We start from the raw sequence: 72,089 nt of genomic DNA, 5'->3' as shown, positions 1-72,089 counted from the left end.
CCTTCTATCTCCATTATCATCTGTTATGTTCTGCATGGCCACTGCTTTTTACCTTCATTATTGCATGCCACAACTTTGCATTACAAATATTTAAAAAAAAACCTTTGCTGGTTCTAGGGTTGCAACCAGGCCGGTATTATACCGGCACGGCCGGTTATTTGCTTCCTCTGCCGGTTGCCGGTAGGAAGGTGATACCGGCAGCCTTTTGCCGGTATTTGTGGCTCAAGACCTTTCATAAGGGCTTTTACGGGATTTTTCCTTCAACATTCCACTACAGCTTGAATAAATCTGGAGCACAGACCAAACTTCGCAGTCACCCGTCGTTTTCTTAGTTATTCATTATTATTATTATTCATTGTTATTGTTATTATTATTATCATTATCATTGTTATTCATTACGTCTTGTGTTCGGAGGGTACAAGAACAGTGGTTGTGCAAAGCTGTTGGTGGTTGTGTCGAGCCAGCTAGAACGTTCCTCACCCACTTTCCCTTTCCTCCTTTCCCTCTATTCCACCTCCTCTCCCTCAGCCGGTATTTTTCACTCCGAAAGGTGGCAACCCTAGCTGGTTCTGGAATTTTCCCCACGTAACCACTAACCTCCTTATCTTTCGCTATGCTATTAAGCCGATTTCACCAGCCTCTGTGCGCATGCGCACGCAACATGGGGGAATTCCACCGACGCCATATTTGTAGTTCTTTCCGCGCTGCTCCAACGTAAACATAGAGGTGCTCCGACTCGCACCTGTCTTGACTCGCTTTTGCATGCGGTGGGTTTGTTCATAATTTGCACAGGTTGACATTGTACGCTTGGCCCAATCCGTCCCAGTAGACACCACCTGCGGCTGCACATTGGCGACATCAAGAAATCAGCTGTCACAGCCTGCACGATGCTCAAACAGGTATGTAGTTTGTTTGGGAGTGGTATTCGCATGATGTATGAATTTATTATTTTTTCATCGATGGTTTTATTAACAGCACTGTGCCGCCATATCGGGCAGGCAGACCTCTCGGCTATCCCATTACACACACACACACACACACTGTCGATTCCGCGCGCTTTCGGCTGTGTGTTTAGCAAGTTTAGCCATCGCAAGATACATTCCGCTGCGCACACTGCGAAATGGCGCACTTGCGAATGTAGCAGTGACCGCCACATAAACAATGCGGTGCTACACGACGAAATGGAGAAATAATAAACGCGAATACCTCGTTGCTGCTTCTGTTTGAAGAGAACACGCCAGTTATACTAATCGGCATGATAAACTGTTTCAACCTCTACTTCTGCATTTTCCAGGTGCAACGACAGAAGCCTACTTCACCCTCCCCTTATAGGTGACTACAGCAGTGGGAAAACGAAGCAGGATGGACATGTTCCACACGCAGTACGAGAACTGTTTTATTGTAATACAGGATTATGGACCCTTGATACGTATCATACTATCAAATATTGGAAAGTATCATTTTTAACATTTCAGTGATGTGCTTTCTTGTAGGTAAACTGAAAAGCATGGAGCCGGAAAGCACAAGGATGATGGCTTGCGGCTCGTCACGTCTGATCACGTTGAGGAGCTGGAGTTTTTCGAAGATCATTGCAGCCCAGATACACTGGTCCGGGCCGATATACTTGCAAGCATGCAGATCTCTGTTACCTATGGAGTGAGGGCAGTGATTGACAAAGCAACTGGAAATATCCGCTGGGGGGCCTGTAAGTGTAGTGCGGGTGGTCTCGGAGTCTGCAAACATGTTTGCTGTTGCCTCTATGCTCTAGTGTATGTCACAACACATGAAGGCTTTTCCCAAACGCAAGTCATGTACTGAAGGCTCAAGGCTGAAGTTACTCTTCTCTTCCTATGAGCTGTTCTATGATATTCCTCTGCCGAAGGAGCATTGTTCGGGGGTCATCATTTGTCTCTGGTGGAAGTCCGTAATTGTGATCCCTGCCCTGCTCTGGGAAGGATGTCACGTCATCTGTGAATGGATCAGGTTACGAAGCCCTTTCTTCAGCCTCGTTCATGGCCTCATCCTCAACCAACTCGGGCTCCTAATAATAAATGAGCGAGACTATGTGTTTATAGGTCGCCACAAAAGCACATATGATATATCAAAATCCTATATTAAAAAATATTACCAATTGCTGTGACTTTTTTTTTTCTGGAACCGTACCGAGAAACTCTGTCAACACTGGGCTTTAGTGGAAACACTGTTGGGGTATGGTCCATATATGTCTTCGCACCATTCTTAAAGTGAAGACCACAGACTCGATGACCATCTGTAGGTACGAACTCGGAGTACCTGCAAGCAAAAGTACTATGACTATCTACACTATACAACAGCAAGTATTAACAGAGTTACAAAACACAAACATGCAGCAACACAAATGTCATCTGAAAAATAAGTCACCTGAGTGCAAATATGGGGCAATGCAATCACTAGAGGAAAAAAAAAAGGCTATCTTGACAGGGGAATAATAAATCTGACTTCATACAATTCCTCCTGGATGACATGTCGGATGGCCTGTTCACAGACTTACCGTTTGCGTGAATATGGGGGACACAGAGGGAGGAGGACGGACAGCTGTGATCCTCATACTCAAGGAAATGGGAAATGATACCCTGTCAACGTTACACCAGCTCATCTTCACCACTTTTATATGCTCATTGATATTCCTGGAGAAGCGTGAGAGCACTTATAGGGTAATTCGTGTGATGAAACCCTCCTATTCCCCACAATAAATGAAATTACAATATCGTTTCCCTACCATGTGCTGTCCTAAGGGCCAGTCTGCGCACACATTGTGTCTTGACGTACAGTTCAAAGACGATAAAGAAAACAAAGTGCATGCACTGCTCTTGATTGTCGTTCACCCCAATTCAAGGTGCCCCGAGTTTTAGTATATCGCGAATGCTTCACGATAACCGACACGAAAAACAGACAAGCCACTCATGGTATTTCTTTCATCGGGGTAGCCTCACCTCGCTGCACGGGATTCCATTCGACAACGTCGTTCATCGTATCGTTTTGGGTCTCGTCTACCGATGTACCCAAACCCCAGAAAGCCGGGTGTTGACAGTCTAGTATATCATGTACCATACTGCACTGGTGAAATAGAGCAAAATAGAAGCGAGGTGGAACCACGGAGTGCTACTTATTTGCCGCTGTTTCCTTTCCGGCCGATACGCCGTATCCATTCCTTTCGAATAATCCGAGACATAAAATCCGAGACCTTTGTGCTTGGTACTGTTTTTATAACAGCCTGGAACACAACAGGTGAAGCCACCCATCTTTCCCAAACGATGCGAAAAGCAGAAGACCAAAATCCCCGCGGACTATGCACGTACGAATGGTGAAATTCGGACGGATGACTACAGGTACCGGCATCCATTTCGGCGCGCTCCCCTTACGGTGACCCTTTGAAACTCGCGGTGAAATCGGCTTTCGTGAACCTTCCATTTTTCTGTAACCGGTCTGTAGCCTAGATCACTACGTTCACATAATCCCCTCCACACTATAACAAAGCAGCCATTCACTCCGGCCGTAAAAGCCCGTACGGAACCTTTCTTCCCTCCGGGCTGTTGACCCACAATTCGCGTGAACCTTTAAACACGTCACACCTAACCCTTTAAATACCATGCAAATGATGAGGACGGTGCCCAGAAGAAGAACAGTCTCTGTTCGAAATATCGGCGGCTTCTGTCCTGAGGCAACTCCCTTCCTACATTCTACCGGTTCGCTGGATTTCCACCCATCTACATAACAGCGGAACAAGTAATACTTGACAGATGTCGCACTTCACTGACCTCGCAATAAAGCTCGCAGAACAGGGGGGTAGGGTATATTTATTAGAACAAAGAAAAAAAAGGTCAGCCGAACGGCGTGTAGGCTTGCTATTCCGCAAAAAAAAGAACAAAAGAACATTAAATAAAAGTAAAATAAAAAGAAAAGAGAAGAATCGCGAAATAAGGGATAAACTAACAAAAGGTGAAAGCAAGATGAGATAGATTAAAGACAAAGATCACTTTAAAAAAAGATGAGGGTAATGCGTATGAGGGTGGGAGGTGAGGAATGATTATGCGGTAAAGATGAAACATGCCAGTGAACACGGCGACATCAAAGGAAGCCACAACATTTACTGCATCCACTCACTGTAAACAACACCGTCGCAAGGAAACCGCCGAAAACCCGCACAGCTTCCCCTGTAATGTAAAGACCGTACCTTTAGACTCATGTTTAATTGAGGATCGACAGAAAGGTAATTCTTTTACGTATTTCGCTGAGTCAGGGCTGGACTTCACTTGGCCAAGTGGAAAACCGTCTCTGTCAATTACTGGTGACGACAAAAAAGTACACTATTTTCAAAAATCGTTCAAATGACAATCTCATGTGGAAAACTCTCTCTTTTTTTTCAGATCTTTTACGAACTCATTATCGCAATAGAATGGTAACCGCAAAAAGGGTGCGTTTTCAGCTACGGAAAACATCAAACTGAGCTGAAGAAGTTTAGGGCTGAAACCGTCACTTACTTTTCGTGTTATCATATGATCATGCTAGGCCTTCGCACTACCACTTTATGCTCAACAGCATATATCGTTTGCTAACTGCAGGTCGACGTTTAGAAACCAGCAGATATACTGAGAATGAACGATGAATATTCCTGCTATGTCTATTTTCCCGATCATCATCATCACTGTTTCCTGAAAGAATCTGCAATCGGCACTCCACGAGACCATCAAGCGCAATCCACTTGAAGCTGAGGACTGTGCACGGAACCTTGACTGTTCGCTAAATGGACGACTCTACCGTGCCATTTGCTTTGTCATTTCATGGTGTGGGCCTGTGGCTTCTGCTGATGGGTACCCCACTGGAGAGAGAGAGAGAGAGGGCTCCTGAGCGTACCTCGTGTGAACATCGTGGCCCGGTACAAGAAGGTCATAGGGAGGACCGTCTGCCAACACTATTAGTTATTGAATTGGAATTCGTCAAATGAAGTTGTGTGTGGAAATAAAGGAAAAATATACTGTAGACTCATGGCATTTTCATCAAAGGGCACTCAGTAGAAGAGGATACATTATTCCCAGTAACAACTTCCAGAAGGCACAATCTTACATCACCTCTCACAGAACAAGCCTAAAAAGGGCGACAAAAATAGGCTGCCGTGTTACTATGGACTTGACCCTGCTCCTGCGAACAGAAAGTGGAGTCTGATGCTAGTCAATGTGTATAACGTGCACAGAGCTTTTAGAATTATCACAGCGGCTGACCACAGCTTGCTCTCTAACAAAAAAAAAACAATAAATCGTAAACTTTATTGCGTGCGCAATTTAATTGTTCAGCTGTTGTTTTGTCAAATTTTCGCTGAAGTGTAAGGTAGAGCGTGACTCTGGGGACACTGGTCATAACACATAAACTGCGAGCATGCAAAATATATTGTGGACATATTTAACATCTGTGAGCCTTATTTAGTGCAAAAGTCTCTTGTATATTTAAAAAATAAGAAAAAAGACATTTCGGTCCGTTATTCAGGTTCCAGGCAGTAATTAGCGGTATCACCTACACTGAGGCAAACACTTTCGAGCTCCACATTGAACAGTTGAACGTATCCTAGTCAAAACAGAGTAGTACGAACTTCATTTCTTTCTTTTCTTATAAACTCAACTGAAGTACCAAATCAGAAAACCTAATGGTTAAAAGGAGTTAGATATCTGCACGACTCAACTATCCTCGAAGCATCAAACTATACGTCTCATATATCTACAGTCAAGTACTGCAGGAACCACACAGTAATGCTGGCACTGTCAGTTGTATTGGGGTGGCGGGACCGCTGAAAGAGCTACTGACATAGGTTGTTAGTTGTTGACGGACGAATTAGCGGTCCGTTCTAAATGGCAAACACTCGGCATACACGAAACATTGCGAATAAGTATGCAATTTACAAGGACAGTGTCGAATTCAGCTGATGTGCCTCAGAATATACAAATTAAAATCCAGCTATTGCAATGATGATGGTCACATCTCAGACTTTTGATAATAAAACTCGAAATTTTGATTGTTATATTGATTAAGAATGTCTTTTTGATGAAAAGTCACGTCCGTTTCTCGTTTTGATAGAGCAATGTTTCGCTATTATTTTCCATACATGTTGGAGGATACGTCGGTTTGGTTCTCTATTAGTGCTAGCTATTGATTGTGTTGTGTTGATCCGAATTATTTCCTTATGTCTACGCTGTCCACTTCATAAGAAAATGATTAATTAAATGTGTGTCATGCTGGAATATTCAACTTAGCTTCCCTATTGTGCTCGAAATTACTTACATCTATCAGAACTTGTAATTAAAACTCCACTGTTGCAATGATGGTTCTCACGTATAGGAATATTAGACTTTTTATAATACAACTTGTAATTTGGTTGTAATCGATAAATACGATCGTAATCAATAGATGAAGAATATCTTCTTTGATTATATGTGCTACTCCATTTTAATTCTAATTCATTGAAAACTTGTGTGTATGATTACCATTAATAAAAAATATTGTGTTTGATGTGTGATACATCTTCGATGCTATTGCATGATACCTGTAATAAGTATAATATTTGTTACGTGTATCGTATTGTGTTTCTTCTGCTTCAGGTTTTTTTGCTGGGTTTTTCTCCTTCACACAGAGTCACAACATAATTCCCAGCACTATTGCATTAATAAATATATTTTCACTTGTACTTGTGTGCATGGCTATCCTTTGCATGTCTATCCGTGCATGTAAACCGCCCACCGCACACCTGTTGTAGCGGAAAAAAATTGTGTGTGCAGACGGCCCAGGCGGAAAAGTGGCGAAAAAAGTCGGCCCAGGCTAAAAAATGCGCAACTATAAGCACACGCACAGCCCTCCGCCCGCCGGTAAGCGCGCGGACAACCCTCCGCCCACGCGCCGCACGCCGCGCGCGGGAAAAAAATACGCGAGTGAAGTCTGCCCAGGGGTCAATAAACGCGCCTGTGACTAATCCCCTCGACAATACGACACTTAATTGTACTACTCCTGTCATTCGTGGCAAAGGTTGGCGGACAACGTGCTGTGCGGTGAAATTCTGTTTTGAGAGTGAGGTAGGAGGTAGAACTTTGCAACTCGGCATAATATATGCGACAACTATTACCTCCTGATATCTGTACCTGCTCCGCCCTTCTTTCTAAGAGTGTGTCAGTTTTCGTATTACTCGCATGGGAATGTGAGAATGTGCTCTACACTCTCAGAAAAAAGGGTGGAGCAGTTACACCTTTTGGGAGGTAATAGTTGTCGCATATGTTGTGCCTAAAAGGTTGCAAAGTTTTACCTGCTACCTCACTCTCTGCCACGAATGATACGGTTACCGCTTCTGATACGGTGAGCGAGGGGGGCGTACGCCTTTTTGTAGCAATTTGGGTATATGATAATTGCTTTTGCCACCCTGTTACACTCTTTATCTGACGCTACACTCTTAAAAATGAACTTCACCACATAGCACGCTCCTAGCCAACCATCATCTCAAATGATATCGTTGTCTGCCCTGATTTGTCGGAAACGGGAGGCGTACGCCTTTTTTGTGACACTTATGCTGTTCATAATTGTCACAAAAAGGCGTACGCCTCCCGTTTTCAACAAATCAGGACAGATAACGACATCATTTGAGATGATGGTTGGCTAGGAGCGTGCTATGCGGTGAAGTTCATTTTTAAGAGTGTATGTTGACCTAGGTGGTAACTATAGAAGTTACCATCTTTTCACACCTTTTTTTTCTTAGAGTGTAGTGAACACGCCTTGTTTGTTCAGTCAGAACTCAGAAGGGAGGTGCCGATGTCAGTGTGATCTGGGCACCTGAACTGTTGTTTGGGATGTTGGATAGAAGTGCATTTGGTATTGCACTGACGTCGCGTATTCTTGCACCACTAGTAATTTTTCGGAGAAACCTGTGGAAGCCTAATAGGATGCCATTCAAAGGTATACGGCGATCCCTACGACGGATGTCTCAGTCTCCTGCGCTTCCTATACGTCCCGGCTTCTTATTCTGGAAAGAATGTCTAGACGAACTTCCTGGGGTTTCATTGTGTTAGTCGTTTGACACCTGTGTCTGCGGTACCCCTTTCTAGGGCATCTTTGATTTTGTTGTATTACCTGGAGGATGGGACAAGTCGCAATACTTGACCACATCGCGCTAGAAAAATATTTGCATATTTCATGTGCACACAACGGGAGCAGTGCTTGCTAAATAAAGAAGGTACAGACTCAAACACGGAAAGGAAAAATGTTAGCGACGAAACACCGTTTTAGAGGTGAGTGGCATGTGGCAGTGAGAGACAGACAGACTGCCCCTTGGCATGGGTGGGGAAATTCCTTACTCATTACTTCTTCGAGGTTAGTAACGCATTAGTAATGTCATTCGTTTCATCAAGTAATGGCATCACTCCGTCATTACACTTACGCATTTAGGGCATAAGTTCCGAACACTTTCTTCCTTGCTTTCTTTGTTGCAGACAATAGCCACCTGAATATCCCCCAAATCGGTGCCCCTAAATCCATGCAGAAACGAGTCTGATAGGCAAAACTAAAGCTAAGATTTATTGCAGCGTAATAGCAGTGGATGCTCAAAGTTGTCATCCGCTATAGCCGTAGACGTCCTTAGACAGCCTATAGACATCTTTTGTCATACTATACTGAACACTCATCCAGCGGAAGAAGGAATTTCAGTGTCGTATTGCACGAACAGCCCCTTGATTGTTGGTAATCCATCTAGCGATTCTTGGCTGTGATCCTGTTGTAACCTCCACCCTCCAGCTCATCAGTGGGACTCACACGTTATCCCTACACTTAAAAAAGAAAAAAAGAAGAAGAAGAAGAAAGACAACAACATCATCAGGAGAGCCCTCACTGGCCGCAAGGTAAATATAGATCACCCCCCCCCCCCCTCGGCTTAGTTGAAAACGCAGATTGCTAAACGGTCTTCGCGACGAACGGGCTTCAGACTGCAGTCCAGAACCGGCTACACATACACACTTCCTGATTAGACTACCAAATTTCAAATACATGCTTCGCTGGAGATGCTTTTTGAGGTTCGAAGACAAGGCACATAATTTTCACTATCTATTCGCAACTACCTTCCTCCAAACACTCGCTATGCTCGGCACACGAAAGAGACAAGAGTCTGTGGCAAGGCCTTTTCGCGACGCCCAGTTCTGCAATTCTGTCCTAGCAAAAAAAAAAAAAGAAGAAGAAGAAAAGGGAAAAGGAAAAAAAGGACCTCTGAGAGCACAAGAGAAATTAACACTGTACAAGACCATAACAGTCAATCTCTGTAATAATAATTCGAGATTTCACGTCGCGAGACAACTGTGATTATGAGCGACGCCACAGTGGTCGGGTCTGTGGATTAATTTTGCCCACCTGAGGGTAAAAAAACAACTGCGCCGAAGTCTCGACACACTGCACACCACGTTCAACGTCCCTCGCTGAAGACGGCGTGTCTGAATAACCAGGTTGCCACCGTCTTCGGCCCCGGTTTGAAGCCACGATCTTGTAATCAGCTGGCGGACAGGAGCTACCGAGGCCGGCCCAATTTCTATATAGTGGACTTTTTACCTGCATACAGGCTATGTTTCTGTTTGACTGTTTTTCCTTTAGCCCAAATGCGTATACAGGAGAAACAAGGTGATATCACCATGTTGACACTGATGACAACACCGCCGACTGTGCACTAGTGTTGGGAATCCCGGGCCACTTTTAAAGTCCCGGGATTTCGGGATTGATATAAGTAGTAAAGAGGGTTGTCCAGGCTACAAGCTGTCCACTTTACAAGGTTCCTGCCCCTGAGCCCTGAGCGTATTTTCCCTGCGCGGCGCGTCCCTGCGCGTATTTTTCCCCGTGCGGCGCCAGTGCGGAGGGTTGTCCGCGCGCTTATCGGCGGAGGAGGGCTGCGCGTGCGCTCATCGTAGCGTATTTTTCAGCCTGGGCAGACTTCTTTGGCCATACATGGGCCGACTTCACATATTTTCAGATACAACAGGTGAGCGGTTTACATGCAGAGACATGCAAAGGAGGGTCATACACAAAAAGTACAAGTGAAAATATATTTATTAATGCCAATCAAGTTGCCAATTGTAAAGCCAGTGCTGGGAATTGTGATGCCAATCAGGTGAAGGAGAAAAACCCGACCGAAAAACCTTCACAACCTGTAATAGAAGAAACACAACACACATAATAAAGAACATACTTACTCATTACCAATTTCACAGATATGGATATGACTCAATGGCATTAAAGAGGTATCTCTTATCAAAGTGGGCCAACTTCTTTCCTCATTTTTCAATCTGCGCCGAATTTTTTCGCGACTTTTTCCCGTGCGCGACAGGCGACGCTCGGGTAGAGGGCTGCTGCGGTGGGCGGAGCGTGGCCGGAGGGCTGCGTGAGCGCTTACTTGCTCACATTTTTTCAGCCTGGGCCGACTTCTTTCATCATTTTTCAATCTGTGTCGACTTCAATCGCAATTTTTTTCCCGCTACAGCAGGTGTGCAGTAGGTGATTTACATGCAAAGGATAGCTATACACAAAAGTACGAGTGAAAATATATTTATTAAAGTCATTAGTGTCAGGAATTATATTATGACTCAGTGTGAAGGAGAAAAACTCAGTCAAAAAATCTGATGCAATAGCATTGGAGGGGTATTTTATTAGTGATAATCACGCAAGTTTTCAATTAAGCAGAAGGAGTAGCACATTTTTAATAAAAGAAGATATTTTTAATCAATATGATTACAACCAAAATTAAAAGTTTTATTATAAAAAGTCTAACATTATTATACGTGACCACCATACTGGAGCTTTAATTACAAGTGCCGATATATGTATGTGAACAGCAGAGAACATGGAAGACCATGGGACACGAACACAAGAGGAAATAAAATCTATAACAATACATTGGTTAATCAAAACAACAGAGGAGGAGACTATCATTTTAACTATCATAAAATCACCCTCGTGACTTCCCCATACAATTTTCATTCTAAGAGACACTTTGTTTTATGAATTCAACACAGAAAATATATTAAAAAATGAACTCCACCACATAGCACGCTCCTAGCCAACAATCAACTCTAATAATATCTGCCCTGATTTGTTGAAGACGGGAGGCGTACACCTGACAGTTATAAACATTTTCGAGCGCAATAGGGAAGATTATTCAAACATTACACAATTAATCGATTTCTTATTAAGTAAACAGCATAGACATACGGAAATAATGAGAAAAACGATCAACAGCTAATAGAGAACCAAAACAGATCACATAAACAACAGACACATGCAGGAAAATAAATGGAAAAGAATCTATCAAAACGATAAACATGCACGGATGAATGGCAGAGAAACACTTTGAACGCCACATGATGAATAATTTAATACAGCACAGAGCTAACGCTAAGAAACACTCTAAACGGCGCATCTACAAACGTGTAAACAACAGTCAGGAAAATATTACTGAAACAGCTAATAGAGAGCCAAAATCCAACACGTAAACAAGAGGTACACAAAGGATAAATAGTTGAAGAACAATCTAACAAAACAAGAAACATGCATGAATGAATAGCAGAGAAACACTCTAAACGGTGCATCTACCAACGGTAAACAACAGACACATGCAGGAAAATAATTGAAAAAGAATCAATCAAAACGATAAACATGCACGGATGAATGGCAGAGAAAGGCTTTGAACGATGCATCTGCCAACATGTAAACAACACACAGGAAAATAATAGCGAAACATTACAATTTGAAATAATATATCTTTTGAACTATCATAAAATCAACCTTGCGAGCTAACAATATCCTACTCAGGCACTTACCTTGACAGAGTTATCCAAACACGCACCACAGCTTTACAATAATTACAACTAGACTCGAGACACGGTGGGGTCACTCTCTCCATCTATGCAGACCGGTGGGGTCACTCTCTCCATCTATACAGTCCAAAAAGCGGGGAGCCTGTTGTCAATCTGCGGGTGGGGAAATCCTCTCTCTTTTTCAAATTCTTTCCTCCAAAAAAGGAAATATTCTTAGGACCGGTGTACAGAGGCGAAATTTTTCATTGATCGCAAATAGACATTGGAATTATTCGATTTTAAAGAACACAATAAGAATTATATAAAAAAAAAATCTAAGAATAGACTTTCTAAGCAAATGAGAAATATTATCGGCGCAAACAATACCAAATGAGAAGCGATGAATTTTATTGTATTTCAGATCAGACAAAACTATTAGGCATACATTATTCTCAACTCACAAATATCATTCGATTGAATATCTGAAGCAAAGAGAGAAAGTCAAATTTATTCAATGATAGAAACAATACTCATTCGAAAACGAGAATCAAATTTAATTACATCATTTTATGTTAACTTTGCAATACACGCAGAAGTCGCAAACAACTCATCTGAAATGCAAATTATTGTGTTTGCTATAGCGGAAATCAACGCACACAACATTCCCAAATAATATAATATTTTTATTAATATCAATCGAGTGATCACCTGAAACAAAGTCAAAAGCAGTAATTAATTTAGGCAAACATTTTTCGTAATCACACAGCGCAAATATACATCACAGAAACATGTCTTTTTTCATTCAGGACCCACTAGTGGAAACGAAGTGAGAGAGTTCCCGTACACATTCGTTAAGGTTACGCCCGCAGGGAGTAGGGGAATCCAAACAATGGTCTCGGTATACAAAGCCATAAAATCGCTCCTACAAGTCAAGTTAGGGAAGGAGGGTCTCTTGCGCTGTCTTGTACATAGAATCACTGAAAGCAAATGTTTTTCCTTTACACATCACATCTTTTTTGTAAATTGACTTTCATAATTCTAACGTCAGGTGGAAGATTATGAACCTGATAATAAAATTTTAATAAATAAAATTAGCACCAATATGATTTAATTAAATGTCGAGGCGCACTACAAAACAGAACAGACAATTGCTATACATTGAAGAGATGGACGGATTTTGTACTCGTTACCATACGTCATGGGAGGACCTGATAAAAAGCTGCTTCGAAAAGGAGGAGCCGCGAAACGATTCATTTATCGCTGCATTTCAATACGTCCTAGACATGGTCGTATTCGGAGATATGGCACAAATTATGGAATTCAAGATGCGAGAACTTGTATGCCGAATCTACAATAGTTATAAAAATATTTGCACGTCATCATCGGAAGGACCACTTGGGTTGATGGTGGAGTTTTTGAGGTTTGCTAACGAAGAATTGAAATACACTAGACCAAATGTAATTGTAATCATTGCAATGGGTATTGCATTAATCAAGAAAGCAATCAGATCAAATTATCATATACAAGCAGTCTATATCGCACGATTCATTACGGATTTGTTGAAATTACACCTAACGGTTGAAATGGAAAGTACATAAAAAATCTTATCACGTGGTATATCCTACCCTAGAACCTCTACACATTTATTTTATTCTACCAGTCAAGGATGTCGAATGAACAGAAGTTCAATATTGTCGTGCAAGGTCTGATGTATCATCACTTATTGAAACTCAACAAACATATCAATTGTGGTGGGCCACCGGACGATTTTCATCTAATACTCTCTTGTACGCCATTCAAGAATCTTCATACAAAGAAAGGAAGCATCAATAAGAGACTGTGCAAATTCGTCGCAACAAAGTGCAAGTTGTTGAAGCAATACAAACACGGCGACAACATATCACCTGCGTTAATCAACGCTGGATTCAAGCGCCCAATAATCAGAATAAATTACTTGATGTCTTCGGAATTCATCAATCAAGACAACAAACGAAAACTTCGAAGTTTGGAATAGAACTGTAATTTATCGAAATAAACAAGTGTATAATTGAAATAATAATTGTATTCTTTGTCATCATTCTAATGTATTCTACACAGCGCAACGAAAACAGCTTATGACTAGATTGCTAAGGAGACACTACATACAAGGATCTTCGCATGGAATCAGCGCCGGCAATCAAAGAGATTTTTTTACACGACCACACTCTATACAACACCGACACCCGAAGGAAAGAATTGTAGAAGAATCGATAATAGAAATTTAGAGGCATGTTACATCAATCTTTGTTTACAAAGAGGATCACTAATATTTTGCGAAAGCTTATTTTACGAATTAAATTGCACAGTGTATATATTTTCTCAGACTATTGGGCAGTTGACAATACTATATTGAAAGGAATCTATTATCAAATGACGCGATGCAAGTGATGGACATGCATGACGCGCTAGCGGAGTCTACAATTCTAATCATCATAACATGCGGCACACAATTCCAATAAGATTTTGGGAGAATCGAATCACGCAACTGTCATCAGAAATACTTAACCAATGAAGATGTGCACTATCCATAAGATATGTAATTATAATAAGTAAATATTCCTTTTGCAAACTTAACCAAAGCAGCACCCATAAACAGAGCTCCAATTCACAGAATGTACCCAAGGTTTTTAATTAGCCATACTGAAAAACTATGAGTCTGTTCATTATGTCACGACATATGAGGCACTACAAATGGGAATGGCATACTTTAATTTTAGGAGATTTTAGCTCATAATGAAACAAAACGCAAACTGCAACACCAAAGGTTCTTGTTTAAATTTTCAAAGTCAAAACTGTATACTCTTTCTTACAATTTTTTAATATATAGATTAAAAAGCTGTCTATATAGTCACACACTGTATACAATATATTTGTTTGTACATTAATTGCTAAAATTTATCAGATCACATTCCGGAGCAGTGGTGACTATCGGTAAGTGTTTAATTTGAACTGCTGCCGCAATTTACGAACTGAGTTGTAGAAAGTGTAATTTCACGGCTTTGGCTGGCTCACTTTGATACGCGAAGGTTTTAAGAAATCGTTCACGACGACAAAGAATTTAATCGAGCGTATTGATATTTTCTATACACTCTATAATGTAATGTGAATTCTCCATGATGCGGATAGTAAAAGTTACGAATATTTTTTTTCGAACAAAATTTACTTAAAACTCGGAGAAAGGGTCATCCGCGTCGTCGAATGCGTTTCGGCAACACGCCGGGCCGCCTTTCCCGAATGCCGTACACGAAACCGAACGCAATTCTGCGCCCGACGCGTTAACGCGGTACCGCACGCTAGCGTGTTGCTTTCTTCCAGAAACGGGTTCGACGACGCGGATGACCCTTTCTCCGAGTTTTAAGTAAATTTTGTTCGAAAAAAAATATTCGTAACTTTTACTATCCGCATCATGGAGAATTCACATTACATTATAGAGTGTATAGAAAATATCAATACGCTCGATTAAATTCTTTGTCGTCGTGAAAGATTTCTTAAAACCTTCGCGTATCAAAGTGAGCCAGCCAAAGCCGTGAAATTACACTTTCTACAACTCAGTTCGTAAATTGCGGCAGCAGTTCAAATTAAACACTTACCGATAGTCACCACTGCTCCGGAATGTGATCTGATAAATTTTAGCAATTAATGTACAAACAAATATATTGTATACAGTGTGTGACTATATAGACAGCTTTTTAATCTATATATTAAAAAATTGTAAGAAAGAGTATACAGTTTTGACTTTGAAAATTTAAACAAGAACCTTTGGTGTTGCAGTTTGCGTTTTGTTTCATTATGAGCTAAAATCTCCTAAAATTAAAGTATGCCATTCCCATTTGTAGTGCCTCATATGTCGTGACATAATGAACAGACTCATAGTTTTTCAGTATGGCTAATTAAAAACCTTGGGTACATTCTGTGAATTGGAGCTCTGTTTATGGGTGCTGCTTTGGTTAAGTTTGCAAAAGGAATATTTACTTATTATAATTACATATCTTATGGATAGTGCACATCTTCATTGGTTAAGTATTTCTGATGACAGTTGCGTGATTCGATTCTCCCAAAATCTTATTGGAATTGTGTGCCGCATGTTATGATGATTAGAATTGTAGACTCCGCTAGCGCGTCATGCATGTCCATCACTTGCATCGCGTCATTTGATAATAGATTCCTTTCAATATAGTATTGTCAACTGCCCAATAGTCTGAGAAAATATATACACTGTGCAATTTAATTCGTAAAATAAGCTTTCGCAAAATATTAGTGATCCTCTTTGTAAACAAAGATTGATGTAACATGCCTCTAAATTTCTATTATCGATTCTTCTACAATTCTTTCCTTCGGGTGTCGGTGTTGTATAGAGTGTGGTCGTGTAAAAAAATCTCTTTGATTGCCGGCGCTGATTCCATGCGAAGATCCTTGTATGTAGTGTCTCCTTAGCAATCTAGTCATAAGCTGTTTTCGTTGCGCTGTGTAGAATACATTAGAATGATGACAAAGAATACAATTATTATTTCAATTATACACTTGTTTATTTCGATAAATTACAGTTCTATTCCAAACTTCGAAGTTTTCGTTTGTTGTCTTGATTGATGAATTCCGAAGACATCAAGTAATTTATTCTGATTATTGGGCGCTTGAATCCAGCGTTGATTAACGCAGGTGATATGTTGTCGCCGTGTTTGTATTGCTTCAACAACTTGCACTTTGTTGCGACGAATTTGCACAGTCTCTTATTGATGCTTCCTTTCTTTGTATGAAGATTCTTGAATGGCGTACAAGAGAGTATTAGATGAAAATCGTCCGGTGGCCCACCACAATTGATATGTTTGTTGAGTTTCAATAAGTGATGATACATCAGACCTTGCACGACAATATTGAACTTCTGTTCATTCGACATCCTTGACTGGTAGAATAAAATAAATGTGTAGAGGTTCTAGGGTAGGATATACCACGTGATAAGATTTTTTATGTACTTTCCATTTCAACCGTTAGGTGTAATTTCAACAAATCCGTAATGAATCGTGCGATATAGACTGCTTGTATATGATAATTTGATCTGATTGCTTTCTTGATTAATGCAATACCCATTGCAATGATTACAATTACATTTGGTCTAGTGTATTTCAATTCTTCGTTAGCAAACCTCAAAAACTCCACCATCAACCCAAGTGGTCCTTCCGATGATGACGTGCAAATATTTTTATAACTATTGTAGATTCGGCATACAAGTTCTCGCATCTTGAATTCCATAATTTGTGCCATATCTCCGAATACGACCATGTCTAGGACGTATTGAAATGCAGCGATAAATGAATCGTTTCGCGGCTCCTCCTTTTCGAAGCAGCTTTTTATCAGGTCCTCCCATGACGTATGGTAACGAGTACAAAATCCGTCCATCTCTTCAATGTATAGCAATTGTCTGTTCTGTTTTGTAGTGCGCCTCGACATTTAATTAAATCATATTGGTGCTAATTTTATTTATTAAAATTTTATTATCAGGTTCATAATCTTCCACCTGACGTTAGAATTATGAAAGTCAATTTACAAAAAAGATGTGATGTGTAAAGGAAAAACATTTGCTTTCAGTGATTCTATGTACAAGACAGCGCAAGAGACCCTCCTTCCCTAACTTGACTTGTAGGAGCGATTTTATGGCTTTGTATACCGAGACCATTGTTTGGATTCCCCTACTCCCTGCGGGCGTAACCTTAACGAATGTGTACGGGAACTCTCTCACTTCGTTTCCACTAGTGGGTCCTGAATGAAAAAAGACATGTTTCTGTGATGTATATTTGCGCTGTGTGATTACGAAAAATGTTTGCCTAAATTAATTACTGCTTTTGACTTTGTTTCAGGTGATCACTCGATTGATATTAATAAAAATATTATATTATTTGGGAATGTTGTGTGCGTTGATTTCCGCTATAGCAAACACAATAATTTGCATTTCAGATGAGTTGTTTGCGACTTCTGCGTGTATTGCAAAGTTAACATAAAATGATGTAATTAAATTTGATTCTCGTTTTCGAATGAGTATTGTTTCTATCATTGAATAAATTTGACTTTCTCTCTTTGCTTCAGATATTCAATCGAATGATATTTGTGAGTTGAGAATAATGTATGCCTAATAGTTTTGTCTGATCTGAAATACAATAAAATTCATCGCTTCTCATTTGGTATTGTTTGCGCCGATAATATTTCTCATTTGCTTAGAAAGTCTATTCTTAGATTTTTTTTTATATAATTCTTATTGTGTTCTTTAAAATCGAATAATTCCAATGTCTATTTGCGATCAATGAAAAATTTCGCCTCTGTACACCGGTCCTAAGAATATTTCCTTTTTTGGAGGAAAGAATTTGAAAAAGAGAGAGGATTTCCCCACCCGCAGATTGACAACAGGCTCCCCGCTTTTTGGACTGTATAGATGGAGAGAGTGACCCCACCGGTCTGCATAGATGGAGAGAGTGACCCCACCGTGTCTCGAGTCTAGTTGTAATTATTGTAAAGCTGTGGTGCGTGTTTGGATAACTCTGTCAAGGTAAGTGCCTGAGTAGGATATTGTTAGCTCGCAAGGTTGATTTTATGATAGTTCAAAAGATATATTATTTCAAATTGTAATGTTTCGCTATTATTTTCCTGTGTGTTGTTTACATGTTGGCAGATGCATCGTTCAAAGCCTTTCTCTGCCATTCATCCGTGCATGTTTATCGTTTTGATTGATTCTTTTTCAATTATTTTCCTGCATGTGTCTGTTGTTTACCGTTGGTAGATGCACCGTTTAGAGTGTTTCTCTGCTATTCATTCATGCATGTTTCTTGTTTTGTTAGATTGTTCTTCAACTATTTATCCTTTGTGTACCTCTTGTTTACGTGTTGGATTTTGGCTCTCTATTAGCTGTTTCAGTAATATTTTCCTGACTGTTGTTTACACGTTTGTAGATGCGCCGTTTAGAGTGTTTCTTAGCGTTAGCTCTGTGCTGTATTAAATTATTCATCATGTGGCGTTCAAAGTGTTTCTCTGCCATTCATCCGTGCATGTTTATCGTTTTGATAGATTCTTTTCCATTTATTTTCCTGCATGTGTCTGTTGTTTATGTGATCTGTTTTGGTTCTCTATTAGCTGTTGATCGTTTTTCTCATTATTTCCGTATGTCTATGCTGTTTACTTAATAAGAAATCGATTAATTGTGTAATGTTTGAATAATCTTCCCTATTGCGCTCGAAAATGTTTATAACTGTCAGGTGTACGCCTCCCGTCTTCAACAAATCAGGGCAGATATTATTAGAGTTGATTGTTGGCTAGGAGCGTGTGTGCTGTATTAAATTATTCATCATGTGGCGTTCAAAGTGTTTCTCTGCCATTCATCCGTGCATGTTTATCGTTTTGATAGATTCTTTTCCATTTATTTTCCTGCATGTGTCTGTTGTTTATGTGATCTGTTTTGGTTCTCTATTAGCTGTTGATCGTTTTTCTCATTATTTCCGTATGTCTATGCTGTTTACTTAATAAGAAATCGATTAATTGTGTAATGTTTGAATAATCTTCCCTATTGCGCTCGAAAATGTTTATAACTGTCAGGTGTACGCCTCCCGTCTTCAACAAATCAGGGCAGATATTATTAGAGTTGATTGTTGGCTAGGAGCGTGCTATGTGGTGGAGTTCATTTTTTAATATATTTTCTGTGTTGAATTCATAAAACAAAGTGTCTCTTAGAATGAAAATTGTATGGGGAAGTCACGAGGGTGATTTTATGATAGTTAAAATGATAGTCTCCTCCTCTGTTGTTTTGATTAACCAATGTATTGTTATAGATTTTATTTCCTCTTGTGTTCGTGTCCCATGGTCTTCCATGTTCTCTGCTGTTCACATACATATATCGGCACTTGTAATTAAAGCTCCAGTATGGTGGTCACGTATAATAATGTTAGACTTTTTATAATAAAACTTTTAATTTTGGTTGTAATCATATTGATTAAAAATATCTTCTTTTATTAAAAATGTGCTACTCCTTCTGCTTAATTGAAAACTTGCGTGATTATCACTAATAAAATACCCCTCCAATGCTATTGCATCAGATTTTTTGACTGAGTTTTTCTCCTTCACACTGAGTCATAATATAATTCCTGACACTAATGACTTTAATAAATATATTTTCACTCGTACTTTTGTGTATAGCTATCCTTTGCATGTAAATCACCTACTGCACACCTGCTGTAGCGGGAAAAAAATTGCGATTGAAGTCGACACAGATTGAAAAATGATGAAAGAAGTCGGCCCAGGCTGAAAAAATGTGAGCAAGTAAGCGCTCACGCAGCCCTCCGGCCACGCTCCGCCCACCGCAGCAGCCCTCTACCCGAGCGTCGCCTGTCGCGCACGGGAAAAAGTCGCGAAAAAATTCGGCGCAGATTGAAAAATGAGGAAAGAAGTTGGCCCACTTTGATAAGAGATACCTCTTTAATGCCATTGAGTCATATCCATATCTGTGAAATTGGTAATGAGTAAGTATGTTCTTTATTATGTGTGTTGTGTTTCTTCTATTACAGGTTGTGAAGGTTTTTCGGTCGGGTTTTTCTCCTTCACCTGATTGGCATCACAATTCCCAGCACTGGCTTTACAATTGGCAACTTGATTGGCATTAATAAATATATTTTCACTTGTACTTTTTGTGTATGACCCTCCTTTGCATGTCTCTGCATGTAAACCGCTCACCTGTTGTATCTGAAAATATGTGAAGTCGGCCCATGTATGGCCAAAGAAGTCTGCCCAGGCTGAAAAATACGCTACGATGAGCGCACGCGCAGCCCTCCTCCGCCGATAAGCGCGCGGACAACCCTCCGCACTGGCGCCGCACGGGGAAAAATACGCGCAGGGACGCGCCGCGCAGGGAAAATACGCTCAGGGCTCAGGGGCAGGAACCTTGTAAAGTGGACAGCTTGTAGCCTGGACAACCCTCTTTACTACTGATATAAAACCGAAACGGCACACATGCACAGCCTTTTGTGTAGTAACTCGAATAATTCCTGTGTGCATTTTGTGTCAGTTTGAATCACGCATAGCGCCTACTGATTTATTTCATACTGTCACTGTATACGAAACGAAGATTCGACTTACTTCCAAAACTTTTTTTTTATTTCCAACCTTTTTTTTTAACGCGCACCAAAAGTTTACTGATACAAGCAGATCAGAAAGCGAACTAATGCGGAGGTTACGTGGCAACCTATTGTAGAGCTTACTCTTGCGATCTTGTATTTGCATTCTTTCTTGCACCACTTTGCACGTTCTTGCTTTTCTATTTGCTTTTCTTGCACCTTCTTTCTAATAAAGTTGTTGTTGTTTCTTGCACTGATGATTTTTGTGTGTGAGGATTTTTTTTTTGTGTTGGTCTTTTCTTGTTACACTTTTGTTGTCCTGTTTGGTATGTTGTATTTGTGTTGTGTTGTTGTGTACCTTGTTTTGTATTGTTTGTTTTTTGTTGTTGTTTTTTATTGTAACATTGTTCGCAGCCCTGCCTAGCATTGGTTTCGGTCCCCCTTTGCAAGGCAGCAAAAAGAAAACAAAAGCTTAATCGCTGAACGCAAGGAAATGCACAGCCTGTTGTTTCGTATGCGCCATGGTAAAGAACACAACAGACGCAGAGACGGAAGTTTCAAAACTTGCTAAGCAACATGATGGGAATGCCTCCACCTACTTAATGTCCAGGAAAAGGATGGTTTTCGAAAACGCACGTGCAGTTCAGGCCCGGTAACAGCAATCAATCGTCATTTGTTTACTCTGCATTGACTTCATTGGTCCGTTACAACTGGCATAACGCGACTATTGAACTCATACTGCGTGCTACTAGGAAAGGAGGCACAGTTACACAACAAGTGAAAATACGCCGCAAAAGTGTTTACCTCATATTGCGGTGTGCACATAAAAATGCGAAACTCGACTGGAATTTACGTACAAACAACGACGACAACTTTATTTAAGGATGATGAATGGGGAGTGGAATTTAAGCATATTCGTTGAAAGACCGTCATAATCTGGATACGAAATTCTGGTCGCCGGGCCATCTGAGCCCACTGGCACTGGGGATCCCTAAAACATCCACACAATGAGAAAGAAGCTCAGAAGGTCTCCAGACTGGTCAAGACTAAACTCATCGCACCTCGTGATCATTCTACGAATAGGAATTCGTAGTGAAGAACAGCCGAATGAGGAGCTCGACTGTAGCCGAAGCTCCGTGGACGAGTATGCTACTTCAGCAGTATGTTTGTTACATACACAAACCAGCGGCATGGCCGAGTGGGCTAAAGCGTCCGCTCGTTGGTGGTAACCAAGGTCGTGCTGTAGACTGGGAGGTGGTGGGTTCAAATCCTACCACCTGCTGTGCTGTCTGAGGTTTTCCCTGGGTTTTCCGAAGACTTTCCAGACGAATGTCGGCACAGTTCCCCCTGAAGTCGGCCCAGGACGCATACTAATCCCCCTGTCCCCCACTCCTGCTGTCCTCTCTCCGTCTGTCCACATCTGTACGCCGCTCATAGCCACTGTTGCTTCGCGGCGCTAACATGCAATAAAAAAAAATAAAAGAAACGTTACGTACACACCAGACGATCAGAGAAAAAACAAGTTTATTCGCACTAAAGACACACGGTTAAATAGGTACAAAAGATACACTGCCATGCAGGCATTATCTCATCTCAAGAACGCCCACATTTATCATACCTTCCCCCTCCGACAAACAAAAGGACAAAATTCCAAGTACCTTTTCCAACAAATTACTTTTTCTGAAAATCCAAGGATTGGTATCTCTCGGGGAGAGACTTGACGGGCTCGCTTCGGCGCAACGACTGGCTGGTAGTCGGCTTCTCTGCTGTCGCTCAAGCCGTCTCGTCGGCTGTGGCGGGTTCTGATGATTGCCTGGGAGCTTCAGGGTCGTCGGAGTCGGGCAAAGGACCTTCTAGACGTGATTTTGTGCGCAGAGGTTTACTGACAATTGCTGACGGTGTGGGACGCGATGAACCTTCAACACCACCAGAATGCCCACTTGAGGAGCTGGCGATAGCATGGTGCGCTCGAATATGATCAGCATGCGTAAACCGCAGGAAGCTCCCTATCTTAACGAGACAAAAACAACAACAACAATGAAACGGAAAGAAATGTGAAGGAACTCACACATTTCTGAATAACACCACCGGACACAAGCCTCCCGCTCCCTTCTGACGGTTGTTACTGATACTTTGTCCCCAATAGAAAAAATTCGCGCTGGTCCTCTCCTGGTGTCGGACTGACCTTTAATTACTTGTTGTTTCAGTTTCATGTACTCCACAAAACTGGTTTGTAACAGAGACAATTTAGTGCGAGGCTGACGTTTCAGAAACAGTTCCGAAGGAGTTACATAGTCATAGAATGAGGCGTATTGCGATATGCCATGCCCGTCCCTCTCCTCCTGTAGAACTTTTTCGGGAGAGCCCTTTTGGTTGTTTGCACCAGCCGTTCTGCTGCGCCATTAGATGATGCATGATAAGGAGGGCTTCGTACGTGCCTCACTCCGCACGCGTTCATAAATTCCGAGAATATTTTAGATATAAATTGGGGACCATTATCGCTAACTAGCTATTCAGGGAACCCGTAAGCTGAAAATACAGATCGGAGCTTCCCAATCGTTCTTGACGTTGACGTAGAACACATCCGGATAACCTCTATCCACTTGGAAAAAGAATCGGCTAACACCGAACAATTGTCCAAGGCCACTGTTGCAAGGGTCTGTGCGGCAGGTTGCAACACTCGACAAATCTGACATTCGCGTACCTGTGATTCAGTATTACAATCAATTCCCGGCCACCATACATAGCTTCGAGCGAACATTTTCATTCGCACAATTCCGAGATACTCCTGATGCAGCAACGTTAGCACTTTTTCCATTAACCTATCGGGTACGACAACCCGACCACCGAGTTAAACACCCTTGTTCAATCGAAAGTTTCTGAATACACCCTAAGAAAAAAAGGTAGAATTTCCTACCCAAAGTTGCAGCAGGACAGTACTTCTACCATTTTCTGCCAATCCACACGCGACTTCTCCTCCGTGGGTATAAGCGGCGCCGTCGCTTTCCCTTCCTCCTCTCGCTCGCAGCAGGGGCTTAAGGTCAGCTTGTTTATGGGTAAGGCTTCTGACGTTTCATTGAAGGGTGTTGGGGAGTAACACCCTCCTGTTCCTTTTGTCAGGCATAATTATTATCTAGGACGATTGTGGGACAGAGGGCGTGACGATGCACTTAGTTCCTGATGGCAGTCACGAGCAGGGGCGCAATCACGGTTTCCAGTTGTAGGATCGATTGGATTTCAGCTAGAACAGTACATCCGAGGACGGCAGAAACAATGGCCTTCAAAGCAGCAAAGAGTAGCTGGATGATGACCAAGGGCAGATCTGCACCCTGTGGCCGGTCTAACGCCTTTTGGTAAGTATGCGGGGAGACGGCTGGGAGTCGAGGGGAGGTGGGAGGACCCCTATTCTTCCTTTTACGTATCTGTGGAGGCAGGCTCTCTTCCGCCACCGAGACGACTGTGGGGTCCAGCGGAAGAAAGTCAGTGTCCGCAAGGATGACTTGTTGAGGAGACGCGTGGAGGCTCTTAGATGGCAAACAGGCACCTGGGTTTCCTGGCTTGGCCGGGGACACTCCAGGCCTGGATGTCTTGGATCGCTCTGCCTGGCGGACTTTGGCTTTTGCCTCTGTGTAACTGCTGTTTTAGCGCGAGCGTTCTCTTGCGATGCGCCTTTGCTCCCTAAACAACGGGCAGTCCCTGGACGAGGCAGTATGCTTTTCTCTGCAGTTAGCGCAAGTCGGTTCGGGTTATGGACACACCGGGTCCTCGGGGAGGTACCGCAGTTGAGACATTTTTCGCCAGCCGCAGCAAGCAGCCGCATGACCGTATCGGAGGCAGTTGTCGCATTGGATTATATACGAGGCAGGTACTCGCTGACTTCCATAGTAAGTAACTAGAAACTGACGCTTCTCGGGTGGGAATGTGAGCCTCACCGTACCAGCGTCCCGTCGAATTCTTCTTGCCGCGAGAAGCGGTGGATCGGACGTTATAGTGTCCTTTATCTGACTATCCGAGAGGGACGAGGCAATGCTGACGATGACACCATAGCTCGAGTTCAAGGGCAGCGGCTCGTAGGCGCGGACTGGTATGGTGCATACGCGCTCAAGTTGCAGGAGCGTTAGCTTGGCTGCTGGGGCGACAACATCGATCGCTATGATGTTCTCTGCGTGATTCGGCCGGATCTCCTTGATCCTTCCAAGGAGTTAAGATGTAAGTAACTGAGAAAGCTCCAAGTGGTTGAGCTTAGCAAGGTTCGATGCCCGATCAAGTGGAGCAAATATCACGGTAGTTCCCTTAAGTGGGGTGATCCGCCCATTGTTGCGTAGGCTGGCTTTCCGAGCACGTTTGACAACGTCTTGAAAAGGTCGATCGTCTTCTGACGAGGCTGGTGTAGACGAGGCGTGACTGGAAGTATAGGCACCTCGCTTGCGGTATAGCACCGTACGCCCACTCTCGGGGCTGCTTACCCCTTCAGGGGATAAATCCATGACCGTGAGGTCAGGAGGTCCGTGTGTGGGCGCAGCTCACCAACGTCTAGAACGCGACTCCTGCCTCAAGCTAAGGCAGAGCAACTTCAGCAACAATCAGGGCTAAATCGCAGAAAATCAGCAGCAGCTTCTTCTTCTTCCACCACTAAGCACAGTGACCACAAGCCACACAGGGCGATTGACCCCAGGGTTCTAAGCGGTGTAATCACTGGGGGCTCAGCAACCAGCTCCCGTGGCTCAGTGGTTAGCGTGCAGGCCATGTCACGTCGAGACTGGGAGGTACCCGGGTTCGAATCCCGGTGCCGGCTGTGCTCAGTCTGGGGTTTTTCCTGGGTTTTCCTCAGACGCTTTCAGACATATGTCGGCACAGTTCCCTTAGAAGTCGGCCCAGGACGCACATTCCCCCAGGGCGTGAGTCGTGACGTTGCCCACATACCTGAGGCCGACAACGGCAAGCCCTATCACCACCACGGTTCATGGGCTCAGCAGCTTCAGAATCGCGCGTCCGCACGAGCTTCTTTCTCCTCTTCTTCCCTGCATTTTTTGGTGATGGTGGTGGTGGAAGGGCTCGCCGTTGTCAGCCTCACAAAGGTGGGCAACGTCACGACTGACACCTTGGGGGAATGTGAGTCCTGGGCCAACTTCTAACAGAACTGTGTCTGAAACGACATATGTCTGAAAGCGTCTGAAGAAAACCCAGGAAAAACCCCAGGCAGCACAGCCGGCACCGGGATTCGAACCCGGGTACCCGGGTAGCATTTTTTGCAGTGCATGATAGGACAATATCTTCACCACTGGAGGAACCAGCAGCTGAGTCATTCTGGGAATCTGAAGACAACAGTTTTGAATGGTACAGGTTGGTACAAAAGTTTACGGAGCACGCGAGCAGCGTACTTTTTCTTCGGTGCGACACCCTAGCGGCCGCCGGAAGCGGGTGAGTTCACTGTTTCGGAGGGATGGAAGTGTGCGCTGTTAGCGACACACAGTGGTAGTACCGGGGTCGTTTGGGTGTGCCAGGGAAGTGGAAGCTACCGCTGTCTGTCGCTAGCAGCGCACCCTTCCACCCCTCTTGTGAACTTACCCGCTTCCTGCGGCCGCTAGGGTGTCGCACCGAAGAAAAAGTACGCCGCCCGCGTGTTCCGTAAACTTTTGTCCCAACCTGTACATAGCCTGCTGATACAAGTTGGCAGATACTAAATACTCTTTTAGTTAGTTAGTTAGTTAGTTAGTTAGTTAGTTAGTTAGTTAGTAAGATAGTAGAATAAAGTAAACCTTGGAGCTTTCAGCAACCCACCATAGGTGCTACCTGCTCCATTGCAAGAGCTGTATAGCTATTACACACTATGAATCAAAATACAGCAATCAAAACAAATCACAGCGGGATCCCTCACGTACTTACAGCCATACAATCAATAGAACGGGAAAACAATATCGCACACTTCAGATCTACAAAATACGGTGTCAGCAGTTCACACTAAAATAAAGTTCGCACTTAGACTTCACAATACGGTAGTGAGACCAGTCCCACTCAAGAGGGCTACCAGCAGACGGATTGCCTTCCGTTGATTTCGCGGAGTATCCCAAGGACGCAAAATGAGTCAGCTCCACTGGGCGATTCGTCATGCGTAAAATATCGGCAAGGAGTGACTGTCTCTCTGATATGAAATGCCGACACTCCAGCAAGACGTGAGCGCTGTCGACCACCACATCACACTCGGGGCACAACGGAGACTCAGCCAGACCCATTCTGTGCAGCAGAGAACGGCAGAACGGGACGCCAGCTCGAAGACGGCGAATAAGAGTCTCAGCGTTGGGGTCCATCTGTCGCAGAACATTTAGGTTACGGCTACTGTCTGCAAACCACAGTCGACGAGAAACGTCGTACGTGACGCTGTGTAGTAGTCGTCTGGCGTCGTGCGCTGTGAATGGAATAGCACGACATCGGGGCATGCTGCGTGCCTCTGTAGCTAGACAGTCAGCCTTTTCATTACCAGGGATACCGCAGTGGCTGGGTACCCACTGGGACCTAACCTCGTGACCGTCCTGGACAACAGCGTCATGAACAAGAAGGGCGTCATACACCATCGAAGCGCACGATGAGAATGGGTTGCGGCTGCGTAGCGCAGATAGAGCGACTTTGCTGTCGCAGTACACGACCCAACGATTGCAATTTGCTGTCTAAATGTATCGAAGAGCTTGGGTAATGGCGTGAATCTCCGCACCAGCAGACGATGACATGTGTGATAGGCGATAACGCCTTTCAACGCCTCTCTCAGGTACCACAAAGGCGGACGAAGAAGAATCCGATGTACATGACCCGTCCGTGTAGACATGACAGTGGCCGCTGTGGAGCTCTTCCACCATCTCCAGGACTCGCTGATTAATTACACCCGCATTGACGATATGTTTACTTGGACATTCAGGCACAGTCAGGGATACACCGGGGTCCCGTAATATCCATGGTGCAACCATTGGGGGTACAGGCGGTTGAAAGTTTGTGGGTAACTGGTCGACGTGTTCGACGACGAGCGAGTGAAACTTAGAGTGGCACCTGTCACTAAGCTTCCGGATTAGTGGATGTTTTTCATGGCGAGTCAGCAGGTGCAGGTAATGGCGCAGTGTCTCTTGCACGCTCAGGGCTTGTACAGGTGGTTCATTTCCTTCCCACCAATGTGCAACTGTCTGAAGCTGCTCGAGGTAGGCCCAGTATTGTACGCAGGCTTCTGGTGAGTGTTCTCTGCAGCTTGAGTTCCGATGTAGCCGAGAGCCCATGGAGAACGGGAAGCGAATAGAGTACCGTCTGCCTCACCAGAGATCTGTGAAGCCTCAGGAGAGACTTACAGGAACTGCCCCATCTCATGCCACCCAAGGAGCGCAGAATGGTGCGATAAGCATCGGCTTTTGTGGTTATCCTTTTTATCTGCGGTGACCAAGTCAAACCAGCGTCAAGAGTCACACCCAGAAAACGATGTTGCTTTACTGTGTTCAAGACAGAGTCTCCGAGGAGTAAGGGGAATCTCGTCATGCGCTTGCGCGTGAATGGTAGAACGACGGTCTTCTCTGGCGAGACATCCATACCTCTTTCTGACAGGTATCTCACTAGTGTCCAGAGCTTTCTGCAGGCGCTGCTGTATTTGAGGCCGCGCTTTAATTTGTAGTGTTGTGCCCAGAAGAAGTACCACAAATTCAGAGCTCCAATATTACATTCCCAGAATTGCGGGACACCTACTCTTAAAGTTGGCTTCACCTGCGTACTCTGCGCCCTCCATTGAAGCTATGCATTCCAGCCGCTATTGATAGAATATATGTTATCTGTGAGGGTTAGAAAAAAGTGTCCACATCTAGGAGTGACGACGGAAGGTTTCTTTGTTGTCCACTAGTGGATTGGAAGCGCAAGACCGTCTCGAATTTTTTCCTCGGAGGCTTATTTTCGGCTTATTTGGCTTCATGGCAGAATACATTGGCATGTCTTTGTCCTGTAATTACGTCAAAACTACGGTTTCCCCCAAAAAGTGTCCACATCGGACATGAAAGGCGGACCTGTATTCTGCGCTCTGCAGCTTTGTGCGCAGTGGCAGGAGGCCCCAATTTTTTTCCCACAACGAAAAAAAGTACATGATAGACCTACGCTGGCTTTCATTATATTTCTAACCAAATTGCTCGTGCTTGATGCGTCGCTTTGATGGCCTTGTGGTATGGTTTTGAAGCCGAGTGATTGCGTTCTCGGGTTCGATCCCTGGAGTGTTCCTTTTGTTTTTATACACATTTCATCTCTCTTTTTTTTATTTCATTTATTAAACCTTGGATGTAGTTGCTGTAGCAGTTGGATGTCGTTAGATGCGTAGTTGAAGCTCCTGTGCGTCGGCGATAGCCCAGCATCTGGCGCATGCCTTACGAGTGGGTGTGTAGATTGCTCCGTTGCTGTACTCTAGTTAGTAGACGGCGCTGAGCCGAGCACATTAGGAGACCTGTTTGATGGTATCAGATGTCGAAAAAAGGCTTCAAGATACGAATGTGGGGTACTGGCTCCGCAGGTGCGGCGTATATGATGTAACGGAACCTCCTCCGAAACGCAGCTCGGTGTCGATTGAAGTCGTGAAGGGCAAGTGATAGACACGATGAGATGTGCAATCCAGCCCGGGGTTCCACTGTTGAGGATAACTGGTAGATCCTACTACCGTCGTGTCCTGTATTGGCGCTCGAAAACGTCTTTCATTTGCTTGAGGGCAGGCTTTGTCAAGACTCTGAACCAGCGGAGAGGCGAAGGCTTTAAGCGAGTGATGTCAACAAAGCTGCACTAGTAGCGGTACCACGACGCAGCCATAGAACAAATGCATGTGCCCATGCACTCATGCGCTGTTCGAGTCCGTGTTCTTCTTCTTCTTTCTTCTTTCACCACTAGGTACAGTGGCCACTAGCCACACAGGGTGATTGGCCAGGGTTTCGTGCAGAGTAATCTCTAAAGACTCATGAGACACCAGCTCCCGTGGCTCCCGTTTTGTAATGGCCCACGGCGTTGCGACCGTGTGACGTACCTGTAGTTGTGTGCACTTGTGTGTTTTGTTAATAAAAGGTGGAAAAGAAAAAAAAGCTCCCGTGGCTCAGTGGTTAGCGTGCTGGCCATGTCACGTCGAGACTGGGAGGTACCCGGGTTCGAATCCCGGTGCCGGCTGTGCTGTCTGGGGTTTTTCCTGGGTTTTCCTCAGACGCTTTCAGACATATGTCGGCACAGTTCCCTTAGAAGTCGGCCCAGGACGCACATTCCCCCAGGGCGTCAGTCGTGACGTTGCCCACCTACGTGAGGCCGACAACGGCAAGCCCTTTCACCACACACCACCACCACCACTCATGAGACCCACGGCTTCACTCGCGGGACAGAGTCCGTGTTTCGCGGAAAACGAAACTACCGTCATCTTTTATTTCGTTGTGGCTACTGGAGTCATACGGATGTATAGGGGTCTTCGAGATTAAAGTAAGGTTTATACAGCCAAGAATTTGAGATTCAAATGTACTATCGGTTATCGTCAGTGACAAAGAAGTTGTGAAAAAGTCAAGAGACTACGCAAATCACTAACAAAGCACAGAGTTGTGCCTAACTCGTTACAAGTAACTCGTTACTTGGTAACGGTTACTTTTTTTTGGTAACGAAGTAACGATTCAGTTACTTTTTAAAAAATTGTAATAGTAACGGAATCAGTTACAAAAATTGGGAACTCGTTACTGACGTTACTCGTTCCTTTTCTTCAGCGCGGGGGAGCACATTTCAGCACTCCGCGTGGCGCAATGAGTGCAGATTTGACCTGCGTGACCCACGACCACGTATGACTCAAAGTACACATCAGTCCCTCGCTGGAGGTTTTGTTGACGTGCTGAATCGTCTTAAAGGAAGGCCAGTGTCTTTTCTCTTGTTTCCGTAATCTCCGACCATCACTCCTTCCCAAGAATGGGCACCAATTGTGCTACGGCTACAAAAAAGTGTGTTTCGACTTCTAGCCTTTTCTTGTCTTTGCTAAGCTATTGAGCGCCCTAAATTATGACGCAGCCCTTCGTCTGTTTTTCGGAACCGTTGGTCATCGGTGACGCGAAAACCGGTGTCTTTTCTTGTGTTTTCATAATCTCCTATCACCCCCGCTTCGGCAGCAGATGTCTTCACACGAAAGAGAACGAAGATCACTGACGTAAATTTCGAGTATCAGCTTCCTTGTGAAGTGCAATTCCTCATTAATAATGAGTTGAAGGCAAGTGACGGAATGCTTGTTGGCTCGCTTAACTATGCGGCGGTAACGTAAAAGTAACTCGTTACCTGTGAGTAACGGGAACTCGTTACTTTTGTATGTTGGTAACGAGTAACGTATTTAGTTACTTTTTTCTGAACTAACTGTTAACGGTATTTAGTTCCTTTTTTTTTTTTTTTGGTATCGGACACAAGTCTGACAAAGCATACCGAAGAGGCTCGGGGACTTTTTCTTTGCTGTTCGGTTGGCGAGACCATTGAATACCACACCGTCATTGCAGGGAGAGCCACGGTGCAAGATGCGCACGTGACACCCAAATAGAATTGTTCTCAGTGTAGCCGCTCTCTGCAGCAAACAAGCCTCGCCCTACTCCTTGACGAATGTGTTGAACTACCTGCCGTGGATCACGCTTCCCGCTCGCGCTCAATAGTGACGGCTACGTTTCACCTTGAGAAGCACTCATCGTCAAATTGTGCGTCTTGGTGGTCCGAGGAATGCACTAGAGTCTATCGCCGCCGCAAGGCCGCCTGGAAGCGGGTTCTCTCAAACACGTCCCATGCAAATTGGAAGAACTACCAATTCCTCAAGGCCGTCTTCAAGCGTACCATCTCCGCCGCTAAGCAAGTCTTTTATAATAGCCGCAACTCCTTCCTGTCCCACTCGAAGCGCAGGAAGGCCTTGTACAAGCACATCGCTTACATTCGGAGGTCTTTCTCTAGCGCCTCATGCAATGAGCTTTCTGTCGCCCCTGACGACGTCGCAAAAGCAAGGCTTGAAGCTGTTGCCAAAGGTCTCTCCCTACGCTTCCGGAATGCAGTTCCTCGTGGCCCTCCCTTCCCCCAAGCGTCGCCATCTGGCTTCTTCCCTGTAACTGAAGAGGAGCTCGATGCTGTCGTGCGCTCCCTACCTAGATCTGCACCCGGTCCGGATGGCATCACCGGCGCAATGGTGAAGTCTTTGTAGGCGTCTCACCCTACTGAACTTTTAAATATCGTGAACGTATCCGTGGAGCACGCATGGATCCCCGATGTCTGGAAAATTGCGAGAGTGGCGGTCATGAAGAAAGTTCCCTCGAGGGGCCTGGAGATAGACAACGTCCGCCCAATTGCACTGACTTCTGTCCTTTGCAAGACCATAGAGCGCGTTTTGCACCGCCGGCTCGAGTCTTACTTAGAGGCCTCATCTGTACTCAATGATAGCCAGATTGGGTTCCGCCCTCGATGCTCTATCTGGATGGCGCATGTGAATCTTGAAAGCCAGATCCGCCACGAGCGCGAGACTGGAAACATCTCTGCCCTGGTTGCACTAGATGTTGCTAAGGCTTATGACAGCGTGGAGCACGGCGTCCTACTCCACATAATGGCTTCGGTGCGCGTTCCCCCCTACATCATCTCCTGGGTCGACAGCTGCCTTAGAGGGAGGTCGTTCTTCTGTTCCGACGGCCGCTTTACCTCCTCGCAGCAAGCTCAACACAGAGGCGTACCCCAAGGCTCCGTCCTGTCACCCCTGCTTTTTAATATCCTGATGAGCTCTCTGCCCTTAGACCAGAACATCCTCACCATAACCTACGCTGATGACATAGCCTTCTTTGCCTCTTCCCCGTCGCTGCACCTGCTATATGAGAAGCTGCAAGAGTACCTCAAAGCACTTTCCGCCTGGATGCGCTCTGTTCACCTCTCGCTGAACGTTCAGAAGTGCGCGGTGCTCCTTTTCACACCCTCTAGTTACCCTTCGAGCCCTGTGACGATCGATCTCAAGGTTGCCTCCGAGTCCATCCGCCAGACGAACCTGCTGAAATACCTCGGTGTCTGGTATGAGGGACACTTGGACTGGGCCCACCATCTGGAGGTTGTCAGCCAAAAAGCTACGAAGGCATGTAGCCTTCTCCATCGCTGCTCCAGCACCCGTATTGGGATGCGCAGAAACGCCCTCCTGCTCGTTTACAAGTGATACATCCGTCCTGTCCTGGAATTCGGCTGCGTCCTTTTCTTCCACCTCCCTCATTACTGCCTTAGAAGGCTCTTCATCATCGAGAGGAAGGCGCTACGTCATTGTTTGGGCCTCCCTAAATACACCTCGAACCAAGCACTATACTGCGAGCACGCATCCTCCCTCTGAAATCACGTTTCCGTGTCCTGACAGTTAACGCTTTCCTCTCCTTGTGCCAGAGCCCTTTGTCTTTGAGGCACAATAGGGGAGGACGGCTGGGCCAGGGGGCGCGCCAAACCGTTGCCTTCAGCGCCACCCACGGCACCGTCGTAACTAAGGGCCCGTGTGCGACCCTTCATTAGTGTGTCAGCTGCGTTGTTGTGCTCGGTATCAGTTTGTTGCCTGGCACTTTCGACATGCTGCGTTTCTTTCATGGATTCGGAAAGATAAAGGAGGGTGGCCACTTCACGGAGGGCAACGTGCGAAAAGGTAGACGGCTGGTCAAACACGTATTTGCGGTTGAGGAGCGTGTCTGCGGTGACATGGATGTGAGCATCCTTGCCAAATGCGTCTCCCAAGTCAAGGACAGCCTCGTTTATGATATCACAATACAGGTAAGCACCTGGGCACAGTTTTGTGTAAAATGTACGAGCTGTTTTGTGCATGTGATGCATGTGTTTTGTGCATGTGAAACGTAGAGTGGCGACGTTAGCGGCTCTAGGCGTGGTGACTGCGTTTAGCCATTACAATTCACCGTCGCGTGCATGAAACTTGTGTTCGTGCGGAGGAGGTTACAATGCTGTGAGGAATTCTTCCCCCAGCTGGACAGCCGTACCCGGTCCCTCATATCTGCTGCGTGTACCTGCAAAGCCGGGGTGATCGGCAAGTGTAAGCATACCGCTGCCGTTTGTGCGTTCATAAACGAATTCCGTGAAGAGTCCTGCACGAGCAGGCCTCAACAGTGGGGCAAGCCATCAAGCAAGCCGATCAGGGGCGAAACCAAAACAGTAGATGAGATATTCCCAGGTTTGATTGCACTTCTGTTTCTGTGTTGGTCAGAGGGGATGCTTTTAACGTTGCAAACAAACGCCTTCGAAAACAACCAACCAACTTTTGCAGGTGGTTCACAAACATGCCCTGACAGTGCGCAGCCAGCCCCTCCACAGATGCTGCTGGATTCATATGGCATGGGCACCGAAAACAGCACGCTTGCCCGCATGCTGGTGCTGATGAAAAGAACAGAAACTGAGAGGGTGTGCAGAGATGTTCTGCAAGATCTCGTCGAGGACGTTGCAGAGAAGGTGGACAGGGAACATGTCACCGACCTGCTGCAAAGCATGGGCCACAGGAGAGCAACATGGCACTACATGGAAGTGCAGCCAGTTGAAAGTCTCATGCGAACGGGGACATCCACTGGACGGAAGAGGTTTTCACTAATGCCACGCGACTTCTTAGCGACGCTAAGTGATGCTGCAAAAGGCCTCTACCGACAATCTGTATGCTTGAGAACTGATCCGCTCTGCTTGGCACTGGAAACAAAGGGACAGGCCCATAATTCACGGTAGGCGCTATAGGAACGTCTGTTTGAAAGTGTCATATTGCATTCTCTCTTTGAAAGCACAGGTGGCACGAGGAGCGCAGACTCCGGATATCGAGCTCTACCGCCCATCCCATTAGGACACGAAGGGGCAAGTTCAAGGAGCTGGCCGTGAGGATGGCATCAAGGACCACGTTCTGCAGTGCAGGGATGAAATACGGTATTGTCAGAATATTCATGATTACCACATGTGTTACATTTTATCTCTGTGCGCCTAATGTGTCATAAATATTTGAAGGTATAGCAACTGAAGCACGTGCACGGCAGTTACTGCAAGAACAGCTTGCTGCGCAGATCGCTGAGGTTTGTGAACTTCATTTTACATTCGCCATGAGATTCAATTCTATCTCTGCACTGTTTTAATTCAAACTGCAATCATTTGTTTCAGACTGGCCTTGTTGTAATGTGCACGCAGCCATGGCTTTGTTGCAGCCCAGACGGGCTTGTGAAGGTGGGGGACGACATCATGGTCACCGAGATCAAGTGTCCACACAGATGCCGAAACACTGCGATTGTGGACGACACTGGAAAGTCCTCTGTCGAGTACCTGGAGCTCGAGGATGGGCAAGTGACACTGAAGAAGAGCCATGCGTACAACACGCAAATTCAAGTGCAATTGTACATCCTCAACCTATCAAAGGCCGTCCTCTTTGTGTACAGTCCTAAGCAGAGTGTGACCGTAATCGTTGCAAGGGATGACAGCTTCCTGTCTGAGCTAATTGCAAAATTGGAATATTTTTATTTTACGTATCTCATAAATGAACTTTTTAGGAGCATGTAATCATGAAAATAAAGTAAATACACTTGTGGCTACATGTGTGGTGTGCAGGCGGATTTGACTAAATCAGAAGGAATCTGGCAATTGCCTAAGATTTCCTTTTATATTGTTTATTGCTGTGCATGAACATGGACAACGGATCACATCATTCTACAAACACTAATGAGTCTAAGATAATAACATGTTAATGGTAATTACATAGTACCTTCAAGGACATTAAAGTTCATCTCTCATACAGCATAGCAGTATCCTAGGATCTTATTATGGGAGTTTGTAGGTTGACAAGTGCACTGCACACACGCATTACTTTCGACATCTCTGGTATGAGAGAAAGTGGCACACGGCTATTAAGAATATTGAACTGCTTGAGCCTCTGAATTGCCCTCTCGACGTGGATCCTTACTTGAGCAATAGCAAATGTAGCTGTCATGTCTCCAACTGATAACTGCCCTCCCCCAAGATTAAAAGGTGGCATGACGAGCACAGCACCTTGGTCAGACACACTTGTCCTTATAGAGGGGAACCCCTTGTCGCTTAATACAACATCATTAGGCTTGAGAAGTGTCAAGAAACCAGAGTGACGTGTAATTTCAGAGTCTGAACACCTCCCACCATATGCAGGTGAAATAAATGCCACCATTCCATCTGGGGTTATGGCTACGAGCCACTTGAGCGTATACGTTCCTTTGTAGTGCGAGTACAGCTCGTGCTGCTGCTCTGGCTGTGAAGGTGCTTCTGTCCTGACCTCGGTACAATCTATGACAAAGGTACAGTCAGGATACTGGCGCTTGAAACATTCAGGCATTGCTTCTCGTATGCAATGGCGTGGAGGTACAAACACCCAATCCTGTAGCTTAACAGAAAGATAGTCAAGTGTTACATGAAACACGCGGCTTGCAGTCGATCTTGAGATCCCGAATAATGTTGCAAGGGCTCTGAGGCTTACTCCTAACTTAAGCTTCATCAAGAACAGCACAAGTCTGTCCTCACGAGTGACGTCAGATGACCGGTACCGTTGCTCTGGAAGAAGATTGAGGAGAACTGTGAACACGGCCAGGGTCACATTACACAGGTCTTGGAGAGTTTGCTCAGACTTCTGCAGAGTAGCGAAACCTTGAAATCCACATTGTCTCCTCCATGATTGCTCAGTACAAGTTGCCTAGAGAAAGATCATATATTGTAGTAAAGGCACAGAAGGCCATTACAAGCTGTATTTTGAGACAATTATCTTTTGATTTATCTGCACGTACTTGTTCAACTTGTTCAACGTGGTCGAAGTGGTTGGCCTGGCACATGGCATTCACCCCGTCAGTTACGGACAACATCATCTTAAGTGAGCCAGCATGGGACGAGCTTTCAGTTTCTGTACCCTAGAAGAAATATTTGAACAAAATTTCTATATGCCTCACTCAAATAATTTGCACAGCACATGTACGATTTTTGTTATCACTACAGTGGGCTAAGATGGATATGAAGGCACTCACCACATCTCTGTATGTCGGTAGCCTTGGGGCAGCTGAAGCAATATCTGCTAGTATGTCGAGCTGTTCGTCCTCGCTCCGTTCTTGGTCATGCTCATCGGGCAGGGCAGAGGGCTCCGGTGTGTCTGTTGTTAACATGCCTTGACAGGTTTTTTGCAGACTGTGCACCGCATTGTGTTTCCGTTGCATCCACCTGAAATTTTACAGCACTGCTGCTTAAACTTGCTTTTGTGGTCGTTTTGTTTGTGTCATGTTAAGCGAACAGCCAAGCTCTTGCAGTTGTCTCGTCTATCAATGATTTTTTATTGGGCAGCGTCGCTAAAGACGGGAGCTCCATTGTGAAAAACGACGCGAAGAGAGACGAGGACGGACCTCGTCTCTCTTCACTTCGTCTTCACTTCTCTTCTTTTTCACCATGCATTTCAACGAACACGCTCTGCACCGTCTCGGGAGCTCCATTGAGAGCTCGGGCAAACTTGCATACAGGCTGCTGCTTTGATGATTTTTGTGTAATCTCTAACGTTACTACGTGCTAATCGCTCACGTTACCTTTTGTGTCTTCCCGCATCGGGGGCTTTCTTCCGGTACACTGGCGGGAAAATCGTTGGCACATAGGAAGGATGGCCCTCGATATTACTGACGCAGTTGTCAACGAAGTGCGCGCTGCAGATTCTCGTCTTCTTCGTCGGTTGCCAAGGCGAACCGTCCGGACTGGAAGGCACACGATGCAAAACAATTTAGTATAAAATAAGTAACCCCTGAATCGTAAGCTTACTTCTTGCGACGAACTGCCGTTACCCAGGCTTCTCTCCGCGCCGTCTCGTACCATTTGCCGGGAAACGAATGGAACGTTATCGGCGTGTCCACGCGCTTCGCGCTGTCAACATTGTTGTGACAGTTAACAACACAACAGTAAACGGTTCCGGGCTTTCGTCTCTTCGGCGCCAGGTTATCGTCTTGGCAGTCCATGACGCAACAGATCGAAAAGGTCCTTGAAGTTCAAAGCTCAAACACCACGCAACCCTCTCTACTCTGCTGTCCAAGCGCCTCCTCACACGGGCACGACGTTTTAGCCCCCGCCGCCAGGGGAGAAATTGGCGCTGATGCGCCTCTCCCAAACTCCAGCCGATCGCCCCTATGGAGCCCTCAGGGACATGCGTTATTGGCTGGACAGGCGATGGCGCAAATCAAACACCCCGCAGCTGGTCTTCGCCGAGCTTTTGCTGAAACCTTTGGGTGTGTCGCTGACAGACGTCCCTCCGCCTTGCTGCCCCCTCTTCTGCCCATCTGTGAAGATTGACGATGTCTTTAAACCCGGCACCAGTTTTACAGACCACAACAAGCTTGAGGTAATCCTCAATCGCCACATTGACCGCTTTCCTGAACACCTGGTGGTAGCAACTGACGCGTCTGTCTCTGGTCAGCGCGCCGGCGTGGGCCTCGTTTTCCCCCGTCTTGATGGTCACTTCCCCATCCGCCTCCCTGACTACATCCCAGTCTTTGAGAGCGAATTCCTCGCTATTGTTCTGGCTCTTAGGATGGTCCGTGCCCGCTATTGCAAGACGCTGCTCCTATCAGACTCCCTATCAGTCATCCCATCTCTGGCGAACCCGTCTAGCCCACTGCTGCAATTGCTTGCCTCCTTCACTTCACCCCACATCTCCGAAGTCGTGCTAAGGTGGATCCCCGGACACAAGGGCCTCACGCTCAATGAAGCAACAGACAGCCTGGCGAAGATCTCCCTTACTGGGCCCATCATCGATACCTTGCCACCGCTTCCCCAAATCGTTAAATCCAGATACCGGAGATTCTTGATACCGGATTCCAGATACCGGAGCTTTCAGCGTGCCGCTCACTTCCCCCCAGATACGACCACCTGTCATCTCCATGGCAGCCCGACTGCTGCTCCTCGCGCCTCATAGAGGTATCCTTAACGCGCGTCCGGTGCCTTGCCCTCCCCCTAAACTTCTACCTGCATCGGGCTGGCGTCCACGATTCGCCATTGTGCCCACACTGTGGACAGGATGAAACAGTGGAACACTTCCTTCTCCACTGTCGCCTCTACGACCGACTTCGTCAGAACTATCTGGTTCGCCCTCTGAAAATGCAAGGCGCCCCCCTCTGCCTAGCCTCTCTTCTATCGTTCGGGTCTTCGCATGCAGGGAGGTGGAACTGGACGGTAGCATGTAGTGTGGCTGCCTTCATGAGTCTTAGCCAGCGCTTTTGAGCTGCGAACGTATCTTCGCCTCGCCTTTTCTCTTGCGCTTAACTTCACGGCTATCCTCCGCGAATCCCATACCTATCGTTAGTCCGACAAGCCTCAACCTCCTCCTCACATATATACCTAGTGTTCAGGAAAATCCACGCCTATGATCCTCATCTGGTACTGGCCAATCGCCCTTAGTGGATAACGGCCATTTCCCCGAGGATGAAGAAGAAGAAGAATTGTTCCTTTGCTGTTGCCCATTTGGGTTAAAGCTCAGCTCCGCCGATTTTCGACTGCGACAGAATGGAGCCATGCTTGGGCTGTGCGTTCGTTTCCGCACAGGGAGCATACATGTGAAAAATTTTCACCCATTTGTTTGTAGTTTTTATGAAAACAATTTTTTAAATTTCCCTGGCACGGCGGTCCTGTGGTCGGCAAACCCTGACTAATCCCGGCTTCGTCCTGGCTTAGCCGCGCTCGTGGCTTGGCTAACGCCAAATCGTCGATGCGATGGCGGAGATCTATGGGCGAAGGTGAATGTTTTGGGTGTGTTCCGTGATAATTGCTGTCGTTAATAGCCTCAAAGATAGTTTTGCCGGTCTTCTTTAACAAGCCTTACAGGATGGCCTCGTTGTGCAACGACGGCCGTCGTGAGCGGACATTCTGTGCCCGCACTGTGCTTCATGCTACCAACAAGACCTAACACCTAACGTGTGACGTGCTCGTACGCATTCTCAATAGCTTTGGCAGCGCACTATGCCCGGACTTGCTGCGCGTGCAGAAAGCACCACCAAAGCTATTGAGAACGAGAACGTGCTCGAAGACGAAGTATTTCTTATAAGAAACGTGATAAAACGGTGCGGTGGTCCCCGATAGCTCGTGACAGCTATTTCAGCACGATACAGCGGCCATGACGGAGTGTAAACACAAACTGGTTGCCAGGCAGAGCTGGCTAGGTGTGGCTATCCAATCCGCGCAGTTCCAAGTATGACGTCACAAGTGGAACCGCCGCCCGGTAGTTTTTCTCAAATTTCTCACGAAGAAGTATGGAAATTTGGAAAGCAATGTGCGTTTATGAATGAAGTTGGGACCACGGTTCTGAATATCACAACGTCTTCATACTTTCGGAACAGCAGCGGAGCTGCACTTTAGCAGGTCTCGTTGCTTATAACCTCGACAGGCTGTAGTATTTAGAGCATAGTTGCCTTCGACGACGGCATACCTGCGAGCCTTTTTCCACTTCACCTAAGCTAGCGCCGGTCCTGGGCTCCTGGCCCCCCGTTAATGCTAGAGGCCCTTCTTTTCGTGCATGGAGTCACATCCCGTTGAGAGAATAATAGCGGAAACGGTAAGCTTGCACGTCACAGATTCCATGTGCGATAGCTGGCTGCTTTTCATTACTAACGTCCTTTCTGTATTATGGCACTCTTCCCTGCAGAGGCGGAGCATTCTCGTCGAATGGCGTGGGTACCCGAGGTGGTCCTGTAGCTTTGAGCCTCGACGCAACCTAAACCCTGCATGTCTCCGTGCACTAACAGATCCCCCAAAGCCCGACGACATCCGCCTGAAAGAGGCCTCGAACAGGTTCCTTTGTGGAGTTCAGCAGAAGCTGGCAAACTTCAAGAAATCAAATGGCTTTGTAAAAGTGCTATTTGACCAGGACATTTTTCGCTGGACCTTCCACGGGAGCGGAAGACATCTTGAAAAAGGCTGGATATTGTGCGAGGAGGCAGACTTCGAAAGGCTTGAACTGCCTCCGAACTGGCACAGAAAGGAAGGAAAGCTCGGAAGTGCCATCAGAATTCAATTTTCGGTGCGTGTCAAAGCACTGCTACGAATTAAGCAAGCACCGCACTTATCCACTGTTGGAATTCCCGTGGAATCGATAAGTGTATTCTCTGTGACGGTTGGCGATGGCTCAGCGCAATAAAAGATCCACCCCGGTAAACTGGAAAAGCCACGTGGATGTGCATCTCACTACAGACACCGCACAAATCTCGCTCCCTGTGAAATACGCTGATACGCTGAGGGCTGATAAAGATTAAAAGGGTTGCTCTTATGTAGATCTGATACGAAGCGTTTTGCCTAATGACACGCATTTGGAAGAATCTCCTGGCACAGTCAATGAAAGAACGAGACTTTCAATATCAAAAGCCCTGAGTCGTAAGTGAAAGCTGGCAGGCCGGGCAGTTCTGAAGTTTAACGAAACACATCTGAAGATCTGCCTCAAGCTTCGCAGAATAGATACCGAATATCCAGAGTACGTGTGCTCTCCCAATACTGATGCCTCAAGCCCGACCACTCACTGGAAGAACGAGATATGCGGCGCTACCGCAGACTTCAGTTCTGAAGAAGATCGATGTGATGTTACACAGACTCCTTGGGTTAGCTGAAATTCCGGAGACATACTTCAACATCAGAGAATCTTTCAAGACTTTAATTTCGGGCATAAATGAAATAGCCAGATCGAAAGAGGTAATGGTCGGTGACAGCAGCATTCCGGTTAATGTGTGTCTTGGGGCGGACCTGAAATTTCTTCTTACGGTCCTTGGCCTCCAGTCCGCTTCTTCAAGCTTTCCTTGTCCGTTCTGCGTCGCCACCCAAAGAGCAACGGTCGAACCCAGAACTGGCTCGAGATTTCTTCAACACAGAACCGATAGCGAGGAGTTCACAGTCCATCCGGAATTACTGCGATGAGTTGAGGACCGGAGCACAGTATATGCCACTCTTTGACATCGAGCCCAGTATGGTTATTCCCGACACGTAGCACATGACAATTCGTATATTCGGTAGACTTTTTGAGAACGTCATTCGGGAATTTCATGATATGGAATGTATGGCAAGTGTACGGTCTGCAGGCTCCTCAACCAAGAACGTGCAGGAACTTGCTGAACTGGTCTCCAAGTGTTCCGTGAAAGTAACATTGTATCCAGAAAATCAAGATCCCCAGGGCAAGCTGTTCTCTACGTTGTCTGGGACAGATTGTAAAACGTTATTATATAGGTTGCCTGATAAGCTACTTAGTAAATTACACCCGGACACAGAGAGCGCCGTATTGAATTTGTGAAAGACGTTCCAAGAAATTGTAAAAGCTCTTCAGTGAGAATGCCCTCCTGATCACCTGCAGGAAATGGCATCGGATTTTTTTGCGAATGTTTGTGCAACTCGGCCAGACACACCGAAAGGGATATGGGAGAACCAATGTTACTCCATACATCCACATCCTTGAGCATCATGGGGCTTACAAACAATCGAAGTTCCACTCTCTCAGCTGGTACTCAAGCCAAGGAATAGAAAAAAAGACTGACGTTGTAAAGAGGTTGTATCATTCTAAAACAAACAAGTGGGATGCCACGATGGACGCTGTGAAATAGCTAAAAGAAGTGAGTCACTGCAATCTTCACGTGCGCACAGATTGTACAGAAAGAGTGACGACGATTATTGGCACGGGGGAGGCATTCAAGAAAGCAGGAAAGGCCGTGCCAAGTCATCCATTCAGACGACTGCTCCTGAGTTGTTGAGCTGCATTGAAGACATGAGTGCTGGTGCCCTCCGTACAGAGCTGCGCTTGGAAGGAACACATCCGTGAAGTGCCCACGCAAGCTTTGAAAAATGCGGTTGGAGCACGTTAGCTCTGCCCAGGACGCTAATTTTCCCTTTCTGTTTTCATTTTTAGTACTGGACTGGGGTTCGTTTACACCTTTGTTTTACTGAGTGGTGGGTTTCGTATGCCAATTTGATCAGCATCACAAATATGTACTAACTTATCTGCACTTTGGCATAACATGCAATCTCTAAAAATGTCTATAAATAAACCCCGCTTGCGGCACAGCAAGTCTCCGTAAGCGGCTGTTTGCGGCGGGAAACAGTTCTTGGTCAGCTATGTGTTTTCAGTTGCTTTGCCTAGTAATCTTGTCCGCGTTATCAGTGTCTGGCCGTTGAGGACACGCAGGCTCACGGGATGGCTTGATTCCTTTTGCTTCGCCGAGAGATCTATCTTCGGGACAAAGTATTCCAAAACCCTTCAATTTTACACATATTTGGCTCCACGGTAGCGTGTGGTGTGAGTGTCACCCAAGCGGTTCTTAATAAAGCGGTTTCGTAGACTGGCATATGACTTTTCAAAACTGGCGAGTGAGGTGAAATAATACTTGGAAGTGAACGTGGGTAACATCGCAAAAAAAAAGAGAAAGAAAGAAAGAAAGAAAGAAATATAAAATTATGCAGTCTTGAACACTTTTCATTGGCATTTATATAGCGCCAATGAAACACTTATGCACCAACGGCCTTGCTAAGTCTAACGGTTCCGAAGGTCGCCATCTTGTGAAAGGGAGAGAAGTGTTTAGCATGCCTCAGTGAGATAGGGTTATGTTAGGATCGCACAGATTTTGGGGGTTTCCCGGTGGTTTCTTCACCACCAGAAAACGTTCCAAGCAGTGCCGGCATTAGTCTGTGCCGTCGGAGTGTCGTCGCCTCCCGAGTACACATGGCGGGTCAACTTGGAGACACCGGCGCCATTTTTTTTTATATAGTCCACACGACATTCGGCGTTCATTGTTGTTCATTTTGTTCATGTTTTGCGAGAAGGGAGGCACTTGATAACTTAACCTGTTATTGTGCTTATTGTGACGTCACCGGATAAGGGGTTGACGGAGCACAATATAGAGAATGGCGGGACCCAGCACAAGGCAAAGGAAGACTCCGGACCACAAAAGCACAAATAAATAAGGGTTTAATGACCCTGGCTATTTACAGACGGTATGTACAAATTGGATGGGACAATAAGGCTACACACGCGACAATCTATGGAGTGAGAACACGCCGCTCGGGGAAGCTCACTGTCTTGTAGTCTTCTCTCGAGATCTGAGGCGGGATGGCAGGTTGGACCGGAGTACCCGTGCAGAAGCTGTCGTAGGGTCGATGGCGCACCAGTGGAACGTTGTCAAACGAAGTCTCGAATCCCGTAGACGCCTTGGGGAACGACGAGTCGATCACGACGGAAGCAGCAGCAGACAGTAGCAGTAGCGGACAGTAGCAGTCTTCCGGCGCCGAGCCTGACAGACTGACTGGCCAAATTCCTCTCTTCCCAGTCCTTTGTTGGGAGTCGGCTTATGTAGCCGTCGGTGACCTCATTCATGGTCCACTTTCGCCTATGACCTTCGGGACTCCGGGAAAGCGGCCTTCACTCTTGCTTTCATCCAGAGGTGTAGGAGAGGGAAGCTTCCCCAAAATAGCTCGGCACGTTCATGAGTTCCCGCGCACTCAAAAAATGGCGAGTCCGAAATATATCCGACCGTCACATTATCGACGAAGTTACACCGTAACACTCCTTGTATGCCGTTGTCCCGTGTTCGTTGATCGCAAAATATAACCTTAACGACTGCCTCGCCTTGCGTATTTTTCTTGTTGTTTTTGCTCTAAAAGTTAGTTTATCAAGGCCGTGACTGCTTCTGCAGCATTCAAACATGAATGTAATTATCGTCACTCTGCGCATGGCCATGGAAGATCCATATTGGATGCCCACCATACCTCTCTCCATGCCGACCAATCATATCACCTCACGTACTTCAACCGCGAATTTCAATTTCAATTGTTCCACGACATTCAACCAGGGGCGGATTACTGACCACTTGTCGGTGCGTAGCGCAGCGTCGTCTCCATAGTAACGCGTGCTGCACGTGACCCGCTTCGTCGTGAGAAGGAAGAAGTGACCTTACTCGCAGCCTGCCACCATCGCCGAGTGTGTGGCGTTCGTAGCCATTGGGCGAGGAGGTCAGCCGACGCAAAACGCTGCGATGTTCGTCGTTGAAAATGGCGCTTGTGTGTGCGTTTCTAGAGGACCAAGGAGCCACTTCAGTGCAGTCAACGAGGACATTTCGTGCTCACAAGGATGTCTTCACGTCGTTGTCGGAAGAGCAGTTTGTTTCCTTCTTCCGACTGTCCAAAGCCTCGTGTATACACATACAGGATGTATATGGAAATATTGACATACACATCGAGTGTTTCCCATATAAGGAATGTTATGCACACGCATTAGCTGAGTTAGTGTGTATGTAACCCACCATTGTGAAATTAACTCCGTCTTGCACAAGCATGACATTTCTTTATTTATGAAATATTTGGACACTGCAATAAAAAAAAAACTAGCAACACTTGCGCTATTCATTTGTATGCCTTTTCTGCAGAAGCTTGTGCGCAAAATATTGTGATATTGCAGCCAGTGCCTGCGGGAATGAGCCAGCACATATTTTATTGTCCGTATTGTTAGTAACTCTTTCATTGGGCATACTTGGCATAGGCGATCAATGCTTCCTGCGGTCCGCCGTTGTTGTTCCACGAGTCTCCTTCGTTCTTCAAGGAGTTGGTGGACATTGATGGTGGCACCTGTCTCCTCCTCCGTCGACATCTGCCTCCGCTCCGCACATTTTGAGCTTGGCTGCTTGTTGTAGCCGGCAACTCTCTGGAAGCCTCAGCAGGCTGTGTAGTCCTGAGCTGTTACCCGAATCACTGCTTAGTTTAGTTGTAGAACTAAAAAGGAGGAGATCACTCGACAAGCTCAGCAAGCACACCGTAAGTCCACCAAATAACTTTATCCTCGTCAGTATAGCAATCTTCCACGCGGCGTATAGTGCACAGATCACCGTCCTCGTCTTCTACGAATGTAATGCTAAAACAAAATACGCAATTAATCCTCAACGCATGTGTCGCGTGAAAAGAAAAGACAGCTCCGAGCACCGAAGGATTCCCTTCGAGCCGGCGACGGCAGCAGACGACACTGCACTGCATTCGCGTTGGCTGATTCGTGTCTTACGTGCTCATCTATCGAAGTATGTGCAAGAAGGTTTCTTTCCACGCGGTAACAAAATTTATATTTCTTAGAGGTAAATACAAAGTAAGTTAATGTCGTCAAATTTAGGCTTTTTGCTTGACAGACTTGCGTCTGCCACCGAGAGTAGCGTCATTGCTCCTCGCGCCGACGAGGCTCGCCTACCCAGCGGACGACGGTGGCCTTACTGACCACTTCAGATCGTGCGTCGGCAGCGCTCGCTTGCCCGACGGCGGGCGTTGCCACGTTAGGCCGACGCACCGATGCATTGGCCAGTAATCCTCCCCAGGGGCGGATTACTGGCCACTTGTCGGTGCGTAGCGCAGCGTCGTCTCCATAGTAACGCGTGCTGCACGTGACCCGCTTCGTCGTGAGAAGGAAGAAGTGACCTTACTCGCAGCCTGCCACCATCGCCGGGTGTGTGGCGTTCGTAGCCATTGGGCGAGGAGGTCAACCGACGCAAAACGCTAGGATGTTCGTCGTTGAAAATGGCGCTTGTGTATGCGTTTCTAGAGGACCAAGGAGCCACTTCAGTGCAGTCAACGAGGACATTTCGTGCTCACAAGGATGTCTTCACGTCGTTGTCGGAAGAGCAGTTTGTTTCCTTCTTCCGGCTGTCCAAAGCCTCGTGTATACACATACAGGATGTATATGGAAACATTGACATACACATCGAGTGTTTCCCATTTAGGCAATGTTATGCACCCGCATTAGCTGAGTTAGTGTGTATGTAACCCACCATTGTGAAATTAACTCCGTCTTGCACAAGCATGACATTTCTTTGTTTATGAAATATTTGGACACTGCAATAAAAAAGAACTAGCAATACTTGCGCTATTCATTTGTATGCCTTTTCTGCAGAAGCTTGTGCGCAAAATATTGTGATATTGCAGCAAGTGCCTGCGGGAATGAGCCAGCACATATTTTATTGTCCGTATTGTTAGTAACTCTTTCATTGGGCATACTTGGCATAGGCGATCAATGCTTCCTGCGGTCCGCCGTTGTTGCTCCACGATTCTCCTTCGTTCTTCAAGGAGTTGGTGGACATTGATGGTGGCACCTGTCTCCTCCTCCGTCGACATCTGCCTCCGCTCCGCACATTTTGAGCTTGGCTTCTTGTTGTAGCCGGCAACTCTCTGGAAGCCTCAGCAGGCTATGTCTAAGCTGTTACCCGAATCACTGCTTAGTTTAGTTGTAGAACTAAAAAGGAGGAGGAGATCACTCGACAAGCTCAGCAAGCACACCGTAAGTCCACCAAGTAACTTTATCCTCGTCAGTATAGCAATCTTCCACGCGGCGTATAGTGGACAGATCACCGTCCTCGTCTTCTACGAATGTAATGCTACAATAAAATACGCAATTAATCCTCAACACACGTGTCGCGTGAAAAGAAAAAGAGACAGCTCCGAGCACCGAAGGATTCCCTTCGAGCCGGCGACGGCAGCAGACGACACTGCACTGCATTCGCATTGGCTGATTCGTGTCTTACGTGCTCATCTAGCGAAGTATGTGCAAGAAGGTTTCTTTCCACGCGGTAACAAAATTTATATTTCTTAGAGGTAAATACAAAGTAAGTTAATGTCGTCAAATTTAGGCTTTTTGCTTGACAGACTTGCGTCTGCCACCGAGAGTAGCGTCATTGCTCCTCGCGCCGACGAGGCTCGCCTACCCAGCAGACGACGGTGGCCTTACTGACCACTTCAGGGGCGCGTTCCTGGCAACATCGTCTCCCGCTGTATATCGTCGTCTCCAGGGCGACAGCCGTACCACGTGGTGTTATTCGTAGGCGAAGGAGAAAACCGCCGTTCCCGGCGGTCAGGCTTCGTAGCGTCGCAGCACGGGGGTCACCGTTTTGCGAGAGGGTGATGGCCTACGCAAAGATATTCGCCGTGCGTCGTGAAAATGGCTGCTATCTATGCGCTGCTCGCTGATGAAGGCATTGATCTTCTTGAGCCAACGCGCTCATTCCGTCCTCACAGAGACGCGTTTACTGATTTATCTGACGAAGACTTTGTGGCTCGCTTTCGTCTGTCAAAGGAGGCGGCAAGAGAGGTGTGTGAAGCGGTCAGAGGAGACCTTCAGCGAGGTAGGTATTTGCAGCTGTTGGTTTTACAGGTACGTAGAAGGTCAAAATTGTGTGTGGACAATCGAAATATTGTTTTTCCGTTGTGATTTCACCTTAGCACAGCGAATTTTGGAATTTGTATCAAGTACATAATTCGACATGTAGCTACGTGTACATGTGATGGAATGTATGCCGAAAGAATGTTGGAACGATTGTCTCGTGGCGCAGACTTATAAAGAAAAAAAAAGAAAATCTGAAGCCAGGGAACGACGAGAAGAAGAAACACGACTAAATAATGCTCATACACAACTGTGCAGCTTGATATGTATTTGTTTTCTTTGTTTTGTATTTTTTTTCCATTATGCATAAGTGCGTGACCTGCTGTAACACCCCCCATATGATGCTCAAGAATTCTCTCTTCACTTCAACTGTCTGATTATTGAAATCTTGTGCAGCGCAGCAATGGCGACAAACAACCCTCACAGTGGAGCAGAGGGTCCTAATGGCGTTGCGTTTCTACGCTACTGGTGCTTTCCTCGGCAATATTGCCAAAGAAGAAACATTTGTGTGCAGCAAGCATGCCGTGTCTGAGGCACTGCATGAAGTTAGCCTTGCAATTGTGAACAACCTTGCTACGAGATACGTGAGGTTCCCCACGACAGATGTTGCGATGAAACTCCCCACTCTCCAAGACCGAAAATAAAGTTGTTGTTGTTGTTCCCACGACAGATGAAGAAAAGCTGCAGATCAAGCGTGCTTTCTATGAAATAGCAGGCTTTCCAGGCTGTATTGGTAAGGTCAATTGCTAATTTAAACACGTATGCGCAGTATATTATCCTCGATATTGAGCCTCACTGGGGCTGCTAGTTCGAAAAACTGGGTTTGGGGTTCCTAAAGGTAATTTTCAACTTTCCAGTTGACACTCAACAGCTCTAAAATTGATATTCTAATGATGCCATGTTTGCCCTCAATTCACTGGTTTACTTGTGTGAGGCCTATGGTAAAACAGCATGCACGCTGTTCCATTCGAGTACGACGTACTGACCTTTCTGAAGTTTCGCTGAAATTCTTTGAATAGTTTTGTATTTTAATGCACCTAGATAACTGATAACCACTTGGGGAATGGGGAGTGTTACTCGTTTCATTTAGTGTCAACGTGCTCACTGCTGTAGAATATGTTGGGGTGCACTTGAGTGTCAACCGAACGGTCCTCAAATTTTAACCGAACAGTTCCTAAAAATTTACTTGCAGGTGCAATTGACGGCACTGAAGTGGCAATAATTCAACCCAGTCATGCAGATCCACGGTTTGTGGATGCAAACTACTACTGCCATAAGGGCTATCACGCTATCAATGTGCTGGCAGTGAGTAATACGTATATTCAATTGTGTGCACCAGGCATCTGCGTCATATTTCCTTTTTATTGCATTTGTAGTACCTTCCGCTTATTGCTTGTTTGTATTTTTATTACCTTGTAGTCTGTTGTTGTCCGTCTTCCTAGCCATTTTTTTCTCTATTAATGTCTGTGATATATGCAGCTTATGTAGAGTGAACAGCTGTCACGGCAACATGCAACTTCCTGCAAGTTTCATCACTATGGCTGTATATACAATGGCGTGCGTCACTTTTGATCAGGTTTGTGATGCTGGGCGTAAGATACTGTACCTAAATGCCAGATATCCTGGGAGCTGCCATGATGCATCAGTGTGGAGCTTATGCCAGCTTCGTCAAGCAGCAGATACAGGCATCTTTGGATCTGGAGAGTGGCTACTTGGTGAGCAGCCACACTACATTATTTACAACGTTATTAACAACGGTGAATGCTGCTAACAGCATGCGTCATTGCTAGTATGCATCGCTTAACAGCGCTAGACTGTCACAAGTGACAGATGAACACAAGCACATACTGTCAGGAAAATTTCTGGTGCTTTCTGTACAAAACATATGAAGTTTTATTCATGAGTATTCATTAAAACCTCTGGTGAACTCTATAACGAGAATTGTACTAAATTCAAACATATTTTGGTTACATGAACATGGGCAGGAAAGCATAAGTTGCGTTGTTACACAAAGCCCAGTTTGACTAGAGGATAAAATATATGCACAATATATCGTAACATAAACAGGAACAATGCAAACAGATATATGGAAGCACAGAACAACATGCGTCAAGACAAAAAACCCGTGGAGTTAAAAAAAAAAGTGTTCAATGCCCAAAATAAAGTTAAGTTCTTCTAAAAAAGGTTCTGTTAAGAGGGCAGTTAGTGAAATCTTTCACAAAACATCCTAATGGACCCCCTTTTCTGTGTGCAGGTGACAGCGAATACCCGTTGGAACCGTGGCTCATGACCCCTGTCAGAACTCCGGTGACACCGGAAGAAAGTGCATACAATGCTGCTCATGGCAAGACGCGTGTGCGCATCGAACAGTGTTTCGGTGTATTAAAGATGAGGTTCCGATGTCTGCAGCGGTACCGGACACTACACTTTGCACCAGATGGTTCATGTAATGTCATCACAGCATGTGCAGTTCTCCACAATATGTGCCTGGCATATAATCTGTGCGATAGTCTTGACAGCACGTATGAAGTGCAGAGTGAACACGAGGACTACTCGTACGTCCATCCAGAGGAGGAGTCCCCTGAAAGGGATCGTGCAATGCTTGTCAGGGACCAACTGATTTCAGGCTGTTTCAGATAAACACAGCTGTGCGATAACCATTTAGTAATGTTGTGTGTTACTCACTTTGCTGGCGTGAGTCCTTCCCCTTTTCTTTGTCAAGCATATATTTGAAATACTCAGCCACGGGGGACAGAACCTGTAACATGGCATTGGAAGATTTACTGCATCATCGAGGGTAACAAGGTAAAAAAAAGTTACTGATCAGGGAGATTGTTTTTTAAAGATTGTAATCTTTTCATCAGCAGGGTTGCGTAAAAGATGTTACCTATGTGTGTGGTTCTGCGTATTCGGTTTTAATCGAACAACACCGAAAAACATATGCAGGGTAAATAGAGACAAATAGAGAGAGACATTTCAGGAACGGTGACAGAGATAAATTGCTGCACATGCCCAGCTTAACATTCCAACATGCCAAGCAGACTTTCCTTTATTAATCTTCTTTTCTTGGTATTTGCTATAGTTGGATAACCTGCGACCACATTAAGTGTTCCAATTCGATGGTTCTGAAAAATGTGAAAAACTGTGATTTCTATTCGCCGGTAACTGTCGGGTAAACCATGTACACACCAGGAAAAACACCGAAAAACATACACCGAATCAGTCCAAAAATAAAAAGTGAAAGCGCAGGACCCTACCTATGTGTGACAACATGTAAAAAAAGGTGTTTTACTGAGATGTTCTATCCCATGGTGTGCAGTTCCTTGTTTTGAAAGAAAACTTCCTGTAAAAGTTCCATCTTGTCTACAGTTTGGAGCCAGACGGAGTGATTACTTGTTTGAAGCAAATAAACATTATGCAATGAAACCTGTTTCGCGTTATGTACTTGGCACTACCTCATAAAGCCGATTCAGCCCTTCTGTCGTCCTCCCTTGTTCATGTAACAGCTGATTTATAATGGGAGGTGGAACCCTCCTACGTCTCTGCCGGCATCGCCTTGTGCCTGTTCGTTCACCTGAGGGACCTTGACTGCCATTCGGGGCTGGCAGCGGCGGATCGACAACTTGGGTGCTGATTCCGCTGGTACTGGCATTTGCCAGTCGCTGTGTAACGTTTGCAGTGCTGCTTGAGGCTGCTTGCCCACTTGTTGAAGGAATGGCTGTGCTGCTGCCAGAGATTTGCACATCATGTAGAACCTGAAATAATACCATTTGCGGTACATGACAGGATTATGTCGTTGGGGAAATTGCATTACAGTGGGCATCATGCATACTTGCTCTGTTGGTTCCGCTGAGGTGGGCAGTGGCAATGATACTGGAGGTGCCTGGAGGTCATTGGATAACAAATACAGTTTGCTCTTTTTCATGCAGCGTAACATTAATGGAATGAGCATGCACATAGCTTTACGTTGGGCTAGGCCTACGATGCCTCACCATAAGAGCAGCTACAGGTTGGATCACCTCTCCTGTAAGGGACACTTCCACACCGCCTGGTATACCGCACACACTGTCCCACCCAATCAGCGCCATCACTCGACTGTCAGTGCCAGATAGTTGCGATGATATGTCCACAATATTGGAGCTCTCGTTTCGGTCAGGCTAGGCGCCCGGCTCTGCCACGACGTACCCACTTCCTCCGCTTGTCCCGGTCATTTTTCTCATGATTGCGCGGACCCGGCAGCGGACACGGTATCTCCAATCCCTCCAGATTTGTTGCCATCCCTTTCCATCTTTGTGAAAAGTGCCAACAGAGTTGAGAGAAACTGCGATGTACTCCCATTTCTTCTTTCTTTGTATCGCCGTTTCACCTTCCATGAATGACCGATTGTTGCTCAGAGCCGGTGTCTCCTCCAAGAAAGATAATAACATCAATTTTTGCCTTTCGGATGCCATAGCTGCGAAAGAAGTATGATCGCCTGATTATTTTTCAACAACACCCCTTCATTTTCTTCCTGTGTACTATAGTGTTACAATGTAACTAATAATGACCCCCACTTGTATTTGCAACCGCCAGCCCGTGCCTGCAGTTCTTGATAAACAACTGCTTCGAAGTTACAGGAGAAACTTTAGCTACGCCACAAGATTGCCTACACTGAACAATTGCTTCCTCTAAGCACTACTAGCAGTAATTTATGGAATGACGTACTTACGCGAGGCTTCTTTTTACGTTCGGGCAGCAGCAGGAACATATATGCACGACCGGGACGCATGAAACGAACGCGGCAGACAGCACGGCGCCAACGGCGCCTTGCCGCTGTGCTCTCATTGGCTAGCATATGATAAACAATTTGTTCTGTGCACTACATTACCAGAACGTCATATGTGTGCTCCTGTTTTCCACAGAGAAGCAAAAGTATGTAGCTAAAAATACGTGAAGCAGTAAATTTACTATTTCTTCAGAGTTTTCGGAAACCTACAGCAGGCTCCTGATGTTGAGAGTAGCATCGTTTTGAGGTGTGGCGCCGACGCGATATTTCTCTCCACGCGACGGTTGCGTTCCCGGCCATTTCAAAGTAGACGTCGGCGGCCTGAGCCGTGCCGACGAGGGCGGGGCCACTGTGAACCGGCGTAACGGCGCAGTCGCCGGGAACGCGCCCCAGATCGTGCGTGCTTGCCCGACGGTGGGCGTTGCCACGTTAGGCCGACGCACCGATGCAATGGCCAGTAATCCGCCCCAGAGCAGAAGCCTGCTGGAGCCCAAGCATTACGGCTTTGATCTTAGATCTATAAGCACGAGGCCTCGCGTGTACGCTTCATTGTTGTAACGTCCTAAAGGCCGGCGCTCGTGTCTATGTGACGCAGAAGTTCCCTTTCTTATCTGCCTTCCACACCCCTTCGCATTTTATTCCTCTACGCATATCCTCGTGCCGGCCTGTCAAGCTGGCTGCCCTGCACGGTACTCTAGTATACGGCGAAGCCAGCTTTGCAGTCGGTGTCCCTGAATTCTGGCCATGAAACTATTCGAGAAATGCAGGACTTACGGTGCATCGCATAAAGTGGACACAGATGTTTGCGGCACAATTCTCAGCGTAAAAGCTGAATACCCAAGTGAACACATTTTAGCTTGGAAAAGCCAGCCAGAGGTGAACAAGAGGGCTGCAGGGAGCATCTTGCTGTCTGGCGCAATCCTTTACAGTGGGGCTACTGCAGCCAAGGTGTGTATTCATAGACTGTTATGTTTGCACAGATTCAAATGACACCTTGTAGTATTTGCTGTTGACCAGGTTCTATGGTTACTCAAGTCGATCAATATTCAAGTGATCTCACCTACAACACCTAACCAGGAAGGTTGCAGACTCTCTCTCACGATACAGATAGGATTATCAGAACTCACGGCCATGTTGCAGGGCATTATAGAGTGGAAACCAACAGGCAGAATGGGAAAAGTCTAGCACTGGAAAGTGAATAAGATAGGTATTGAAAGAGATTGAAACATTCATATAATTTATTTTGCTGAAACACAAACTTTGTAACGAAATCCGTCCTTCATCGGGTGTGATACATTTAACACTTGGTACAGATATTTATACTGATGTACATCAGACAAGGGGACAAAGTATGTGGTGAGGAGGAAATACAAATTATTGTTAGAGAAGACTGAGGACTCGAAAAAATAATACCAAAGAAGGCACACAAGCTTTGCGTACTTGAATTTTCTGTTACAATAATTCTATCTGCAACAATGACGTATAAGGTACATGTCGTAAAAGGTAAAAAGAACTAGCGTGTACTTACTTATAGTAACCAATTGCAATATGCGATTGCCATGCTTGGAAATGCTTATGGGCCATGTAGCCCATAGGAACAAACAAGAGGATCTTTGCGTTGAGGACTTTTCTGCGGTGCTTTCCTAATGGTCCCCAGAACCACCTGGTAAACCTTCTGTAGGCGACGTACCGAAACTTTCTGCATGTACCATTGGCAGTGTAAATTACGATATGAATGATAAATGAACTCACTTGTTCACTTTGCTGTTCCCGGTAAGGGTGTAGTCGCCGCTTTCTCTCACGTAGCAGTAGGACACCGGGAGCACCTCAGTGTCTAGGCACAGTATTTCAAAGTACTGATTTCTTGTAATGAAACCGCTGCGCTGCTTCAGTAACGCCTAATTTCGCGGCAACAAAGGCATTCCTCTGCCGTCGGGATCGGCAAGCATTCGCCGCAAGTACACCTTAACTGGGAGAGCAATAGATTCCCGCTGTGAGACTCTCAACGGTTTTATTACGTGACGGCGGCGCATAAAGACCGTTTCCCTCGCGTCCAGGTGACGGCGATGGCGGCAATTCATCCTCCGTCGACGATTCTGCGGATGGCATCATGTCGTGCTGTGTCTCCGGCGTACCGTCGTAAGAACAAAAGTTTTGCTGGCGTGACTGCTGGACTATCCGAAGCTCGAGGGCAATCAGGTTTCGTATTGTCACGAAGCGAAATGGGTCGGCGAGTCGTCGAATAAACAGCGAACGGTTTATTAGACTACTTGGTAGCAAAACACAAGAGTGATAGCTCTCTGAACACAACTGAATCCAAAAAAAGAATGCTCCAGCTTGGAGCGCACAAGCATTTAAGCGTCGCGCCGAAAAGTCTAGAAACAGTACGTGCGTTTGCCAGAGAGCAGGCGATGTGTCTGGAAGCTTCTTGCTTCTTCTTCAGCATGCGCCGGGATGAGATGTACCGTTTCGTGCCTGCCCTGGAAGTTTCGCGATGATGATTCGTGGCATTGCCCCCTCCGTAGACGGGGCATCGTCTCGATGCCGTTTCTTCTCCTTCTTTTTTTTTTTTTCATGTTGTTTCCTTTCAGCCAGTCTTCAGCGCTACCTGCTGTAGTACGGCTTGAGTCGAACGACGTGAACTATTTCAGTCCTCGGGGGTCGTCGAGAGGGAACGCTGCCCTCAGGTACCACTTCGTAATCCAGGTCTCCAATGCGTCGAAGTACTTTGTAGGGACCGAAGTACCGCTTCAGTAGCTTCTCGCTCAGGCCTCGACGTCGAATCGGCGTCCAAACCCATACCAAGTCGCCTGGACTGAAGCGTACGTCTCGTCGGCGCAAATTGTATCTTCTTTCATCGACGCGTTGTTGTTGACCAATCCGTAGTCTGGCCAGCTGGCGGGCTTCTTCTGCTCGCTGTGTGAAGTCCAGAGCGTCGTTTTCCACATCACTGGGTTCGTGGGGCAGCATCGCGTCTAGTATAGTCGATGCGTCATGGCCGTGTTCAAGGCGGAACGGTGTGAATCCCGTTGTTTCCTGGACAGCCGTGTTATAGGCGAACGTGACGTAAGGCAGTATTTCGTCCCATGTCTTGTGCTCGACGTCGACGTACATCGAAATCATGTCGGCAAGGGTTTTGTTTAGGCGTTCGGTGAGCCCGTTCGTCTGCGGATGGTACGCCATTGTCCTCCGGTGAGCGGTGTGGCTGAGTCGAAGGATTTCTTGTGTTAGCCTGCTTGTAAATGCCGTTCCCCTATCGATGATTAAGGCGGTCGGAGCTCCGTGCCGTAGTACGATGTTCTCGATGAAGAACTTCGCCACTTCTGTTGCTGTGCCCTGTGGAAGTGCCTTAGTCTCAGCATAGCGTGTCAGGTAGTCGGTGGCGATGATTATCGAACGATTTCCGGAAGACGAACGTGGGAAGGGCCCGAGTAGATCCATCCCAATCTGCTCGAACGGCGCCGACGGCGGTGCGATTGGCTGAAGGTACCCAGAAGGTCGTACCGGCGGCGTTTTTCGTCGTTGGCATTCCCGGCACGTCCTTACGTAGTGGTGTACGGTCTTGGCCAGTTTTGGACAGTAGTACTTTTCCCTTATACGGGCCAGTGTCCGGCTGTATCCCAAATGACCTGATGACGGTTCGTCGTGGCAGAATTCAAGAATCTCGGTTCGCGAGAAGCCACGTAGCGCCTTGTGGTGCGTGGTTTTCTTTGTAGAGAACACCATTACGTAGGGAAAAACTTGGGAGTGATCTTCTGAAGATGGGAGGAACATTGTCGGCGCGGCCCTGCAGATAGTCGACGAGTGTCTTCAATTCGGGGTCGTTATACTGCTTGGTAGACATGGTAGTCGCGCTCATTAGACCGAGGAAGGCGTCGTCGTCCTCGAGGCTGTTGTCCTGCCGCTGGAGTGGTGCTCGGGACAGGCAGTCGGCGTCGTTGTGTTTTCTTCCTGACTTGTAAGTGACGGTTACGTCATACTCCTGTAATCGGAGGCTCCATCTCGCTAGGCGTCCTGAGGGGTCCCTTAAACCAGCCAGCCAGCACAGAGAATGGTGGTCTGTTACCACCTTGAACGGCCGTCCGTACAGGTAGGGGCGCAACTTTGTGATGGCACATATGAGTGCAAGGCACTCTTTTTCGGTCGTCGAATAGTTCTTCTCTGCCTTGGTTAGCGTTCTGCTTGCGTAAGCGATGACACGTTCGACGCCGTCGTGAAGTTGAACGAGCACGGCTCCTAGACCATCGTTGCTTGCGTCGGTGTGTATTTCTGTTTCGGCGTTTGGATCGAAGTGGGCAAGCACGGGTGCGGTCTGTAGATGCGTCTTCAGTTCATCAAACGCCTGTTGCTGGGCTTCACTCCAGATAAACGTGGATCCGTCCTTCGTGAGGGCATTCAGGGGTGACGCAATTCTTGAAAAGTTCGGAATGAACCGTCGGTAGTAGGCGCAAAGGCCAAGAAAGCTTCGAACGTCTTTCACGTTAGAAGGAACACGGTAATTTGCGATGGCCGCCGTCTTCTCGGGGTCGGGGCGTACGCCGTCGCTGCTCACGAGATGGCCGAGAAATCTGAGTTCCTTGTAGCCGAATCGACACTTCTGAGGCTTCAACGTCAGCCCTGCAGTTCTGATAGCCTCTAGGACATGCTTTAGCCGTTCATCATGTTCTTCGAAAGTTCTTGCGAAGACGACAACATCGTCGAGGTACACCAGGCAGGTTTGCCACTTCAACCCGGCCAGAACTGTATCCATAACACGCTGGAACGTCGCTGGTGCTGTGCAAAGGCCGAAAGGCATAACATTGAATTCGTACAGTCCATCCGGAGTGACGAAGGCAGTCTTCTCACGGTCCCGTTCGTCGACTTCAATTTGCCAGTACCCCGTCTTGAGGTCCATGGAAGAGAAAAATTTTGCGTTTTGAAGGCGATCGAGCGTATCGTCGATGCGCGGTAACGGGTAGACGTCATTCTTCGTTATCTCATTGAGTTTCCGGTAGTCGACGCAGAACCTGAGTGTTCCGTCCTTCTTCTTCACTAGTACCACCGGCGATGCCCACGGACTGGTCGACGGCTGGATAATGTCATCTCTTAGCATCTCTTCTACTTGCGTTCGGATCGTTTCTCGCTCTTTGCAGGAGACCCGGTACGGCATGCGGTGAATTGGACGGGCCTTTTCGTCGACGATGATGCGGTGCTTCGCAATGGGCGTTTGTCTTACTTTCGACGATGCAGCGAAGTAGTCACTGAAATCGTTGAGCATCTGGAGAAGGGTTTGCTTTTGAGTTGTATTGAGTTAAGGGTTTACGTCGAAATGTTCGGCCTCGTGCTCCGTGTTGACCGCGATGCGAGCAGTGTCCATCAGGCAAACATCCGTGCTGGAGTATTGGTCTACGATGACGACTATCTTCACGCCGTTCGCCAGGTGTTGTGGCTCCGGGCGAAAATTTGTGACCAGGAGCTCGAATATTCCGTTTCTTACGGGCACAATTCCTCTTGCTATCCCAATTCCTCGTTCGAGGAGAAGTTGCGTGTTGCCTTCAGCCAACAAACAGCCAGTCGGTGCTCTCTCGCACGTAGCGGTCACAAGGACAGACGACAAGGCAGGCAGTTTGACGTGCTGAGTCGTCACGGCGGTTACGTCCGTGTTTGCGCGTTTCTCCGGGGTTATTCGTGCCCACCACTTGTCTTCTGCTGTTTCCGGCGTTTTAAAAGAGATAACTCCATTTGTGAAGTCGATGATTGCTTCGTTTTCGACTAGAAAGTCCATTCCGAGTATTACATCCCGTGGGCAGTTCGGCAAGACGGCAAAGCTGACGACGTACTGGATGTCACGCACTTGTATGACTGCCGTGCATCGGCCAGTCGGTGTTACGACGTGTCCACCAGCAGTGCCGATGTTAGGCTCATCCCACTTCGTTTGCACCTTGCGAAGCTTCTTAGCAAACCTACCACTTATAACAGAGTCGTCGGCTCCGGTATCGATTATCGCAGTCATCTCATGGCCGTCGATGAGTATTTTCAGGTTATTGGTAATTAATTTTTCGAGCGTCCTGTTGGTGCTGCGTTGCTGTTCGTCGAGTTGGAGGAATTGTAACTTGTCGTCGGTCCGCAGCTTCACCTCCCGGAGCTGCAGTCTTCAGTTTTCCCGGTTAGGGCTGCGCCACACAGGTCGTCTTGCCGGTGACGGTGAACGTGCTCTTCCTGGGGACCTGCTGCGGTGGGGGACGCTCGGGGACAGGTAGCGTCGCGAGCCAGCAGAAGCATTCTGCTGCCGTAGATAGTCTTCAATTGCGGCGGGGCGACTACCGCGCTGGGGGCGGGGGGCGTCGGGTGAAAAATCGGGAAGGCCAAGTCGTCGGTAGGGACATCGGCGATAGACGTGGTTGGCCTCTCCGCAGTGGTAGCAGAGCGGTCTGAAGTCGGGAGTCCGCCAAACGTCCGTTTTGCGAAACGGCTGAGAGTGTGGCGGGACGCTCGGAGTAGGTTTGACAGGCCGAGGAGGCGTCCAACGGTTTCCGTAGTACGACGGACGAGTAGGTGGCACCTGTCTCACAGCGGCGGCGTATGTTGGTCTCGGTATTTCGGCGTCGGCTTTGGCGGTTGACGATGTCTGGATTGCCTGCTGAACCTCGTCCTTGATGATCGCACCGATCGACGACAAAGGGTCTTGAGCCTTCTCAGGACAGAGGAGAGCTCGTACTTCTTCGCGTACCACCTCTCGAATCAGCTGTCTGAGCGATCCAATGTCGAGGCCAGCCGTCGTGGAGAAAGCCTCGTAGCCCTGGTGTCGTTCGTTGACGGTAGCGCGAGAGAGCAGGGTCCTCTCAATGCGGACGGCTTCGTCCAGAAAAGCGTCGGTCGTGGCGGGTGGATCCCGGGACAGGGCGCGAAAGATTTCTTCTTTACGCCCCTCATGAGTCGCTGAACCTTCTTCTCCTCGGATGCTTTGGGGTCAGCTCACCGGAAGAGCCGCAACACATGTTCGACGAAGCCTGTAACGCTTTCGTTTGGCAGCTGGATCCGTCTCTGGAGCAGATCCCGCAGTCTCCGTCTCTCAGCGCGTTCAGCTCGTTGTTGAAAAGCGAACGCCTCGCGGAGTTTGCTTTTGAAGACGTCCGAGGACGTGAGCGAAGTCTCCCGGTTCTCGAACCATGTCTTCGCGGTGCCTTCCAGGGAGAAATAGACGTTGACGAGCTTCTGGTCGTCACTCCAGTTGCTGAACTTGGCGATCCGCTCATAGTGGTCGACCCAATCGTCCACGTCGTCGTAATACTCCCCACTGAATGTCTTCGGCGACCGTGCAGGGGCTATGGGCGTGGCAACAGGTTGCGCCACTTGGGTACTGGTCTCCGCAGTCATCTTCTTCTTGCGTTTAGTACATTCAACATCACACGGCGTGTACCCCAGAACATTTCGGCCATTACGGTTTCGCCACAGACCAGGACGCGGATGAGAAAGGCGAGACTAGCCCAGTGTTGTTGCTTAGGGAGTATTCAGCCTTGCGTTCGAATGCAATCTTTGAAATTCGATTATTCAAAGAAAACAAAAGGGATTTCATAACTGAGATGTACTCGTCCTAGGCTTTCATAAAATCATAAGGTTATCCTGGGTTGCAATTCACTTTAGAATTTCTTTAATTACTTTCACCATAACAGTGCGTCAAAGTTGGCACGCATGATGATTCCGCGTCACATCGATCTCCGAACAATGAAAATTTGTTGAGTTGCGTGTTGACAGGAAACCATGGATGTTTAAGCCACAGGTTCGAAATTTATGTTAAATGATTGACAGGTATCTACACTACAACAAACACGCGTGGCACTGTGCAAAACGGGGCTTCCTGTAACGGTGAAATAAGTCAGAGTCCAATGGACCATTCACATATTCAACGTACAGACGACCGCACAGCATTACCGCAACTAAATTAAAGCGAACAGCCACGCAGTATACCATAGTGCCAGTACAACATTAAGCCCTAAAGCCCTAAAATTTTGACGCTCTCGCTCCGCCGTTATTCTCAAAACTCTCCTTACAAAAACAAAACGAAAAACAAAACAATAAGCGGATCGAAGAGGGGAACAGGGCGTCGGAGCGAACCGAAAACCGGAACCGAAAACCGAAAAAAAAACGCTATTTTAGTGCGAACCGGAACGGAATCGAAACCGTATACGTTTTTTTCGCTCAGGAGGGAAACCGAAAAATATATTTAACGGTTTTCGGTCCAAGAAAAAACGTCGCCGGTTTGGACTACCGATAGGCGAATGAAACAGACGTCGTGTGCTCTGAAGTCATGTCATGGATACTATACGAGGGTTACGGATGTCGGTATACTGTGACCCTTAAGATCCCATTGTAATGGTTTATCGTTCGCGCACGCACACAGACTTAGGTGTACCTGTGACTCTCTAGCAATGCGCCGTAGTGTCCGTTTTAATTTGACCCCCCAAACTCTCCTCAACTCAACAGCGATCCAAGGGGGCTGCATAACGGCTTCTCTATCGGTAATGTCGCGCAACGCATCCCTTGTTTGAGAGCAGCTAAGTTGAATACATTTACGTATACGCGAGGGCAAGCCCGTGCGAAGTGGCAACTCTTTTGTGGGCAGGACACGAAGAAAATAAAACGGAGCCGTCGAGCGCGTTTGTGAGTGAAGGTGTTCCTCGATTTGTGTCGTACTTGTGCGGTGGGGCTTGCTGGCTAGACAGTATCAACAGACATTCGGATGGGACGCGATCGCTCCAACCCAGCAAGAAAGTACTTTACGTATGACATCACGACAAACAAGTCCGTTTGTAGCATGTGCTTCAAGAAAGTAAAAAGCCTATTTGAACAGACAGTAACCTACAGGAACCAGGAGCTACCAATTTCACAGCTGTCTATTAATGTTTAATAATATGTGTGCGGAATAAACGGGTTTACATTTTGTAACATTGATTTTTTTTTCTGGGGGTGAATATTCCCAGCAGGAGCGGAACCGGTTAAAACCAGTATGAACCGTTATTTTTTTGCTCCGGAGCAGAACCGGTACCGGATCGTTTATGATGTAACCGGAACGAAAACCGGAACGAAAAACGTTTCGGTTCGACACCCTGGAGGGGAACGTGAAAACTAGGGGCGACATCTATAGCACTGCGCCAGCACCACGTCTTCCTTTTTTTTTATTTCTTTTTTTTTTTTTTTTTTGCTATCATTTTGATACTGAGCCCAGCATACATCACTGAGCCCGTCGTCACTTGTTTTGTCGTGGGAACACAACTGGAGCATCCCACAGTTGTGCACACAGTTGCAAAAAGGCAGCTCACTTTTCATGCCTCATATGGGCACTTTGTGGAGAACTCATTGTTTTGGCCAAGTACAAGGTCAGGTCAGGTCTTCGGTCAGGTGGACCTTTCCGAAATAAATGTACCCCCCCCCCCCCAAGTACAAGAAAAAAAGCACGCGAATGCATTCTGCCATGAAGCCAACACGGCGAAAATAAGTCCTCCAGGAACAAAACTGTGACGTTCTTGCGCTTACATTCCACTTGTACACCATCGAGGGACCTCTCATTGGAACTGGGCATTTCGTTCTAAAGTTCAGGGTCAACAGATATTCTAACAAAACCATGTGGAATGCATTGCTTCAATGGGGTACACAGGTCAAGCCAACTTTAAGAGGAGGTGTCCCGCAATTCTGGGAATGGCTGACACGACAGAAGCCCGCCTGAAATGTACTGATGTTAAACATAATACCCTCTATATGACTGTGACGGGTAATGTCCTCTGATTAGGTGTACAGCACACCCTGGAATTTGGCGACGGTTTCTGGGGTCCAGCTTGCAAACGACGAACATGCTGTAAATCCCAGGCATCTGTTTAGAACAAAAAGAATAAGACTGCATTCACACATACTATAGTATTTCCAGCTGGCCAACAAATATCCGACTATTAACGTAAAATATCTACCATAAAGATTACACGAACTATAAGTTCGTTGTTTGAACACGAAAGCTCCCCAAAACTACGCCAGTGCACAGCGAAATTATTACATGCATGTAACTGCTAGTCCACTTCCCTTTTTTGCAGAATTCGTCGATACGGATCCCCGCTATTGGGACATTTCCGTCAGCAACTGTGGTCCGGACAAACAAGGTTATAGACTTTTCAGGCTATATACAGCTTAAAAGTTTCTACACTACTGAACCTGTTGTTCTTTGGATCCAGAAGTCGCATCCGGTGGTCGTATCGGCAAAACTGAGCAGACTATCAGAGGTTTCTCCAAACGCAAATGTATAGTCGTAGAGCGGACGCTCGGTGGTGCACCTGCGCTGTCAGATATCTGACTCACAGAACTGCAGCAAAGGTACTCATCCGCTTCCCCGGGATTACAGCGATCGCATATCGCATAGCGATAGGCACCTGTCATTGTCAAGTTGACAACTGTGAAGCCGGTGTGTCCAAAGTTTCGCCGTGCACGCCTGCGATCCGGTCATGAAACGTACCTGAAACTGTCGTCGTGCACCTCCCAGTAAACCAGATATTCTAGGTACGTCCCACAAAGGTCGCACACGTCGCACATATCCGCCACGTCTATGCGACGTTACATGTACGTCCACAATGTGACTTCGAAAAGTGTCCTACTTTGTATATCCCTGGGACATCTGGTAGATGTAAAAAGAAGGGAGCAATCGCGCGTTAATTTTCGGAGACATCTAGGACACGTGACCGTTAGTGGCATGACGTAAGCAAACGGGGAAAATTTTGGGGTTTACTGCATTATTTACCAAGTAATCATACTATAGACGGTAGCTTGAGTTAAAAACACGATAGTTGCTAGGATGGGGTGTCAGGAACGTTCGCAGGTACACGCTGACGTGGTTTGCAGACTCACAAATTAACTGTAAAGACGTTGTCACCGTTGCAAGCGTGATACGCCACGCTACACTTGACGAACGTACTCCAACATTATGTATTTCAGTATATGCTCGCTCTGGTATCTCTTGAAATCCGCGTACGCGGTGGGGGAAGGCGGGAGCACATTTATTAACCTGCGTGCGGTCTGCATTGGTCTTGGATTAGGGCCGAACGGTCGCTTGTGCACCCCTCACCAAGTGGGGTGTTCCAAAAGTAGATGCCTTTTTGTTTAATTAGTGTGTGCAGCATCTATTTGCAACAGCGAACTATCAATTTCAAATTGATTCAAGACAAAAATAGCCTAAATTTTAAAATATCCCAGGAACATCCAAATATCTAAAATAGATGTCTATGCGACTGTTCTGGGATGTGAAAACAGTAGGAATCTGGCAGTCGCATGGATGTACTTTCTACGTAAACGGGCTCTCTGTGAAGCTCACATGGATATCCTAACATCCAATTTGCGATATCGCCAGGATGTACCTGGGATGTATATTGTTTACTGGGCTCCTGTCGAATACCGCACCTCTATCACCAGCAGCAGGGTGATGTGGAAGCGGGCCTGTCGAATTCGGATCATCGTCTACCACCATTTCACTGATGCTGTCTTTTTCAAAATCGCCTGGCAGCGACTAGACATTGCTTTCAGATTTCGACACGATAGCAGACAATAGGAGATCGCGTCCTTCAGACGTTCGCCTGCCAGCTGTGCCGGGAGACGCGCCCTCCTTGGCGCAGTCCGGTCATGTGTTTCCTCTGGTCTGGATGACGTTTTCGGGATTTTCTAGAGACCCGCGGAATCGCGGAATACTCTCTGTCATGTGTTACATCACAGAAATAACTGATTCTGTGTGTGCACCACAAACAACAACAACAACAGACAAATTCATGATGATGAATGGGGTGAGGAATGAATTGAACGCCACATGAGGTGCGGCACCACAAACATATCTACCGAGTACATATATTTCACACGACGCACCTCTTCTCAATGTGATCCATGCACTCAAATTTTCATCTCAGAGGCGTTGGAAGGTTAATCCATACACCGCTATTACAGCTGCTCAACCAATACAAGACACGAATAAAAACTTCTCAGCTGAAGCACCTTACATCAACGTGCTCGAGGTGTGACGTACATATCTCAAAACACACTCTATCCATCTCCATAAAACCCGAATGCACCAGGTTGCTCGAGAGCGTTAGGTGAAGCCCACCTCTGGGGACAAGATCTTACGCATGTATACTACGAAATCGAGTGAGAGCGAGGAGACTCGATTCTATTTCCGATTGCAGATGGCTATACAGTGAAGCTTTTTCTTTTTGTCACAGATGGTGTAATTTGCACTTCGACGCCCGAATGGAAAAATTATTTAATTAACTTTCACCCAATGGAAAAACGATATCATTGTTTATTAAGCAGAGCGACCAAGAAAACCCACAGTGGTTGATGCTATGCAGCGAAGCTTCAGAGTGACTTCCCCACTAGCTCCGCACGTGGTCGATCTAAAAAAGAAAAAAATTACTCATTCCAAGCTGAGCAAGGAGAAGCACAATTTCAGATCACCTTCAGAGATCTCACAGAAACAACCATTGTGTGTGTGCGCCACAAACATACAGGTTAGTAGTAGAAGGTCGAGGATATTAGCTGTATCACATGAAATAGGGAGATAGATTCGTCCATCGCTACCCTCCTCGTCTGGTATCGGAGGGTATTTGGAGCAGGATACTTTCCGCCAAGGAGGAGCGCGCGCCAAGACCGCCCCGCGCGTTTCGCAGCCGCGCGCCGCGTACAGAGGGTTTTCCTTCTCACATTCGAGCATGTATGAACATGCAAAGTACATAACCACCAACCACGAACGCACATCATTCCAATGCAGTTGCCTCTTCAAGTTTGCTTCTGTTTAATCATTTCTTCTTAATCAAGCTTCTTCTTAATCATATCGTCGGTTATCGACAAAATTCTATGTCAGTGTGACCTTCGCAACTTCGTGTCTTCTTGTCGTCGACGTATCAGCCACATGACTAAAGCTTATATATTGCTAAAATCGCACTCTTCGTAAATGTATTCGTAACCTGGAACACTTGGCCAGAGGCCTTTTAATAAAAAATAACTGGGGGTTTACGTCGCGAGACAATTGAGATGCAAAGGCCTTTTGTGATTACACATCCTTTGACATGCTCACCATATTGAAATGATTGTCATGAATGAGATTGGATGTCGACCATGAAATCACTTTTTCCGTCCGCTATATTGCTGTTGCTTTCAGACATCCAGATTACATATTGTTGCAAGTTTTCGCACACAAAAAGTGAGAATGTTCTAATGTCAACACTAGATTACTAGGATGAAAAATTCCTCAACAACAATGTTAACATGTGACAATAGTTTTGTGTAGGAACACTATTCCCTCTGAATGCTGATTCTCTAAAAGTAAAAGAAAAAAGAAAACGGATTCAATTGCAGTATTTAGGGTATTTATGTGTATCTGCATACTATTTCGAATTTGAAAGACCGTTATAGATGATAATCATCTATTTTCACGAGTTCTAAATTAAGCCATTCTGGTGTTTGTCTAAATTTACTACATTGTCTCCTTCTAATGACATCAAATTCATTTGGATGATGGGCAAAGTTAGAGCAGTTTACAAGAAATATATGTGAGAACACTATTTCGTCTGCGCGCTGATTCCAACAAAGGCCTCGACTGTGGCATTTGGGGAGCACCTCTGTGAATCTCCGTACGATTTGGAAAAGATGATTAATAATTATGTTTTCTCCTTCTAATGTCATCAAATTCGTTTGGTTGATTGGCAAAGAAGTGGAGTAGTTTACAAGATTCCAGTTGAACATTCATTGACTGGCGATGTATAGAGAAAATAATCTATACTCGTTCTTTCTTTTTCAGCTGTGGAATTGTTTATTTTCACAGTTGCTTTAGAAGCTTCACAAAGCTTTCGCTCGTCCTGCTTGTCTTGTTGAGTCCATATGTTGATGTAAACAGTTCGTCCACATATAGCATTGGTTGGTCTGTCTTGACACCCAAAAATATTTTCGATTGAGTTATTTTGTTAAGTTTGAAACATGATAGTAATGTGTAAAGAAGAAAAGCGTTGGTTTGAGGTGTGTGTGGAGAGAATTTTATCGTCGTCCTGTGTACCGATTCTCCCCCAACATCAATTACTTCCATCCTTGGGTCGTTTGAAGTCGTAAAAAGACCGTACATCTCCACGTTCTATTGTTGACGGGATGGGGAGCTTATGGTCAATTGCGTTGTAGCCAGCTAGAAAGGTTTTGTCTGTGCCTTCTCACAACGGAGAAAAGGTTGCTTGCATGCAGCGAGGAATACCTGAGAGGACTCGTGGGCTTTGTAGGAATATTTCCAGCCCAGCTCGTTCTTGTAGGTCGATGAAAAATACATGTTTGTTGCTTAGATATGCATATTGTTTGTCATTTCACCGCCAGCAAATCAGTTCCTGACATAGGCTGTTTATGACTGTCTAAGTATACAAAAAAGAGCTTCCCATCACTAAATGGTCATGTTCGTTGTTCTCATTTTACCTGCTTTCGTTGCATTTGTATCATGTGATGTAAATTTGGGACAGTGATCCTTACATTATATGTTGATAAATGAGGTCATGCTCATTCTTTCAGTTATGCATTGGACTATTTTGGCAGTTGTCTTGAAGCCATGAAACTTCTAAAAAAATAACAAATAAAAGTAAGCTTATAGATGTATTATCATATGTTCTTTCATTTTCAAATTTATGCTCCTGATTAAGGGAGAGAATAATGATTCGATACATGTGAAGCGGTTGTTTATTCATAATGTTTAAAAAAACGGTGTGAGTATGTTTAAAATTTGTAGTGATAATGAATGCTATAGAGAGAAAAAGCAAAGAAAAGCGATGATGTTTACTTTGTGTTACAACTTCTTCACTTGGGGATTCTATGTTCAATTAAAGCATGTCGTTTGCTTTTACCCATTGTATTGTTGAAAAATCTATGACGTTACTTGTGCGTTGATATCATCCTTCAGTCCACTGATTTGCCATGCAACAGGAATTTCGGCCATGGGGAAACCGTAGGTTGCGGTGGGGGACCTCTCCCGTAGGTTTCCAGAAAAGAATGGAGAGGGACAAAAGAAAAGACGGGGAAAACCGGTTCTGTAGGGACTGGGGGACAGTGAACTTGTCTCTGTGTGTATGCTATTTTGTCCTTCTCATGGAAATATTCAACAAAATCCGAGAATGTGAGTCAAAATTGCATTTAATCTGTGCACATGTAATGATTCCGAATGCAAAAGAATGTAGGCTTTGTAGCCTCTTTCAGATTGATGAACACTGTCCTGCCATAGAAATTCGTGTTGCTTGGTGTTTGCCCTAGGTCAGGTCGCAATGACAGCATGCATAAAAGTTAACTGTTGTTTAATTAAAAGTTGTGTTAATAATATCCCTCTGACAGATTTGAGCATTGACTATTGATTGTTTTAATTACCTCTATGACTGCTCGCCGTGATTCTATCCCTTTAATGATTATTCGATGTTCCCCTGTTAGCATGTTATTTCTAACATTGACTATTGATAATTGTTGCTACGATTCTGTGTGTTTGATTCTACTCCTCCAGACTATCTACATGTTCCTGTGTTTTGCTCTTCACTTGACAAATTCGTATTTGGTAGCTTTCGATTAATATAAGTTGAGAATTATTACTCCTCCAAGCAATGACAAACGATAATAGTTGCTACGATTCTGCGTGTTTGATATAAATCCTCCATCTGTCTATATGTTCCTGTTTTTTTTCTCTTCACTTCATAGATTCGTATTTGGTAGCCTTCGATTAATATAAGTATATAATTATTATTAATTCTTTAAGCATTGACTATTGCTAATTGTTGCTACGATTCTGTGTGTCTGATTTTACTCCTCCATACTTTCTCCATCTATATACATGTTCTTGACTTGTGCTCCTCTTTTTAGCATAATATTTGTAGTGTTGACTAATGATAATTGTTGCTGTGATCGTGTGTCTGATTCTACTTCTCCAACTATCCACATGTTCTTGCGTTTTGCTCTTCACTTGGTAGATTCGTATTTGGTAGCTTTCGATTAATATAAGCAGTTAATTATTATTTCCTTACACCTATTTGTGATGGTGACCTGATAAACAAACAAACAAACAAACAAAACGGGGGTGTGAGTTACAGCAAAATTCGAATTGGCCACCCTGAAGATGCTTACATATAGAGTATTTGTGATCATTGTATATTGTTCAATTAGGATAATAAAAAAATATCGCCTTCATATAACAGCAAGATCAGTCGTTGCATTTATGGTGTTACTTGTGGTTTGATATCATCCTTCACTCTAATGATGATGGCACCCAATATGTATTTTGACTTTCGGAGGGAATCGTCCATTGGGGTTGAGGGAGATGTCTGCACGTTTCGAGGAAAGAGTGAAAGAGGGGTGTGTGAAAGGAGAGGTGAAACCGGTTCTAGCGGACTGGGGTCAGGAAATAAGTTTATCTGAGCTTGTGTGTGTGCGTGTGTGTCACTGTGTTCTTCTCATGGAAATGTTTGGCAAAATGCGTAAATGTGAGTCGGAATTGCATTTAATGTGTGTACATGCAATGATTCTGAATGCACAAGAAAGTGAGGGCTGTATCATCTTTCATATCAATGAAAATTGTCCTCCCTATATAGTTCGCGTTCCTCGGCATTCGTCCTAGCTCAGGCCGTATTGATAGCAAGCTTCGAAGTTAAAGATGCTTTAATTAAAAGTTGTGCTAATGATGTCCCTCTGACAGTCTTAACTATTGTTTGTTTAATTAGTGCTTTCCTGGATGGTGCGGTGTGTCCCCCCTGTTGTGCTCTTCAATCGAAAAGACTCGTATTTAATAGCATTGAAATGATTTGAGCATGGAATAATTAATTATTTACATGTATGATTTTTTTATGTTGATTTACAACATGAAGATGAAGGTCACATAGAACAAGCTCAGACTTGTTGTGGTAGAAATTTTAATTTTAATTATTATTGTATGAACTAAGAATCCCTTCCTTAATTAAAAGTTGTGTTCCTGAAGGTTCTTTAATAAATATTATCTGCTCTGGGGAAGTGATTGTCTGCCCGCTCGAGTTATCGAATCTATCCATTTGATATTAAATTGGTTTAACTGCAGATATTACAATATCATAAAATTTGTAGTGTGTGTGTGTGTAGAATGTGAATGTTGCCTGCAGAAATTGTTTGTTTCAACTCTACACCTCTCTATGCTGATTGCTGGTACTTTAGATTAATAAAATATTTTCACTTGTACAAATGTGTATGTCTGTTGCTTGCATGTCTGGGCGCGAGAAGGAAAGCACGCTATGTTAAGGGGAAGCATGGGGAGATGAAACACTCTTCCATGGAGTGGACTTCCTCACTCAGGATGTATTGTATGTGGAACTGGGCCGGAGAGGGAATAAGATGTGCGGGCAATAACATTGTGGTTGGTGGTTATGTACTTTGCATGTTCATGCATGCTCGAATGTGAGAAGGAAAACCCTCTGTACGCGGCGCGCGGCTGCGAAACGCGCGGGGCGGTCTTGGCGCGTGCTCCTCATTGGCGGAAAGTATCCTGCTCCAAATACCTTCCGATATCAGACGAGGAGGGTAGCGATGGTCGAATCTATCTCCCTATTTCATGTGATACAGCTAATATCCTCGACCTTCTACTACTCAGGTTGTCTCAGTTAAAGGACAACGTAAGCGAAATTTGTTCACTGCAAAAAAGGGACCGAACAAGGTGTAAATATTACGTAGAATTATGGTGGCACTAGTATTTTGCGAGTACGCTGTACGGATGGCCATATTTTTGACGATTACGAGCGCGCTGGGCAGCCCACCCGACACGATCGCCCACGGAGCGCGCCCGCTGCCGCAAAGCATTGCGGGAAAATCTGAGGAGCGCGTGACGTCAAATATCTCTCGCGCTCCATGTGCGGCTCCCCGGTGAACGGGATAAACACGGCGAATTCCGAATAACGCCTGAAGATGTTCGATTCGTAGATCTCGTGGAAGTCTGAAGGCGATATATCCTATGAGAGATGGGTTCGTACATGCTTCTTCGTCTCCGTTAGACGTACGCCGAAACGCCAAGTGGAGGTAAAGATTTGTGCCTTCCGTTTTCGTGAAAATACAGAAGGGGCCGCTCCTTCTTTCAGACTGATTTACTTCGTTGACAAGCCAAGGCTAATGAGCACCTCTGGATCAGTTTTGAACCATTCGTCAACAATATGTCTGCGCACTCCTTGTCTTGTTTCACCTGTCTGCAAGTAGGCATAGACGGATTCGCGGCGAGAATTTATTAGATTTTTATCTTTCGGAAACAATTGAAACATGACAGTCATAAAAAAACTCAGACATCGGCGGAATTTTAACTTCGCATCTCTCGATCCCAACAAACAACAGACGTCCTGTCGACGTCTGTAGGACATCCCATCTTGGACAATGAGATATCTCTGGTAGCAGCCTGAATATCCCATAGATATCCGTGCGACATACAGGAGACCAGGGTATGAGCACTGTTTGGACGTCGCAGGTATATCCCGCGATGTCACCTCGGGATATTGGGACAAATAAACCACGAACGTCTAATGGACATCTAGCGGATGGTACTCCATGGATATTTTGGATATCTAGTAGACATCCGGATATGTCCAGCTAACGTGGAATGAATGTACTATGTATCATCAGAAGCTCATCCATAACTGTATACATGGATATCTTCTGGATGTAACAGCTGGACATTTGCACTTCCAGTGGACGTGCTTGTGAGGCATTGTGACGTCTAATATACGTCCTATCGATGATCCTACTGGATTAACGACAATATATAGACCAGATTGCAAATGTACTTTTTCTGCTATTTTGTGTGCATGAACAGAGCAAATGCCGTAGCCGTGGCCGTAACCCACCCGACACGGCTTGGGCATTTCTCAGTAGCCTCTATTGGCGTACTGGATGGAACATATACTAAAATACCAATAGTTGCGGGATGTTTGTTAAGTGTAGTGAGGCCGAAAACGTTTGTAACGGTGACGAGGATGTGATTCTGCAATTAATTCGTACGTCTGCAATGAGTCAAACTGCCCGCTAACATTTCTGATATTCCTTCCTGACAAATATTGTGTTTGTAATTCAGGCTATTGTCTATGATGAGGTTACCTACTGAGTGGGGCTGTCAAACTGACAGGTCTCCTGTGTTGGTGGAAGAGTGCTACGTAGATATACTTTGCAGAGAGCAGGACGCGAACAAATGGAAA

General features: G+C 45.8%; 2 protein-coding genes and 1 long non-coding RNA gene across 3 annotated transcripts; 1 reads left to right on the top strand and 2 right to left on the bottom strand.

Annotated features, from left to right (window-relative positions):
- Window positions 1-34,515: 34,515 nt before the first annotated feature.
- LOC135392479 (uncharacterized) lies at window positions 34,516-35,488 on the top strand. The gene is made up of 4 exons (XM_064623187.1): window positions 34,516-34,671; window positions 34,734-34,867; window positions 34,946-35,010; window positions 35,096-35,488. The coding sequence occupies exons 1-4, from the start codon at window positions 34,547-34,549 to the stop codon at window positions 35,486-35,488; spliced, it is 717 nt and encodes a 238-aa protein (XP_064479257.1). The 5' UTR covers window positions 34,516-34,546.
- A 200-nt stretch (window positions 35,489-35,688) lies between these two features.
- Window positions 35,689-36,780, bottom strand: LOC135392478 (uncharacterized). Its single transcript, XM_064623186.1, has 2 exons — window positions 36,736-36,780; window positions 35,689-36,644 (listed from the first exon to the last, which is right to left on the bottom strand). Exons 1-2 carry the CDS (start codon window positions 36,778-36,780, stop codon window positions 35,736-35,738), a joined length of 954 nt encoding a protein of 317 aa, XP_064479256.1. The 3' UTR covers window positions 35,689-35,735.
- A 7-nt stretch (window positions 36,781-36,787) lies between these two features.
- Window positions 36,788-37,636, bottom strand: LOC135393233 (uncharacterized). The gene is made up of 3 exons (XR_010422540.1): window positions 37,516-37,636; window positions 36,970-37,159; window positions 36,788-36,855 (listed from the first exon to the last, which is right to left on the bottom strand). It is a non-coding gene; the product is annotated as an uncharacterized LOC135393233 (long non-coding RNA).
- Between the last annotated feature and the right edge of the window lie 34,453 nt (window positions 37,637-72,089).

This window comes from Ornithodoros turicata, chromosome 4 (genome assembly GCF_037126465.1).
Source record: "Ornithodoros turicata isolate Travis chromosome 4, ASM3712646v1, whole genome shotgun sequence".
NCBI classification, from domain to species: Eukaryota; Metazoa; Arthropoda; class Arachnida; order Ixodida; family Argasidae; genus Ornithodoros; species Ornithodoros turicata.
This window is presented reverse-complemented; position numbering and strand designations above follow the sequence as displayed.

What these genes read in the sequence shown, in the direction of transcription:
- LOC135392479 (XM_064623187.1), top strand. Translation starts at nt 34,547, where the DNA reads ATGCCACGCGACTTCTTAGCGACGCTAAGTGATGCTGCAAAAGGCCTC. An exon ending in CAGTGCAGGGATGAAATACG is followed by an intron (nt 34,868 to 34,945) that starts GTATTGTCAGAA and finishes AAATATTTGAAG; the next exon opens with GTATAGCAACTGAAGCACGT. An exon ending in TTGCTGCGCAGATCGCTGAG is followed by an intron (nt 35,011 to 35,095) that starts GTTTGTGAACTT and finishes CATTTGTTTCAG; the next exon opens with ACTGGCCTTGTTGTAATGTG.
- LOC135392478 (XM_064623186.1), bottom strand. Translation starts at nt 36,780, where the DNA reads ATGTGCCAGGCCAACCACTTCGACCACGTTGAACAAGTTGAACAA. An exon ending in ACGTTGAACAAGTTGAACAA is followed by an intron (nt 36,645 to 36,735) that starts GTACGTGCAGAT and finishes ATCTTTCTCTAG; the next exon opens with GCAACTTGTACTGAGCAATC.